At 37.3% G+C, this 67,206-nt stretch overlaps 1 long non-coding RNA gene across 1 annotated transcript; it reads right to left on the reverse strand.

The window, feature by feature from the left end:
- Positions 1-49,522: 49,522 nt before the first annotated feature.
- LOC119042537 (uncharacterized) lies at positions 49,523-60,494 on the reverse strand. The gene is made up of 3 exons (XR_005081249.2): positions 60,384-60,494; positions 58,786-58,809; positions 49,523-52,362 (listed from the first exon to the last, which is right to left on the reverse strand). It is a non-coding gene; the product is annotated as an uncharacterized LOC119042537 (long non-coding RNA).
- Between the last annotated feature and the right edge of the window lie 6,712 nt (positions 60,495-67,206).

Raw genomic sequence — 67,206 nt, forward strand, 5'->3', positions numbered from 1 at the left:
TTCCCTTCCAGCAAAACCAGTCATTTGCCTTGCTCTGAAAACTTTCCCTAACCCAAGCCCTGAAGAGCGGCTGAGGACACACCGCCCTTGTTGCCGGGGAGAGGAGAAACCAGTGGACTGTGGAAGAGATGATTGGGGCTTTGTGCACAGACCTCCCATGGAAAGGGGCACTGTGGATTCTAGCATGGTTATTAGAGCATTTGTCAGCTTGCTTACTTGATAAGGCAAGAAAGGGAATCACTTATTTTCCTGGGAAATGTGGTCATTTGACCTTTTTTGCAGAGTCCCTTATAGTTGCCTCCATGGGTTTCATAAAGCCTAAAACATGCTTTTGTTATTTATAACCCTTATTTCCCCCTCTATTCATAAACTGGTGAAAAACAGTTCTTATAAATAAGGGAAAAGTCAAGTACAGTACCTGCTTGTTTGACTCGATATTTTGATTTGATTTAAAAATCAATAATTTATTTTAACTAAATGACAGACATTTTATTCCTATGTACAAAGAACTCAGAAATTCCTCCCTACCTCCCACATCCCGTTTGGTCACAAGAGATAATGGCTGCATTGATGAAAACTATTTCCAGTTCCTGTCAAGGGTCATTTCAGAAAGAAAGCAGAAGCAAAAGCCTCACACTATTATTTTTATTTTAAAACATTTAAAAATAAATAACTAGTTATTGGCCTCAAGGGTCTTCTTGTTTCTCAAAATGAAAACCTTGGGAGGAAGTAGTTTGATGCTGGTGAAGCAGCAGGTTGGCCAGATTAAAAGGGACCAAAGACGACAGCCCACACCCAAGGATTAGCGCTCTGCAGCTACACACAAGTCAGACCCTGACTGGTCTCTGCTAGTGGCCTTCTGGGGTCAATCAGGGGAGAGGAGACTGATCCTCGCTTGAGACAAATCTGGGTGTTTTGAGAAAAGTCAGAGAGCAGAATGCTACATCCTACAACATACACATTAATAGCAACTACCCTTTACCCTGGTCCAGACACCACACCGGGTGTTTTGTAGTCATGGCTGGTTCTCTCTGACCTGTTTGCCTCATCCATACACTGAAAACATAACGCCCACTGTTACCAGCATTAAAAACGATGATGATAATAGAGGTGCACCCACAACAGGCGCTCAGTAAGTGTGTTTCCTCCTCTCATCTCCCAGTTTATCTTCATTACCTAATGTTTGCACTCACCAGGTTAATTAAACTGAATCAACTTGTCTTAACAGGTGAGGTAAAAACACGTCAAAGCACCACTAAGCACACTGACCTTTTTCTATAAGTAGGAAAATATGTCTCTTCTTACCTCACTCTCCAACCCGCCTGTCAATGCACCTGTGCGCACGGGCACACCCATGTGCTGACGTGTGAGTTGCTCGGTCCTGTCCCAACAGAGAGCAATAAGCAGAGCCCTGCAGCATCACTTGGAGGGCCTTTTTGTTTAGAGCTCCCAGTGCCCCAAATGGCTAAGTGAAATGTGTGATGTCTTAGTTGCTGATGAGCAGCAAAGCCATTTTCAGTGTTCCACTGGAAACTCTGCAATTTTCCAATAAGAATAAGATGAGTCATGTCCGAAAACAAGAAGTCCTTATCTAATTTGCCACTCAAAAGCACTGTGATATCCTCCTGAGGCCGATATCTGGTTACCTGACTCCCAAAGGAAATATAATAATAATAAATTTAAGAAACAGATATGCCTCAGTATTTAGACCAGTTTATAAGACTTTAGAATGTCATAGGTCACTCCAGACCCACTCTGCTCTCTATGGGAAAAGGTAGAAAACAAAGTAAATTCTTTCATATATTTCCCAGATTTCATGGTGACAAAGTTCAAAAAACTCTAAGGAAAAGAAAAGCAAAACAAACAAACCAAAAGACAAGATATTTCAATGATGCAACTTATTTACTTACTCCTAAATATATTCCCCTGTTCTACTTGTTATTCTGGGAGTCATTAGCAGATGCCTTAAATTTCCAAGAGTTTTGAAATGTATGAATTTTGTTAGATTGCCAAATAATTACCTTTGTTTATTACCTTTCAGTTTCAGGATCTTTAGTGATAAATTTTGCTGGTAATGAAGAATCCCTTACCCGCCCGACACACCACACACACACACACACACACACACACACACACACACACACACACACACACACCTGGTGGAATTTTCACAGGATGAGATCGTTAACAGGAAGATGAGTCCCATTTTTTATGAGACTCTGCCACCAAACTGATGATGTCAACCCAGTGCTCTTTCATATTATGCTTGTAAATACTTGAAATGGAAATCTTGGGATCATAGATCAAACATTACAAGGTTAAAAACATTACAAGGCAAAAGCATCATGTGCCTCAATTAGAAATCATTCTGCTTGGTGCATATTTTCCATTTGAAACTTTTTTTAAGAGTCCCAGTTCCTCTGAGGTTTTTCTCAGGAGGCTAAAATGTTATGCCTAAAATGTTATCCAAATAACTCAGTAGGAAGATAGAATTTGTCCCAATAATATTACCATTACTTCAAAAACCAGAGTAAAAATTATTAATAAAACAGTTCAATAAAAATGGAATGCCTCAAATTGTCAGGATTGTTTCAGAAATTATATCTTAGAGTATTTTACATAAACATAAGAAGTCACTTAGCATTTGTTGGGCCTTTTCAAAGGCTCTATCAGTTTTCTTCTGTTGCACAACAAATCACTCAATTTTTATTTAAGGTGCTCAACCAACCTTTACATAAATCATCATTTATAGGTCAGCAATTTGGTCTGGTCAGCTGGGCAGTTCTGGTCACAACCAGACTCACTCATGCATCTCAACCAGTTCCTGGGGTTAGTAAAATTCTGGTTAGTCAAGGATGGGGTAATGGGCAACATAATGATTCCCATCCCGACCCAAAGATGTCCATAACCTAATCCCTATAACTTGTGAATATGTTACCTTATATGGCAAAAGGAGATTAAGATTGCAGATGGAATTATAGTTAATCAATTCATCTTAAAATAAGGAGATTAACCTGGATTGTTAGGGTTGACCCAATATAACAAGAATCCTTAAATCTGTAAAAGGGAAATCAAAGAGGAGGTCAGAGGAATACGAGGTAAGAAAAACTCCACCTGCAATTGCTGGCTTTGGAGATAGAGGAAGGGGCCATAAACCAAGGAATGCAGGCAGCCCCTGAAGTTGGAAAGGGTAAGGAAAGGATCATCTCCTGCAGCTCCCAGAAAAGAACAAAGCCAGGGCAATACATTGATTTAGCACAGTGAGACTTGTATTGGACTTCTGACTTGCAGAAATGTAAAATGGATATTTTAAGACACTAAGTTTGTGATAATTTGTTGTAGCAGCCATGTAAAAATAACACAGATCACCTCAGCTGGGATACTTTGTCTCTGCTCCACATGTTCTCTCACCCTCTAGCAGGTTGTATCTCAAGGCCTGTTCAGAAGGTAGGCAGGATCCAAGAGACAGAATAGGTAGAGTGCAATGCCTATTGACATCAAGCCCATAAATGACACACCATCATTTATGCCATATTCTATTGGCCACAGCAAATCAGGAGGCCAACCCAGATTTAAGGAGTGGGGATATAAATCCCACCTCCTACTGAGAGGAGCTGTTAAGCAGCTCAAATCAAAGAAGGAAAGAATTAAATCTACTTTTTCAAATAGTTTACCACCAAGACTAGAATCTTCACATCTCGCTATTATAATTTTTAGGAACTGGATTTAAAATGTGAACAATGATAATATTTTAAAGATAAAAATAGTATGTTGTATACTTGAAAAATGTATTAGTTTTAAAATGTAATGCTATTTCCCTTTCTCAAGAAGTTAAATCTTACTTCTTTTTAAATTAAGTTAACATTATTCAGGGTTTCTAAGTCGCCTGGACATCTAAAGCAGAGTTATCTGAGAGAAATACAATGACAGTTACATATGTCATTTAAAATTTTAAGTAGCTACATTAAAAAAAGTAAAAATAAATATGGGAAATAACTTTTAATAACATATTTTATTTAACCAAATATACCTAAATATTACCACTCATCATGTAATTAACATAAAAATATTAATGAAATATTTTGCATATTTTTTCATATTAAGTTTTCAAAACCCTGTGTGCACTTGAGGCTCCTTAGAAAATCCTAATTTGTGTCAGCCTCATTTTGAGTGCTTGATCATCCCATATGTCTAGAGGTTACCGTGCTAAAGATATCATACGTGAAGGGTTTAACCTAAGTAAACCCCAGGCAAAATTCGAAGCTGCTACAAGTTTCTCCTTAGAGTTCCTCTTCTCTCTGTTCTGCACTGAGGCAAGTTCCTGTTGCCTCTTTCAAGGGCCCCAGAGATCTGCTGCCCACACTCCTGCTTTGGGAAAGCAAGAGAGAATAGGGCATAGAATATATACACGGGGATTCAAACAGCCCTGGATTTGAAACCTAAAATGCCATTTACTGGACTTTACAACATAACCTAATCTGAGCTTCAGGTTTGTCATCAATATCCATCTTACTATTCTTCATGAAATTTTTATAAAGTTCAAATGCAGTGATCTCTATAAAGACATTTAGCACAGTGCTTGCCAGAGTAAAAGCTTTGTAAAGAAGCTACTATTAGGGTTTTTTTTCATCACATCTGTCGGGAGAAGGCAATGCCTAATATTAATACAATGGACTGCTTTAAAATTTCAGGTGGCAAGCACAAGCTGTAGAGGGTATTTCTTTAGAGGGAGAGAATTAATTAGGAGTTCAAACAGATAGTGGGGGAAAGTATATTAGAGAGCAGGTATCCTGTGAGATGCCTAATACTTCTAGACTTCTCTCTTGATGTTATAAAAGAAAAAAATTATTTTAAGAAGCCATATTTCAATTCAAGATAAAATAATTTATAGTTATTTTCATCATGAGAACATTTTCCATCAGAGTATAGCTTTGGGTTTATATACATACTTAGGATTTATATACAAATTGGGTTTATATACATACTTTTTTTAAGCCTAGGGGTATACTGATTTTCCAAAATAAGGCAAACTATAATCTGACTAAATACAGCAGTGAAAATCAAAACAACAAAAAAGAAACCTTACAGTTTTTCTTATGATGTAGACAAATCTAATCACTGCTTGCTACATCACACCAGCAAAGTTCATAGTGTTTTAGTGAATCACTCTTCACTAAAATGAACAAAAATATACAATTATTAGCTTCTCAGAAAATGAATACAATATTGGCAAATTAATATTCACTCCACGAGTCAGTCAGAGTGCTCTTTGATATTTCCAAGACATAGAGTCACAACTGCAAACTTAGTGTCTTTGGCCTGCAGCCCACTGATTGGACACCACATATCCGACAGATGTAGTAGTGGGGCAAAATGATGGGCAGGTGAGATGGGCTCCTGGGCTACCCGGGCAGCTGGTCAGACACTGGAATGCCTTTCTAAGTTACTCGATGTATTAGTTTCTTGGGGCTGCCATAACCGAGTGCTATAGAGTGGTAGCTTAAAAAAATAAAAATTTCTTATCTCAGAATTCTGGAGGCTAGGGCTATGCTTCCTCTGAAACTTGCCCAGTAAACTCCCCTTGCTTATTCTTAGCTTCCACTGGGTTACTGATAATCCTTGGCCTTCTTTGGCTGGCAGTGCCCAATTCCACCCGTCTTTGCCATCACATGGTCTTCTCCTTGTGTGTCTGTGTCTTCACATGGATTGACAACTTCTCATAAGAACACTGGTCATCCTGGACTTATAGTCTACCCTACCTGAATAGAAACCCCCATTAACTATTTATATCTGCAATGACCCTATTTCCAAATAAGATCACATTCTGAGGAACTTGGGTGTTGGACTTCCAACTTATCTTTTTGAGGGACATAAACCAACCCCTGAAACTTGATTTAATTAGGATTTGAATAAAATGGTTGAGAGGCAATGTAATATAGTGGTATAAGGCAGGGACTATTGAACCCTTACCAGTCTGGATGAACCACAGTGAATTCTCAAGAAAGCTAGTTAACTACCAGTGCCTTGGTTTTGTCTATGCAATGTGATCTACTAACACCCAGCTAACAATGCTTTCTGAGGACTGAATCAGGATGCAAAATGCCTAATTAGTGCCTACCACATAGGAATCCTGTAGGAGTGATTACCAAAACTATGCAGCTGCTGTTTTGATCTTGTTCTTAGAGCATAGTTATTTTCCTTTCTGCCACTTGTGCTTATTGTATGTAGACAGAAAACTTTCTGGAGGAAAATTTAGCCACACATATCAAAACCTTAAAATTTTCTTATAACATTTGATCTGAACATGTTAATTCTAATAATATATATATTCTAAATAAATAATTTAAATGCAAAAATTTGGCCGCATATTTTTTCATAGTCCTATTTAAAATAGCAAAAAGCTATTTTGGTAATGACTGATCTTTAAACATCACAGTCTATTAATATAATCAAATATTATTAATCACTAAAAATGGAGTTTGAGACCATTCTGACAAGGAGATACATTCAATATATATTGCTGAGTGAAATGAGAACAAAAATACAAATAGCAGTGGTTTTCAATAGACTTTCTGTAATGATAAAAATGTTCTATATCTACACTGTCCAACATGGTAGTCAATGACCACACTTGGAAGCTAAACACTTGAAAAGTGGCTAGTGAAACTAAGAAACTTGGTTTTTAATTTTATTTAATTTTAATTAATTTAAATTTAAATAGATGTGGCTCATGGCTACTATATAAACTGCAAAGTACAGTACCTTTGGTTTGATTCTACTCCTTTCTTCACTTTCTTTTAAAGTAAGTCTTTCTCATATCCCTGTCCCTCCCTCCTAACTCCACTTTACAAGTAATCCCCACTCTCCTCCCTCTGTTTTTTTCTTTATGTCTCCTCTGGTCTCAGGAGATAATGTAATAAAATATATTTTTTTATTTAATCTTCCATTATCATTTAGTCCCCTTGTCCCCCCACTCCCAGCAGTCACCACACTGCAAGGAGCAGTGCCACTTGATGTGCTGCCAGTTTTGTAAGTGTTTGGAATTTACCCAAAATTTGACCTACTGCCAAAATAATCTCATGAGAATTTCACCCATTTAGGTGAATATGGGGGTAATGCATAAAATTATTATTGACCATACGATAAGAGATCTCCCATATTCACATTTTAAAATGTTAAATGTTGCTCTGAGGACAAGCTATTAGACTTACTTAGTGAGGACACTAATGTGCTAAACTATAACTAAAACATAGAGCAATGCAACTTTGCTTAATTGGTTTATTAGCTCTCAGTAGTTTTCTTGTGGGTTCTTCAGGATTTTCTCTGTATGGGATCATGTTATTTGTGATTACAGACAATTTTACTTATTTTCCAATTTGAATCTTGTTATTTATTTTTCTTATCTAATTGCTCTGGCCAAGACTTCCAGAACAGTGGTGAAAAGCAGTAGTAAAAGTGGGGATCCTTGTTCTGCTGCTGATTTTGGGGGGAAGCTTTTTATTCTCTCACCATTGAGTATAATATTTTTTGTATGAATATGGGTTTTTTGTTTACAAATACCCTTCACCATGTTGAAGAAGTTGCCTATGTTCCCAGTATTCTAAGAGTTTTTATAATAAAGGGGTGTTAGACTTTGTATGGGTGAATTTTTTGTTTGTTTGTTTTTAATTTTATTTAATTATTTTTCAAGTACATTTTTTGTGTGTATTTCTCCCATCCCAGCCCCACCCACCTCATGCTCCCCACCTCCCTCCCACCCCTCCCCTCCTACATCACTGTGTCTTTCATACTTGCTCCACAAAATCCCTCCCCTTTTTCCCCCTTAAATTCCCTTCCCTCTCCCCTCTGGTTACTGCCCATTTGTTCTCTATTTCAGTGTCTTTGTTTTTATTCTGCTTGCTTGTTTGTTTTGTTGTTTAGCTTCCTGTTAAAGGTAAGATCATATGGTATTTGTCTTTCAATGCCTGGCCTATTTCACTCAGCATAATGCTTTCCAGTTTCATCCATGTTGTTGCAAAGGGTAGCAGCTCCTTCTTTCTCTCTGCTGCATAGAATTCCATTGTGTATATGTACCACAATTTTTTGATCCATTCATTTACTGATGGGCACCTAGGTTGCTTCCAGCTCTTGGCTATTGTAAATTGTGCTGCTATGAACATTGTGGTGCATAGGTTCTTTGATATTGATGTTTTAGGATTCTTAGGATGTACGGGTGAATTACTTCCAGGTAAATAACATCCTATAAACAGCACCTAGTATTAAGCTTTGCATAGTCAACAGTTTTATAAGTATTTGCTGAATTAAACCAATTTGAAAACAGCATACACCAAAAACCTTAAGTCACATGTCAACAGACATTCTTTGATAAATTATCCAAAGAGATTCATTTGGAGAGGTGGGCTTTCCCCCCACACACACACACACAAGCCATGTAATTTGCATACAAGTTTTTTCTTAAATCCACCTCGTACACTAATTCTAAAATATGTAAAAAGTTAATTCTGACACCTAATACCACTAGGAAAGATAGTTGTCTAAGAACACTTCTGGATTTAAACAGGCTCAGTCGAATGAAGGCATAGGGGAGCAAAGCCTTTGCCTGAACTGTCTGCACAGAGCATTTGCAGCTCAGGAGCCTACGCCAGATAGAAAAGGTTCCTCGAGAGCTTGATGTCAGATTTGAGAGCTTTCTGAGTATCTGAGAGCTTTCCCTAACTAGATCATATGACATAAATCTTTAAAGTCTATCAACATCAAAGTAACGTTTTGCATGAGGGAGCCTGCGGCTTCCACCAGAAGTCTATATTTTTCCTCCTGAGTACATCTGTGGCATTTCTTGCTAGGTATGATGGGCCCAGGTATGTTATTTTCCTTTCAGGCATTCCAACTGGACCTTGCTGATGAAAAAAATCCACAAGGAACATACAGTACAAAATAATATTTGTCACTGATGTGGTAGAAATAGAAAATTACACAAACAATTTGGGAATTATAGGTTCATCACCACTGGGGTGAAAAGTTATGGACCATTTCTCACCCTCAATTATCCACTGGTTCCCTGTTGTACCTGAGCCAAATACTCAGTTACTTTGGGTACTCTTCTAACTTCTACTCACAGAGATCTAACACTCAGAAATGCCAACCAGGAGTGACACGGGCCAGGTTTTTGGTGAATACCTCCGAGGGCAATAATATATGTTTACATGTAACTCATAATTAATCACTAAACTTCCTTTTGGGAAAAAAGTTTGGGGGGTGTATTTTACTGTCTGGGGGCAAGAAATGACAGGATGAGAAGACAGGAGGAGCAAGTAAGGGGGAATGATTGAAAACATTTGACTTGGCTTGAAATAAAAGTACATATTTCACACATATTTTTAACCAACCCCAAAAGACAGCCTGACTTCGAACACACTTAGCAGGAAGCCGTTTACTGTTGGAATGCGTGCTGAGCCCGTCCAAAACACACACACTCCTAATACCCCTGGGCTATCGAAAAAGGGTGGGGTGAGAATATTTAATTTATATGTGCTATCCTGCTTCCTGTTTTATTTTTTTCCTCTCTGCCAACTCTGTTTTCCAAACTTTGTGAAAAATGATAGGAAACCCATTTCATCTCCCCTCCGCACCCTTTATTGACCCAGCTGTACGTCCTGCCTCAATTTATAGCTCAGACCTGGCTTGAAGACCAAAGAAAGAGAGAAAGGTAAAGACGGATGTTAAACTCTCATGGTTACTGTGGTTAAAAATGAATCTGGGTGGAGGAAAGCTGGCTGTAGTATCAATATCAAGGGCAGGAGTGTGTGGAACAGGGGCTCGCCTTGGCTTTCAGAATGCATGCATTCAGCAGTGTGTGTTCAAAATGAGTGAAAGGAAGGGTATAGAGAGGAGGGAAGAGAAAAAAGGTTTTCTGAGTGTTAGATGAGGGACTGGAGACACAGAATCCTATTAAATTTCAAAGAAACAATCCTGGTTATCAAGAAGAATTTTTAAATATTTAGAACAAAAAAATAGAAAGACCCAAATAATTAAGAATTATAATTCAAGCAATTTTTAAAACTTGCTTTAACTACATTGGAGTGCTTTTCTACTTAGTTTAATCTTGAAGTTATGCTCTTTTTGAATAAAATGAGTTCCAGATGGGTGTACTTTACTTAGTATACCTGTTACCCTTATTATGTTATTTTGATTTCATGAACTGCTGAATCAATGTGCAATAAAACAGTTGAAAGAAAATCTGAAACCAAATGGAAATCCAGCAAGTTTGAAGTTCAGATTTCAAAATTCTTGAACTCAATTTAATTTTCCCAGAAAGCTGACCACACTCAATGGAAATCCCGTCATAGGAAGGGTTTTATAATTGAGCAGTTTGTTTTAAATACTTCAGAAGAGGTGGGGAAACCTGTAAATATTTGAACTCAAGTATTCCAACATTGCCTCTTGAAGCTGTGTTCCAATAATCAATTTCAGATCAGACTAACGCTCTAAGGAGAACACCATTCTAGGTCATTCTACCTGTCACCTTGGGCTATGCAATGCTTTAATGCCCAGGTAACTGGGCTGCCTTAAACTTTTACTTGAAGTTGATCAAAGCAAGGCAGCAAACAACTTTTGAATTCTTGTGGAAATATTCAACTGTATAGTAATGCAGTGCCTTATGTCTTGTTAAACCTCCTTTCAAGTTTATAAACAAGAACCATGATAACATCAATTTGTACTTTTGAGTTTCAAAAGAAAGTCAGACTTCATATTAACCTAAAAATACCATGTGGCCACAGCGCACACTCTAGCGAACCCCATGCAGTCCCATTCAAGACCGCATTACTGATTCTTATCCCTGTAACGTACTTTCACTATGGCTTATTTTAAGGAAAGTGATACAAGAGATTTCTGTTATATTTCCAAGTTGAAGTAAGGTTATCAGTTCTGCTGCAAGTCCCAGCAGCCACCTGCAATAATTATGAAGACTGCTGTTATGAAATTCCCAGGAGCAATTTCCTCACAATATCAGGTCTTCTGGAACTATGTGTCATTGCAGGATTGTACCCATTCACCTGTGAAACATGCCATCCCAGTGGCATGCTGGTAAACCAAACATTGAGGTAGGAGAAAAGGTTGATTATAATCTTGGCCAATTTCTATAGTACAAATTCTCCCATCATGGTCAAATCCAGGGCACTGACTTGATGACGTCACTGAATACAGGTGTAAGCCAGCTCCAGCACATGACTCATGCCAGCCCGACAGCCCAGGACCAGTAGAATGTGTCAGAAGACAGTATGCTTCCTTCCTAAGTATACTTGGGTTCCAGTTGCCTTCATTCTGTACATCTGGCGACCAACAAGCCAAAGAATCATGAAGCCTTAGGCACTGGGATCCACTTTGGGTAGGTAAACTCACAGTGCTGTCTTAAGGAGCCCCGCCAACCTCCCTGACCTTTCTGCTCCTACTTCTCCCACTCTGGACCTCCTTCTGTGCCCTGAGGCTGGTATCCAGTTGGCTCTCTGCGGGGTCTCCCAGAGATGTCTGATTAGATGTTTACTCTCTCTCTTCACTTCCGCTAGAATCTTGCCTTCTAGAGTTAAGAAATCTCACTCCAATTCTCTTAACACTAAGTGAAATCGCTTTCCAAAGTTAATGACTCAAACTGCACTTGACCCAGGGTTTGGCTACTTACTGCAATAAGCCCCCAAGACCTATCCTCAGCTCTTCCTTTGCAATAAGATCCTCTGACCCCAGAGGTTGGTACTTGCCTGCATTGGCGTTTTTGTTACATTCCCTGCATTTGGGGGTTTAAAGTCTCTGTGTTGAGGTGGATGCCTCTACAGCTGGCCTGTCTCCATTGCTCCCTTCTGCTAAACTCAGTCCCTTCCGGCTCCTCCCTATTTCCACATTCTGGTGTAGCCCTCCTGGAGGTCCTTCCAGACAAGCATTGAGTAGGACCAAATATTCTTCTCAACCTAATATAGTCATTCCCAGTTTTTCAAACTTAGAGGTCACTTTAAGGTCAAGGAATTACTCAAACCTTTTCATGTGTGACCATGATTTTAACATGTTTTAATCGGGTGGCAAAAAAGTCAAAGTCACTACCACAGTTAGGAGAATTTTAAATCCAGTGTATACTTTTTTTGTTCAAAATAGCCCCTCATTCATTTGAAAAAAAAGCCTGCATGTGACTAAATTAGGTACATGTGTGATGTCCAGCATGGTACCTGTATAAAGTGGTACAGAATGAAAGTCAACTACAATTATTATTACTGTTCTTGCTCCAGACATATTACCTTACAATCAGACTCCTAAACCATCTTTCCATTCCAATCTTATCCTAACACAAAGCACACCTAAGGAGTGTGCTTTGGACTCTCACCTAAGGACTCTCAAACCTGACTCTGATCAGGCCATAAAACGTCGATTTATTTAAGCTTTCCAGTGTTTTCTCACCAAACCAAGAATTCAATACCAAGACCTTGCCTAGGACTGCAAGGCTCCTCACGCTCTGGCCTCTGCCCAACTCTCCTGCTTTCTTTCCAATCCTCAGATAAAGCTCCCAACCTCCACAGGCCTTGCCCTTGCTGTCTGCCACTTGACATATTCTTTCTTTAGGTCAACACCTGGCTGTCTCCTTTTAGTCACCAGATCTTGGTTTAAATGATAGCCCTTCAGAGAGGCTTTCTCTGTTCACCCAACTTAAACAGTCATCCAGTCACTACAGAAATCCTACCACCTTATTTTAACCCTCTCTATAGTGATTTTATCCTTATGTGCTGTATCTATTGTTTATTCATTTAATGTCTATCCTCCCCATTAATATGTAAGCATGGAGTCTATCTTTCTTTCATACAGCATCCAATTTGGAAAACATCTACTTTTTTTTCAGCCTACAAATAATATGTGTGTATTGTTGCAGACTCCTTGAAATAAATCCTTGGCCTTACCCCATCCATGGCCGACTACATTACAACAATACTTCCTCTGAAACCTAACAAATCATAATCCTTACCCAACTAGTTGAAACTGAAGGCAATAGTGTCTATGTTCCAAACTTTGCCACTTAGTTCCTACGGCTAAACTGGCCAATTACTGTCTCCCACAGCTACTTAATCTGTGTTCCCCAGACCCCTATCTTGACATTGATGGGGATCACTAAGTGCTGAGAAGGTGTATACCACACAACCTGATCTCTAAAATCTGATATTGTATCATTTTAAGTATCCATTATGTAACTGAGAAGGTACATACCATAAAACCTGATCTCTAATATCTGGAATTATAGCATTTTCAGTATCCACGTCACAGTAAGTAGGTTGATTCATCTCCAGTTATTGCAGGGAGAAAGAATGGGATATGAAAGCGACTGAAAGCTACTTTATAAAAGCAGAAGCTTCTGAGTAATGGCGGAGAGTCTTCTAGGGAACCCTCAAGCTGGCTGAGTTGGTATTACAGTCACGGACGTTCTTGTGCAAACTCTATGCCTAGGCACTTTATAGGAAGCATTTTGCTGAAACTACTTTCACATAGCAGGCAAATTACTTTCCTTACTGTCTCTATATAATTAGTAGAGAAAACAAGTTTTAAGAACAAAGAATATCATTCATAAACTGTGTTTCACAATAAATATGAATTATCCAGCTGACGATTACTGTTGCAGACATACAGGCTGAGAATTTGGCAATAGTGACTGCCAAAGAGTGACAATAGAGACTGAGAATTTGGCACTAGTGACTAATCCAATATGGACTGGCAAGGAAGAGAGAACCAGAATGAAAACCAGAGTACAAGAGAAGAGAGATCCAAAAACATGAGGACATGGATACTTGGGCTGAGTCTCTCGAAGTTTCACCAAAACATGAAACCAGTGATAGAGTTACTCATTTACTGTTTGTAGGTGTTATACACATGGAATAATCAATATGATGTGAAAATTTCTTAAAGAAATACATATAAATAAAAGCCATTTTATGTGTGTTTGATTCTCAACTAGTTCTTTCAGTTGGATAAAGACTAAACTAAAGGGTATAGCTCTCGGAATAATTGAGAGATATAACGAATCGAGTGCACACTTGCTACATTTTTTGTCATTTATCCAGTGAAAGTAAAACAATTTACCAATCCCTGTAGTAGGCTTCCTTAAAATGCTGCACCCAATTAGGTGTTTTTCAAAGAAAAGAAAGGGAGGAAGTGACTTTGTATGCTCAACTCAGTTTTGAGAATACTGGATTAAACAAGATCAAAACATTTATGTTCAGATGTTTCAATAAGCTGATTTGCAAGATGTATCTCCAAGGCTCTAAGATGCCTCTTCCAGATGATTATGGGATCCTTTCTTCATGAGATAACTATTAATCTCTACAAGAACATTATGCAGAAAACACTGCCACAGGAAACGGTGCCTTAAAAAGTTTCATACTTGTTATAGTTCTTTTAGGGAAAAGAAGGAAAATAAGAGTCTCCGTCTTCTTTCTATTGCTGGAAGCTACGACCACACAGAACCATGATGTTCTAGAAAACCCCCTACAGGCTTGTGCTTAGAGATCATTTTAACTTGGCACACAACCAGAGAGGTGCAAGGGATGCCAAAAGAATGAGATTTAGATTTCCCGGCACATATCATAGAGGCAGGTATAAAAAAGAAGTCGGGAACAGGTGTGGAGACTTCACAGTTGTAGTTCATGATACAAAGAGGAAGAACCTGATTTGCACCAACAGATATTGAAATTTACTATATATAATTACAATATTAAAATAGTATGGTATGGGAGCAAAAATAAACATGCCAGAAATAGACCTAACACATAGCTCAGTAATTTCACTGAGTAATATATTTAGCATATGATAGAGATACTTTCTAAGTCTATTAGGAAAGAAAGGTTTACTCAGTAAATAATTATTTGAAATAGGGTTAGCTATTTGGAAAATACATAACATTAATTCTTACTTCAAATCATAGTCATTGTATTTAAGAGTTTAGTGTTGTTGTTTTTTAAGGCCCAGAAGAAAAGATGGGTATGAAGACCTTGTGATTTTTGCTTGTGATAATGCTTAGGTTTACTAAGCATTAAAGCCAAGGCCAAAAGAAAAATTACCCCAAAGATAAAAGGTCAGTAAATTTGTCTTTAAAAAATAAAAACTGGGTGGATCACAAGAAGCATCCCAAACAAAACGTAAAAACAAAATCTTGGGGAAACAGTTGCCAAAAATATGATAGATAACAATTTAAAATATTAATAGCTCAAGAATTTCTACAAAGAAATAGGGAAAAGAAAATGAACAGACAACTTACAGGAAAAAAACTATATAATAAAAGCATTTAAAAACTTCTTTCTTTATACTTGCATGTGTTATACTTCTTATAACACATAAGAATACATGTGTTACTTTTATCACCAGAGAAGAATATGTCACTTTTAAAAGTAATAAAAATATTGGTAAATAATGAGAATCATTTACATCCTCTTGCCCTGTCTTTCTAATTGTATTTTTAGGGTAGTACTAAAGGGCCTTAACTATGTGTACAGCAATATGAGAGCTGCCACTACGTCTACAAAGCTGCCACAGTCCCAGAATCCCTTCCCCATATATTTATCTGAAATGTTGCTTTTAGCACATTCTTCACAGTAATGCTGAGGACATCCCCCAAGGGCACTCGCTATAAGCATTGCTGAAACAGACAAACAAAACCCCTTGTCTTAACACTTCCCATTACACCAATCGAGAGATAGAAATATTTATGAAAATGATTCCTTTCTTCATTTTTCTTTCTTTCCCTTTCTTTTCCTTCCTTCCTTCCTTCCTTCCTTGTTCCTTCCTTCCTTTCTTCTTTCTTTTTTTCTGCAAGGACATTAAAACACTCCTGTTTATAGCCACTACAATATTTCTTTCAACCATAACCTATTACCATGATTTTTTAAATTTTCTCAATTTGTTCCATGGATTCAGATATAGCTTGGGCTTCTAAACCAATCTGAAAATTTTATTGTATAGAACTCACTTTTCTTTCAAGGCCCAGACTACTAAAGGCAGAAGATACTTCACACACACACACACACACACACACACACACACACACACACCACCTCCCTGTAAAAAAAAATTGAAAAGAGTTTTACATATATTATCTCATTTTAGCCTCACAAAATCTTCTTGAGGTAATAAAGATGCACATCTTTGGGCCACTGGAAAGCTTTCAAAATAAAGTTAAATTATGACTTATAAAAAACCTGAAGTATTAGAGCTATTCACATACCACAGAGTTTCAAAGGCTAAAAGCTGACCATGGGTAATAAAAAGCAATGCACAAGTAAACGAATGCAGGAACTATGGTTAGGGCAGACTGCTATTTGGGGTCTGGCTAAAAGATCAGCAATAAAGCATTGGCAATGCTAGATCGATCTTCTCATCCTACCAAGAGGATTTTTTAAATACATCCTGAATACAAATTATTTATTTTTCTAGGAGCCCTTTTTGTCCTTGTCCTCGTCAAACCTCACCTCCCTTAAAAACCATCCTCTATCCTAGAAGACAGAGGTTTTAAATCCATCAAGCAGCTAAACACAGGACTGGGCCTCTGGGGCCCTGGTAGGACTGACTATACTGCCAAGGAGAGTACAAGTGTCAATAACAAAGTCAGTTCATGGCCTTCGGTTTGCCCAGAAGCAAACAGAAATAAGAGGGCTAATTTTAACTTCACACCTGACTGAGAAGGCAGACAGTGCCTGAGAGTTACTCTCCCCTCGCATCTAAAAAGAAAGAACTAGCTAGACAAATCATTTAGGGACATAGGACAAGGTAGAATTTGATTCCAATCAAGCACAGATCTAATCCAGCCACTTCCTCCTCTCAAGTTGCAATGGTTTCCTTATTCCATGGGAAACAAAAATCAAAACCATCGGACCTCTCCTGAAAGAATCTCCCTAATCGGACCTTTGCTTCTTTCCTAAATCAATACATCTACCCTTAGTGTAGCTTATACACAATTCACAGAATACATCCCGCCCCATCCTGCCTTTGAGCCTTTGCTCATGGTGCCTTCTTCCCTCCACTTTCACAGGTTGAATTTAACAAAAGTAATTGCGATCATTAACTGAGCTTCTACTTTTTGCCAGGCAGTGTTCTAAATACTTAACATTTATCACCTCACAGGAATCTCACATCAGCCTTGTATTGTTCCTCATTATAATTCCTATCACAAAGAAAAGAAAAGCATATAGTTGAAAATTATGCCTTTAAGAACCATTCTTTTTTGTTTTATACTAATTTAATCATTCTTTATATCTGTGATTTATTGTTTGTGCCTGTTGGAGGTCATTACGTGACCTGTGTAGTGTGACAGCTGCTTGTTCAGTGGGCTCTGGAATGTAGAGAGGGGTGTCTCTAAGTGAGGCCCAAATGCTTTGGGTCCCCCTGAGGCCTCCTTGGGGGTTCTGTGAGTTCAAAACTATTTTCGTAATACCCCTAGGACCTTATTTGCCTTCATGGTGTGCATTAACACACAAAATGATTGCAGAAGCGGGTGTTAGAACACTGCTGTCTTCTGTAAACCAGCATTAAAGGTATTTTTAGAAGGTAAAACAATGCCACTTTTCTCACTAATTTTTTGGTTTTGGAACTGATTTTTATAAAATGTTTATGTTTACATATAATGAGTTTATTTTAAAATAAATAGCAAATACAAATTAAAAATTTTCAAACAATTTCTAATATAGCAAATACAGATCAGTATAACCAACATAAACAAAAGCTCACGAGTCCTCAGTTGCACAATATTTTCACTGAAATATCATTTTCATTGAGAGTCACAGATTGCCTTTCCCTAATATTGCTTAAAGGAGTATTTCTCACCCAAAGATTTCAATAAGATGTACAGTCTATAAAACTCTGTGACAAAGCTGAAGTGACCAGATTGACATAGTAGCAAAGTGGCTTCCTGTGACACCAACCTCCCATTCAAATTGGTACCTCAGCAAAATTACAGATTAGTGCACACAGTGACCCTTCCATCCAAGAAACTTAGATGCCCTTGCTTCCCCTGTTGGTACAGAGAACAAAGCCATCATCCTCTTTTCTGTACTCTCACACAGTGCTTAGTCCTGCACCTTATAGACACCAAGTGCTGAATGAGTTTTTATTAACTACGTTGAGTAGGAAGACCAATTATCTTGAATATCCTATTTCCTAGAATGTTTTTAAAATGTGCATTTCCTAATAGTAATTAACATGCTAGTTACAATTTTCATTCCTTCTCATTTCAACAGTTTCACCATTTGTATGCTTTGGTTATAAGTTGAAAAGTAATATAGTTCTACATCACTTATTTTAAAAAGTATAATTCAGACTTCATGATAATTATATACTGTATTTGTCCAAAACTGTAGTAATTAGTAAAGTATATTAAAATATACTGAAAATACTATAGAGCTGGTATTATATGAAGCCCCACAATGCCCTTTAAAGGGATAAATTATTCTTTTGAAGTAGATGAGTCAACTTTAGGTGCTCCTTACTTGAGAGGCAGCTTAGATAAATATTAAAAATTAGAAACTTCACCTGAAGCTTCTGAGTTGTCTAAATTGGTCTGCAAATGTTCTGAAATAATCGCTTCCAATCCAACCAGAATCCCCATGAAACCATTCCAGATAATGTGAGTTGGTTCTTCTTAACCTGACACCAAAAAATAAAACTAAATGGCATGCTAGGAAATAGGGGAGGAGGAAGGTACTAATAATACGATGAGGATACTGAACTTGACCATTTTAAATGTGGTTATTTTCACCAACAACCTTGTACATCTTTGGTTATTATCAAGTAACATGGAATTAAGACCATTTCCTACATTAAGTTTTACGTGAACCAATTAAAGGGATACACTGAGAACTAATCATCAAACCCAGATTTCACTAGGCAACTCCACTACTTTGATTATTGTGTCCTGTATGTCTAAGGGCAAGATTTGTTTTTTAATTTTTTACATTTTAGATTTAATTCCTGCTACTCCTTATGTTGTAAATTTGCCTGAAGTCCCAATGTACATTCCGCTTCCGTCCTAAAATCTTGAGTGACTATCTTCTCGGTATACTCACATAATCTCTTCTGGTTTAAATGCCAGGAAGATCTTTGATGTTCCCCCATTATAACTTCCTCATTTTACAGTAAGGACAACAAGGTCACGATGGTGACTTGCCCAGGGTTTCACAACAAGAAACAAACAGGGACCAAACCAGACTTATGGTCCCAGATTCCAGGCAATTTACTGTCAAAACCACAACACTGCCTCTTAATTCTCTTCTCTAATGTTTTATTAACAGTTTCATGATTATGCATTTTATTTCTCCCCCCAAAATTTAATCTCTTCAAGAGCAAGAACCACAGCCTCAATGTAACAAAACCTTGAGCTTGTGATCTTAATAAATATCTCGATTTAAATTAAATCAAAAAAATACCTTTTAACCTGTGCATTTCTACATTCACAGCAGCGTTATTTACAGTAGACAGGGGCTGGAAACAGCCTAAATGTCCATCAGTAAATGAGTGGATAAAAAAACTATGGTACATTTACACAATATATACTACACAGAAGAAAGAAAGAAGGAGCTCCTACCCTTAGTGACAGCATGGATAAGACTGGAGACTATTATGCCAAGTGAAATAAGCCAGGCGGTGAAAGACAAATGCCATATGATTGCACATATAACATAACAGGAACTTAATGAACAAAACAAATGAGCAAAATAGAACCAGAGGCATGGAAACATGGAACAGACCAACAGAACCTTAAAGGGAGAGGGGAATAAGGGAGTCAGACAGTGGTATATCCTAGCAATGACTATTAAGTAAACTGAAAGCCAAGGAAGAATAGAGAACACAGCACACTATTTTGCATAGTGTTAAGTTTAAATTTGTGAATTTCCTTGCTTTTTTGACTAAAGCAAAGCTGAGGAGTGTGACATCATCTTTAAAACATAATTTGAGTCCTTACTTTAAAAAAAACAGAACACAAACTATTTTCATTATGGAATAGTCATGTCCTCCATAAAAGCGTTCTTGGTATAAAAATCCCTTACCATGCAGAGTTCAGAGAACTTCATTACGGTTTTTGATACGTGTTACAGCATGGATGAACCTTAAAGACATTATGCTAAGTGACATAAGCTAGACACAAATGGGCAATTATTGTGCAATTTCATTTATATGAGGTACCTAGAATAGTGAAATACATAGATACAGGAAGTAGAACAGTAGTTACCAAGGTCTAGGGGGAAGAGAGAATGGGGAGTTGTTCAACGGGTACAGAATTTATTATGACATGTTTCAAAAGTTCTGGAGACGAACAGTGATGATGGTTGCACAATAATGGGAATGTATATAATGCTATCGAACTATACACGTAAAATAATAAAAATGGTAACTTTTTAAAACAGCTAGGCTTTTAAAATATTTGTGTATTGATTTTTAGAGAGGGGGAGGGAGGGAGAAAGGGAGAGAAAAATCAATGTGTGGTTAATTTTTCAACCACATTGCCTCTCACATGCCTCCTACTGGGGATCTGGTCCACAACCCGGGCATGTGCCCTGATCAAGAATTGAACTGGTGATCCTTTGATTTGCAGGCTGGCACTCAGCCCACTGAGCCCAACCAGCCAGAGCAAATTTTTTAATTTTGCAACAATAAAAAATTAAATGATTGCACATGTGATGATGAAAGTCAAGTGCATAGAGCATGTATTCAATATTTTAGCGATTTGGAATCAACCTTTCTGCTTCACTCCATTGTTCATCATCGTGTAGACACAGCCTCTGAGGGTATGTTACTGATGATCATAACAGACTCCCTAGCAGGTTTTTGTAAGGGCTTTTCCACAATGAATTATTTTAATTGTGAAGACACTATACAAATATTTTATGTTTAACAAATGGTTATACAGCTTCCTTAGATGTTAAAACCTACTTTACAGAACAGAAGTTGGACCTCAAGAACTTGTTTCTCAAGTCTTTTTCTACACTTGGAAGTCCTTACCACCTTTGGACCATCAGATTTTACTGTGATCTCCCACAATCCATTTTCAGTCACACATTTTTATCTGGAGTTCTTCCTTGTGGGATGAAATGCCAGCAAAACTATGAATTTGGAAGTATATTCAACATTAAATACTGTGTTTTTCTCTACATGTAAGAACACTGGCCCCATAATAGATTTTACCTTAGCAATTGGGGAAATATTTTCTAATCGAATAGTCTCTCAAATGGGATAAAGGGTCATAGGGTTCAATTTTCCTGGAAACTAAAGAAATTGCTCAATTTTTACAAGAACTCCCAATACAATTTTGCTAATTAATATACATTAACCCTTTTTAATTATGGAAGTATCTACCAACATCTATTTAAAATAATGGTAGTAAATGCTATTTTTGTTCTAATCATTGTTATTAATAAAGTCACAATGAATGCAAGCCTCTTTTTAAAAATATAATAACAATAATAATAATTAGAATGGTGATAGGACAGTCTCTTCACTTTTACAGAATGCTGTGATTGGAAAAGCACCCAAGACCTCATCAATATACAATGGTGTCTCCCCTTTAGGGTCTAAATTAATAAAAAAATATAAAACAGAGATGAGGTGAATAAATTTTTGTTATGACCTTTGTGGTTTACACTGGTCTAAGCAAATAAAGAATAACAACAGCAACAATAACAATTATGAACTTCAAATGGGACTGAGGAAATACACAGTTAAATATGTAAACATCCTCTCACACACATGCACACACACAGTGTCTTAGACATTGCGATAGGTTCTACAACTATATTAACATACTCAATTATAGGAGCAAATTATAACTGAAGCACCCTTCTGGGTGGGGTTGAGGACATAATTAAAAACTTAGTCTTCACTAAGTGACAGTTTCACCTACTGGTTGGTACATATGCTCTCAAGCCAGGTTAAATTTAATTCTTGTCTCTTCCATTTGCCATCAGTGTGACCTCGGAAAAGTTCATCTTCTGTGTCCTAGTTTGTATAATGTGTGAAAGATGGTTCCTACCTAATACGTTTATTAAAGAGGAATGATTTACTTAATACATATGAAGCATTTAGAACTATATCTGGCACATGGCGAGCAAGTACCAAGTAGTTTATAATTATCATTATTATTATTATTATTATTATTATTTTACACAGGTTGCAAATGTGTACACATCCTTATGTACTAGAATCTGTGCTCAAGTCGCAGGACCCCTGTAAATTCCTTTGATGAAGTATTTTAGGAATATGTTCATTTTGTATTGAGTAGAATGATATTGTTCTCTTTATGCATAGCTAATAGCAAGAAAGCTTGATTTTAAAAGCTAGGATTTTAATTTGATACCTCTTTGGAGGCCAATGCAATGAAATTAACTTTTGGGAGATCACATGTAGTATTGCCCTCTGAAAATGTTAAGAAGGAAACAACTAACTCTCTTTTCAGGGTGACTTAAATATTCACCTGCTGGAAGGCAGACAATTAAACAAGTGAATCTCCTGAGGCTCTTTGCAGCCCTCTCGTTCTTTTACGCAGATATTAGTGATCAGACTCTCGAGAGATGGGTCCCTGTTTGAGACCTCATGAAGGCTTTATTTACTTCAGTTTGCCTTCCCTCTAGCTAACATGATTTTTCAGGAAATGAATAGCATTTCAATGTTGGAAATAACCAATGGTTTCCGGGGCTTTTTGAGGTTAATACAGGCGGGCCGTGTGGACCCTCGGCCTTCCGTGCCTGGATGACACAGTGCGCAGGAGACCACTGTGTGATGTTAACTGATGTACAGCAAGGAGTCCCTGATATGGCAGTAGATTCTATGAGTGCTAACGTGCCCTTCTCCCAGACTGTTGGTACAAAAGGGAGGAGTCTGCATTAACTCTATTCAAATTGCTTAACAAAAAGGGGCAGTTTCATTGCCCTTGTGATGAGTGGGTCCCTGTCCAGGCTGCACTGACCTCTCCATTGACCCCCTACTATGTCACAACAGGAAATGTCAAAGAGCCAGTCTACTAACTTGGGTCCTCCTCTGTTAAATACCCAGGATGCTGTTTGGCTTGATGGTAAACCAAAGGGGAAGCACTTGAACAAGTAGTTCTTCCAACCCAGGCCAGCTCTTTGTTAGTCTGACCTAGTTCACTCACATTTGGTGTTAAGAAAGAGCTTCAGGTGACACCAATCCAACCAGATACATTTATGACAGTCTGTTTGGGTTTAGAGAGTAACATGTATTTCAGTCCCTGACTTCCCCATGCCATTTCAGTACTTTCTGAACAATATTAACAAGACAATGGCTAGCAAAAGCAAGCTATCACACTTCTGTGATCCAGGCTCCTGTGGTGATGTTTAGGGAGACTTATTTTTCTCCAGTAACACCAAAATTAAGAAAATGCAAACTCAGTTATCAGAAACCATTCTCCTCTTTTATTTATTTCTAAGTGTTTTTATTGATTATATTTTTACAGTTTTCCCAATTTTCCCCCTTTCCCCCCCTCCACGCCGCCCCCTCGCCCTCCCTCATTCTCCCCCCTTTAGTTCATGTCCATGGGTTGTACATATAAGTTCTTTGAGTCCTCTGTTTCCTATACAATTTTTATCTCTCCCCATATATTTTATGTCTACTAATGATGCTTCTATTCTCCTCTTTTAATTTGAGAGCCTTTCTAATTCTAAAACTGTTTTCCCCATCCAGCCTCCCAAGCTCCCAATCCCCAATAAGCAGTAACAATTTACCAAATTCTACAAAGGACATAATATCCAACTGTGACCTACCAGGGTCACAATCTACACTCCGGCTGGCTGCAAGAGCTACAAGCTATCACCTGAGATTCTTTTGTACTTGGAGGTGATCTAATGAAAAAACCCTTCCCATCAAGGTTGTTAGTCTGGGCCAGTAATACCTCCTTCAGAATACTTGTTCAGGTGACATTTTAGCATTCCAACAATAGTACTAAGGGAATACAGTAGAAAAAAACATCAATCCTAAAAATGCCCCCAATTCCAAGAGAATCAGAGTGCCTGCCTATTCACCACCCCAACCATCACCACCTGCGACAGCCCAGAGCCTGTTCTTGGTCAAACCTTAGACCATTAGTCTCCATGTCCCAGAAACTAACCTATGAAAGGAGCATTACACTCACGATACACAGTGAAGATCTGAATTAAATCTCTATTGAGACCCAAATGGAAAATTCTGAACCCCCTCATCTCTTTCCTCCTTTCTAAATTGCCAGAACAATAGCAAAACATGCTTTTCTTGGTATTATTTCATGTTGTCTCTTGTTCTCCCTCCTCCCCCTTCCCACAATGCCTAAAACACCAGGGCTCTCTGGCCTCAGGGTGCTAGTCCGTTTCCTTAGAGACTGTTTCTTTACAAGGCAGTGGAGTGGCAGAGGGCATGCCTCGGCTGCTTACCTTGGCAACCATGAACTGCGAATGCTGTTCTCATGAATGCAAGTCATTCACTGCCATCTGGACATGCCCACAGGTATAAACATTTTTTCATGAAAGAACCAGGGAACACACATTGCATCAATAAATCTCTTGAATGACAAGCAAAGCCTACTCACATGTTAGAACAGCGATATCACATTAAAATTGACAAAAGCCTCTAATGGCATTGTTCCTGATTGCTTCTAGAAAAGGTCAAATGAGATATTCATGTTATATGTCCTTCGGCCTTACCAGGCAAACAGTACAAGTCAGGATAGAGGATGAGGTATAAAGAAGGAGGTAGAAAGAGACTGTCACTGTAAAAGTGGACAACCACTAAGTCTGACCCAAGAATAAATACACTACCTTAAAGAGTGTGGAGAGGCTATTCACTTCTTACCAGCATTTCTGTAGATGGAAACCCAAGAACAGGGAGTTTTTCCCTTGGCTTGATGAAATAAGACTGGCACTTACCCCATTAGAAAGCATTTTTATATCCCTTATACACAAACATTACAGATGAAATTCTTAACATATTTATAAGAGCATAGACTGTACTCGATTGGGGGTGGAGAGGGAGAAGGTAACAGGACTCTGTTATGTGTTCCTGTAAACAAAGTCACTCTGAAACTTGGAATTTAGTCCAATCCAGCTTTAATTCTTCTATGTGTCTACATTTTCACTGAAACATTGTTATACTTGGTGTGAAATTTTTAAATAATTTACAAGTTTCTTAGATATGATGTCTTTCATATATCTCTGCCATGCTCATTCACATCATACACCAAAAGTAAAAAATATATATATAATTCTAGCCACATTCAAGTTTATATAAACCATGTACGAAGACTTCCTGTAGAAACAGATGAAGGGATAAAAATCTTAGGCAAAAAACAGTCGGCAATATTCCTAATACGACAAAAATAGGGCAACAGGAAGAAAGAGCGAAGAACTATGGGCAAGGCACAAGCAGATGTCAGGGTTTTCCTAATCTGGCCACTTGTGAAAAAGCAAAGTCTTCTAAAAATCTTTACAAACTGATTAAAGGACCAGAGGGTTGGCCAGGTAAGTTCCTACAAAAATTACATCACTCTTAATACCCCTGCCACAGCCACTGATTAATCTGGTCTGGTCTCAAACAGGACTGGGATGGAACTAGGACATTTGTAACAATATATCCTCTTGCCATAACAAGAAGTGATATGTTTTCCTTCCTTTGTGATAAAGCAAAGCGTTCCAGTTTGGTAAGAATCTCTGTTTACCAGACACAGAAATGTTGATTTTCAAGCTGTTAAATTGACCTTGGGCTTTTTCTCTCTCTTCCTTCTCTGCCTTTTGCCTTTAAAAGTTCAGGATGTCTTAAACAGTAACTGTTACATTCTGTCTAGCAAGCATGGACTGTGGACAGTGATCTAACCTCTTGGAAAAAAAACATGGAGTTCACCCAAAAACTGAGAGAGACATTCTCTCGCCCCAGCCGCCAGCTCATAGGTTTCAAAGCTCCGGGACAGAGCTCACGAACAGCTCAAGGCTCTAGCATGTAAGCCGGCAGCGCCAACTCAAACACAGAGAGCACTTCAGCAGGTATAAACAGCAACCACACAGCAGACCAGGTCCCAGAAGGCAGGCACCAAGGGGGTAAAAACCAGGCCGCCGGGCCCTGCCTGCGTCACTCTGCGTCAGGCCTCTCCTGTGTCTGGGACACATGGAGAAAAAGAACCTTCCCAACTTGACTGCAGCTTGAATAAATCAGAAGTCTCATGTTAAGCGAATATACAAAGTTTTCCTCTTGGGCCGAGAAAGGTCTTGCTTGCTTATACACACACACATTCACACTATCTCTGCAGCAGTCACTCACCTATAATCATTCTGATTTGCTTGAAAGAACCAAAACCAGCCTTTGATTAGACACGTAAAAAAATAAAGCCATTTCTTTTTCCTGTGGGAATTCTGCTCATTTGCTTTAGAGTATTCTCGGTGTCCACGCTTGAAGAGCCCACCACACGCTTTCAGCCACACTTGACTTTCAGTAAAGCATTAACACCTATTGTTGGCTTCAGGTCTTTGACACGGACACGGCCCCTAACCCCAGTGATGCCAGATCAGTATGTATGGCCATGCAGAATACCACCACCCCTCAAAGAGAAGGCCATCGAGCTTCTCAGACATAAAAACACTGAACTTTCCTGGGAGAATGCCTTTTGTCCATTGAATTTTTCAAGATAGACTATGAACCATTATAGGTGTTACTCATTTACACAATTTTCTAACATGAGATGTGAGAACACTCTATTCCCCTAGGAGAGTTTATTAGCTAATTATCTTTTTATATAGTCAGTTGCTTATTTTTTAAGTTCATGTTTCTTTGTACTTTTACTCTATTTTGTATTTAACTGTAGTTTACTCAATAAACTTTATTTTGATCACTGTCAAATTGTTGGTTTTCACTCATTCACTCACTCCACTAGCATTTGTAGCTATTACAAATATGATAATTTATATATCCATCATCAAGGAATATAGAATCACTTTGGAAAAACAGACTTCAAAATTATACATTATAGTTTGCCATTCAGAATCCCTAGACCATGCAAATATTCTCATTAGCTGCCATAAATTATCTGGGGAAGCACATATCTGAATTCTCCAGTGAATATTATGGGGGTAAAAGTCACAGAAAACATGGTCTGTGCTACAGAGGGACTCACAATCTGTCTGGGTAGATGAAGATGTGTTTCACTTGTCTCATTGCTTTATATTTGGAAACTGAGACACATAAAATGAGTCTCTATCTCTCTAAAAGCCACAGAATTACACTATCATAGAATATTACAGCTCATGATGACATAGCTTGTGTGTGGTATTTGCCAATCAGGTTAATAGGATGTGGCCTGCTCAGATATGAAAACCTATGTAGGGACATTCAATTCATTTTGATTATTTGCTCTGTCTGAAACTAAGCAGAAGAAACAAACCATTGTCCAAGTGGGCACCAGCCTCTACTTCTAAGTTATTAAAATCGGAACGTGTGTGAAGTACTTAGTAAAAGGTTCCCTGGAATTCAGCAGTAACTTGACCCTAACATCACTAATAAACCTTCATAATGAAGTGACCCTTTACGTTGGTTTTGAACACTCCTGAATGGCTTCTCAAAGCTGGGTGAAGCCACTTGGCCCTTAAAATAAAAGGTTTAGTGTAATGAAAATTTTTTCTATTTATGGATATACAAAGTTAATCAACTTTATGAAACTTGGCAAGAAATATTTTTCTTTTGATTTATTTGTAAGTTAAAATGTCAAACTCAATAGGATCACTCATCTTTTGTATTATTAATTTAGTTGCAGTGTGGATCCAACCTTAAAAGTCATAGTAAGTGTCAACTAGTGAAATTAAATGTACTAACATAAACTATTGAGGTCTGTCTGAGTCCAGCCGTTGTTAATATAACAAAAATGGTGTGTGTGGCAACAATGTAACCTGGCAGCCAAGTAGAGTGGACTGGAAATCAGATGCATGAACAATGACAACTTCATTGTACTAGTCAGTGGGGGCAGTATATACCGCTGAGTGAGCACGTGTACGGTGTGGCCATCACATTCAAAACAACTGATTGAGTAGAGCAATGAATGTGCATCAAATTTCACCTTATGCTTGAGCATTCCTCCATGGAGAATATTCAGATGATTCAGAAGGTTTTGTGGGATGATGCAGTAAGTGCAGCACAAAAAAAGTGTAGCACAAATGCTTCAAGATAATCAAAAATCTGTTGAAAGTGATCCACGTTCTGGAAGGCCTGCAAGAAGCAGAAACCTGAGAACGTTGAATGCATATGGGCTGTAATCCACAAAGATCAGCAACTGACAGTGTGAGAACCAGAAAGCTGATCTGGGGATTCCAAAAATGACTGTGCCCAATATTTGGAGTCAGGATCTTGGCATGAAACCTGTTGTGGCAAAATTCATTCTGCACCTTCTTCTACCAGAGCAGAAGGAACTTTGTGCTGCAGTTGCTAATGACTTGATTCAAACTGCTTCCAACAAATCAGATTTCCTCAAGAAGGTCATAACCTGAGATGAATGGTGGTCTATGGCTATGATGCAGAAATGAAGGCCCAGTCATCCTAATGGAGTTGTCTGGTTCTCCACGCCCGAAGAAGGTGCAGCAAAGTCACAGCAAGATCAAGACCATGTTAACTGTGTTTTTTGATTGGGAAGGTGTTGTCCATCACGAGTACACCCGTCCAAGCCAAACAATTAATGAGGATACCACCTCAATGTTCTTCAGTGGTTGAGAGATGCAACACGATGAAAACTACCACAGCTTCATCATGACAATGCTCCTGCTCATGCATCACGTCTCATACAGAGGTTTTTGGCAGAAGATCAAATCACCCAGGTGACTCAGCCCCACTACAGTCCAGATTTGGTACCCTGTGACTTCTGGCTTTTCCCAAAACTAAAACCACCTTTAAAAGGGAAGACATTTCAGACCATCAATGAGATTCAGGAAAATATGACAGGGCAGCTGTTGGCAATTCCAGCAATGGATTTCACAGAGAGTTTTTGAACAGTGGAAGACATGCTAAGAGAGCTGTGTGAGGTCACAAGGTGCCTACTTTGAAGGGGACTAAGACATCATTGTACTATGTACAATGTTTCTTGTGTCTTCTTCAATAAATGTCTCTATTTTTCATGTTACGTGGCTGGATATTTTCTGGACAGACCTCATACATTGTCACTAGATCATGTGGTCTCAACTAAGAGTGAGAGGATGGGGGAGTACAATGGTTTCCTGCTACTTTTATTCAGCTTTCTCTGTTGTCCAAGTCCTTCTCGATCTGCACAGAAATCTAGATTTGCTGAGTTCAACCAACATCAGGCATTTGTGAGCCCGTTGATATAAATCCTTTCTTTTATTGCTCAAAACAATGCTAACTTTATGAGCAATGTTATCTTCCTATTTCAGATACGGAAACAGATTCATCAAGTGTCAATCTCAATGCCATACTGCTAGTGAGTGATGGAGCTGGGATTCCAACCTGATTAGTCTAGGATCTGAAGTCTTTTGAATACATTGTGCTCAATTCTTTACTCCAGACCTTGATATGCTTACATATACCATGTCTCTGTTACAACATGTAAAATTTGTACATGTGTACAGGATAAGAATTATTAACAACCAACAAAAATCACCACGTTAAGGATAACACATAAAAGGCATTTCCATTAAAGACAGAAAAAAGATATATTTTCAACATAATTATTTAACATTTTACAGGGGATTCTGGCAAATGAAAAAAGACAGCAATGAAAGACAAGGCATCTTTGCAGACATTATGATAATACATCAAGAAAATTCATGAAAATCAAATAAAAATTTATTTCAGTAAACTATTCAACAGTTAACAGTTTTCCTTTTATACCAAAAATAACTGGTTACTGAAATAACTGGAAATTTTCCATTCATACTAGCAAAAATAACTTAAATAATGAAAATAAGTTTAGCATAAATGGGGTAAAGCATTTATTTTCAAATAGAGTTATACTACATTAATGAATTACACAAAAAAGGATCTGAATAAATGGAGATACCATGCTCTTGGATAAAAGGTCTCACTATTATAAAAATGTAAATTATCTCCAAATTAAACTATAAATGCAATGCATTCCTCATACAATTGAAAATGACAACCAACAAGTCGATTCTAAACTTCATGTAAATATAAAATGCATTTAAAAAGTGATCATTGCTTTTTAAAATAAAATATTTTAAAAACTGATGGTAAATAAAATAATGGAATATTAGTATAGAAGCAGTCAAGTAGATCAGAACAGAATACATACAAATAGGGCCATGTCGGAAAGATAAATGTTAGGTAATAAAGAGGATATTTTAGTCCAATGAGAAAAGGATGGAACGACCTACATCAAAAACACAAGGTTCAGGGAGGGGGGAGGGTGGCCTTCCTTAGCCCAATAAAAAATGACCAGATAATTTACAGACATGGTAATACAAACGGGGGAAAAGAATACAAGTTATATAGTAGCCTCAGTACATGCACAGAAATAAATTTTGGATGCCAAAGAACTTTATGCAAAATATTTTAAAATATGGAATTAATAGAAAATAAAAATGTGAATTGGAACTGCCTTCCTCGGGGATAATTTGATAATAGTTTTAAAATTCAAATGTGCATATCCTTAAACCCAGCAATCTTAGAAAAGTGTAAACAAAAAAAAGTATGTTTCAAGAACTTAATGGTAATTTTGTTGTGATATTGAAAAATGGTAACACCTTAAATGCCCCTAAACAGAAACATCATTAGATGAATAAAGTGTGTCTACACAATGAAATCCCCTATAACAAGTCGAAAGAATAAGGGGACATATCTGCATGGACATAGATCTCAGAATAGAGATATTAAAGAAAAATACGTGACATGTGTCATTCCAGTTTTTTAAAAAAGAAATTAAAAATAAGAACAAATTAGATGAATAGTATAAAGAAGGATACACATCTGTGAATAGGAAAAATATATACTGGTCTCTGCCTCTTTGTGCTGACACAAAGCTTCTAAATTCCTAGGAATTTCCTGGGTGACCGGAGTCTCTTTTGTTCTAAAGAGGGACCTCTTGGTGGGTTCCTGGATGGCTTCAGGATATCACCAGCAAGGCCACACCATGACCCCCACCCTCCCTCCAGAAGGGGACAGTGCCCACGTGATGAAGCCTCCATAAAAATCCCCAAAGTACAGGATTGGGACAGCTTCCAGGGCAGTGAACACATCCACACACTGGGAGGGCGGCACACCCCACCCCTTGGGGACAGAAAATCTTAGACTTGGGGCTCTTCCGGATTTTCCCTATATCTCTCTTCACCGGGCTGTTCATCTGTAGCCTTTACTATCTCCTTTTTAATAAACCATTAACATACGCAAATGTTCCCCTGAGTTCTGTGAGCCAGTCCAGCAAATCACTGACCCCAAAGAGGGAGTTGTGAGAATCCTAACTTACAGCCAGCCAGTCAGAAGCACTGGTGACAACAACTTGAGACTGGAGTCTGAGGAAGAGAAAGGCAGTTTTGTAAGACCGAGCCCTGAACCTGCGGGATCTGCCCTAAGTCTGGTCAGTGTCAGAATTAAACTGAATTTCAGGGTACCCAAATGGTGTCACAGAATTGCTTTGTGTGGGAATGCCCCCCCAACGTTAGGTGGTGAATAAGTAGTCTGTGAGTGGAGGAGAACACAGAGTTTTTTTTTCTAGACAACATCAAACTGGGAAAATAAATGGAACATTCGGAAAGGGGAGCCAATATTACTCTTATTCAGCTTTCACAGAAGGTTGAATGTGAATTCTCCCCAAATTAACTAAAATCGCAGTGCAATACCAAACAAAATCCCACTTGTTTTCTTTTTAAAACTTAAGAATTGATCATCTAAGAAGAAATGCTGAAAATGTAGGTAAATACATTTTTATAAAAGAGTAATGAGAGAGCACTTGTTTACTAGACCTCCAAATTTAAAAGTTAAAATAATTAAGACAGTGTGGTATTGGTTCAGAAAAAGGGTGGTACATCAAATGAACAGAATAGAGAGTCTGGAAAAAGATCTATGCATATTAGCTGAGACCTTTTTCTCCTCAAGGAGCACTCTAAGTCGAATTTGCTTAAGCAAAATAAAAAATGCATTAAGGAACAGAAACTGTAAAAATCAATCTACATGTACACATGGTCATATCAGCACTATTTACAACAGCCGAAAGGTGGATGCAGTCCAAGTGTTCATGGCTGAATAAATAGTTAAACAAAATGTGATATATACATAAAATGGAATATTATTCAGGCTTACGAGGAAGGAAATTCTGACACGTTATAAAACAGATGAACCCTTACCACATTATGGTAAGTGAAATAAACCGGACAGAGAAAGGCAAGTACTGTGTGATTCCTCTTATGTGAGGTACCTAGAGTGGTCTGATTCATACAGACAGAAAGTGAAAGGGTGGTTACCTGGGGCTGGGGGGAAGGCTGCAGCAATTATCATTCGATGTGTAGGGGGGAGTCTCAGTTTGTTAAGATGAAAAAGTTCTAGAGACAATAGTGATGACCGTACAACAATGTGAATATACTTAAAGCCATTAAGCTTAAAATGGTTAAAATAGTAAATTTTATTTATTATTTATTTACTATTTATTTACATTTTGAGCCACTACACTTAAAAATGGTGAAAGTGGTAAATTTTATGTTATGTAGGTTTTACCATAATAAAAATCCACAGGAAAAACTAGAGATGCATCTGGGATCCTGAATAACCAGAATCAAGAACTCCAACACTGTCAGGTCTCTTTCCATGTCTTTTCATTGTATTGCTGCATACTGGTTTCATTTATCTTTACTACAAAATACATTTCCCACATGGTGGAAAGCCCAAATGTCCAGCAACCCCTGAGTTTTTTAATCAGAGTTTCAAACTCTTTCAGATTCCAACACCGTAAATACCAGGGAAGGGATTCATTGACAAAATTCTAATCAGGTACCCATACCTGAACCAATTAAGTATGGCTTAAAGGCTAGAGTCCCAGTGAACCAAGACAATGGCCATGCCACATAACTGAGGAAGGCAGCACACTAATTTTCTTTTGGCCACCAAATAATAAAAAGGTAGCTAATTAGACTTCAACAAATGTATAGAGTAACAGATCTTCCACTTCCAACCACAGAGAATACTTTGCATCAGACGAACCCTTGCTCCAAAACTTGCAGGCAAGATTGATAAAATGTGTCTGAAGGTGTCACAGAGCAGTCAAATTAGCCAACACTTGGAGCAGGAATTCGAGGTCAGCAGAAAGTTCTGATCTATCTGGAGCAGAGTTTTTCCCACTCTAATGGAAATGATGAGACAAAAACTGGAATTCAGAGCTTCTAAGGAAAATAGAATTTAAGTATCCAAGACTCCTGAAAAAAAAGAGTAAACCAGAGAAGTCAGAAGGTAATAATTGGAATTAAGGTATTTCCATTTCCCACAATATGGTAAAAGAGTTCTGGTAAGTCATGTATGAACGCTGTCAACTTAAGGGTAACTTAACACAGAGTTATAAAAGAAGGCATATATGACAAGCTAAAAAGACATATACGCATAATCTAAAAAAGTGATAAAGGAGAAAAAGTAAAAACGGATCAATAAAAAGGAAAAATGGCATTATAGTAGATTTAAACCCAAATACTGGTAATTTTATTAAATGTAAATAAACTAAATATTCTAATTCATGATAAAGACTGTCAAAATTGATTTTAATGTCAAACTATATACTATTTAAAAAGTATGCCTCAAATAAAAGACACAAAAAGGATGAATAAAAAAGATCAAAAAGACATACCATGAAAAAGTTAAACAATGAAAACTAGTATAGCTGTACTAATAATCACCAGGCAAACACAAAAAATGTTAGGGAAGGAAGAATTATTTCAAATAGAAACTATAACTTATATTGATAATCCAGAACAATATAAAATGATCAAAAGGCACCTGGTAACATAGGCTCAAAATATATAAAGCAAAAACTTAATAGAAATAAGCAGAGCAATAGACAAATCCACAATCAGATACAGATTGTGACCACAGGATTAGCAATTTGGAACGCTGTACTACTGAGAGAACTAAATAAATGGAAGGTTATACCATGCTTATGGATTACAGGACTCAATCATGTAAAACTATAAATTCTCCCAAAGTTAGGGCATCGCTTCAATGCAACCTCAATCAAAATCCAAGAGCTTATTTTAAATGGCATACAGAAACACAAACGGCAAGGGCTAGCAAAGACAAGCTTGTAGAAGAAAAAAGTAGAGAGCACCTGCACTGTGTTCACAAGCAGGTGGTCTTGACAAAAAGGGTGGATAAAAACCAACTGATCAAGCAGGAGAGGCCAGAAAAGCAGAAGTATACAGTTATCTGTTCTACAATGAAAACACCACTGTAGCACTTCTCAATAAATACTGCAGTCAATTGGCCTACCTATACAGGGGAGATATGAGTGTTGACTGCTTTTCTACACCACATAAAATCTTTATCATGGGTTGCTGCTCTAACGAAGAAAGGCAAAAAAGTGAAGCGTCTAGTAAAAACATAGAGAATGTCTTCATGGCCTTGGGTAGGACACGATTCTGAAATTAAGCTAGAAACAAAAGCACCAATTTTAAGGAAAATACTGAAAAGGTAGACTTCATGAAAATTAAGAACTTGGTTTTTAATGACATGATTAAGAAAAAATCTCTAATTTTATATACTTACAAACACACACATACACATGCATACACATATCAAGGGACACATACCCAGAAAAAGATAAACCTCCAACTAAAATAATACAAAAAGGACAAGCCAATTTTAAAATGGGCATAATATTTGAAAAGACACATCAAGAAAGATAGCCAAAGGACTGAAAATCATAAAAAGGTACTAACCTTCATTAGTTATCAGAAAAATACAATTAAAACCATAATGATATACCGCTACATACCCATCGGTGTGACCAAAAACTTTGAAATAATACCAAGAATTGACCAGTACCTACAACCGGTGCTTGCTTACATTGCTGTCATTGTAATAATTCGGCTCAATTTGGAAAACGTTTAAATCACACCTACCCTTAGAACTATCAACTCTAGTCTGAAGTATATGTCTAACAAATATAGTGCGTATATAGTTTATGTGTTTACTAGTCTTATGTGTTTGTTACAAAGAAAGTGACTATGATTATTCTACATGCCTGTTAGTGTATGTGCACAATGTCCATCAACAGTACAATGGAGAATTTACAATATATTCCGGAATGTGATGCCAGACAGATGAATGAACCACTGACGTCTGCAACAACATGGATGGTCACAACCATCTGAGACCAACATCATGTTGAGTGAAAGAAACCAGACATAAAAGAGCACAGAAGTCATCTCTGGTGACAAGGTGGGACACTGCTTAAATGTAGGGTGGACGAGTAAATGACTGGTTGGGGACACCAAGAAGGCTTCTAGAATGGAAACGTACTGCCTCGATCTGGTCACACACTAGGGTTCACTTCTGAGTTAGTACTTACAATGTGCATGCACTTTTCTATATGTATGTTATACTTCCGTTGAAAAATTCAATTTAAGGACTGTGAGGAAACAAATGTTCTTTATTCATTGATGAAAGGAGTATAACTTGGTAGAACCTTTTTGGAAGGCAATTTGGTAACATTTACCAACTGGATAATTTCATTCCTAGGAGTCTATCATAAGGACATATTCACTAGTAATAAGGAAATAAAAAGAATAATAAATAATAATGTTTGAAGCACTTATGTGTCATGTACTGTTTCAATTTAAATGTGTTAATGTGCTTATTTGGAATTAATAAATAAATACACTAATCACTAAATAATGATGTTATCCCATTGTATAAAGGCATGAATAGTAGCATTATAATAGTAAATATCAGAAACATAAATAACTACCAGTAATAAAATAGATATTTCTTCACACACTAAAATGAATAATGTAAATATATATGAAAATACATTCATACATAATTTATTAACAAAATTAAAAACAAGTAATTACAGCTCATTTTGTTTTAAAAACTAAAGATAAACACACATATACATAGGAATAAACCAGGAAGGACACGATTTAAACTGTTTTTGGTTTCTCTGGAGGGTGGAAGTGTGGGAAGGACTCATACTCTGAAGTTTATACATTTCATTATTTAGGTTTCACAGAATATTTACGATGAGTGTGTGTGTGTTATATTCCTGAGTAGGAAAAGCCATTCTGCATCAGAAGTAATAATAATAATAATACATCCTAATTTGCCCATTCTTGAGCTCAGTCAAAACGCAAAGCAATATAAAATAAAGTCTGGAAATAGCTTATCTTATAATATATCTAATAAGAATTAAATGGAACCTATCTCAATGCTCCTGCATCTATCTTCTCTCACATTTTTTCAGCCAAATCTTAAGAGTGATCTTTAAATCCTTTTCCTCTTAACACTAGCAAAATTCCAAAAAAAATGCATGGTAATAAATATTTTCATATTCTCTTTATGAGAAAACTAGGTCTATATTTCTTATGGCTTCGTTTTTGGTAATACTGAATGGAAACTCTAATTCACAAGGTCTAAAAGTAGACTTTGCAAAACAACGCAAGTGTAAAAACCATTAGTGGCAGCAGCATTTGCTAAATACTGACATCTGACTGTGTGATAGATCAGGTTTAGCAGCTCTGGGATATCTAATTCTAAAAAATGCAGGTATATGGAACAAGAATAAGAAGTTCTTGGCACCGAGGTCAGCAGACCTTCTTCTGATAGAACTGTTGTTTTTCAGGCTTACCTAAGTAAAAGGAATGTTTTGAAGAGTTGAATTTCAAAATCAGTGGGCCAAACTGTAGGACATAAACACTGTATTTATATGTACACCAAAAATTGAGGGAGATTCTTAGCCAGGAGGAATCTATTTTAAGCCAAAATGTTTAAAATCTCTCCTCATGATGGCCTTCTGATTAAACAGTTCATCAAGAAGACAGATTGCAAGCCCTTTAGTATTCATGCCTAAAAGGTCAGAGAACTTTGGCAAGGAAGAGAAGAAAAAGAGCGAGAAAAAAAGAAAGAAATGAAAACAAACAAGAGACTTGAAGGAACTGTGAGCATTCAAACCCTGGCATTAGATTTGGCAACAGGTGAATTTTCTTTGGAGGGTATTAATTTTGTAAGTCAAAGCTATTAAAATCCAACTTCCTGTTTCAGGTCTGGAAGGCATAATGCACAGGTCTCTCACTCCAGCTCTCCCTAGGGGCTGTATTTTATCCAACTAGTCCCACTCCCTTCACTGGCTCATATTGTAAGTGCAAAATCTACTGGCCAAGACCATTCATTTAGTCTTGCCACATACTGTGCGGCAGTCTATGTCAAGGTTAATCGGGCCTTCCGGGATAAATATACATGGCTCTACAAAATGCACGAACTATAGTGCCCCAAAATGTCTCCTGATACTTTTAAATCTCAGAGAAATGTACAATACTCTTTTACCTCACAACTCAGTTAGAAACAGATGAACTGCCATTCATTTGTAAGATAGTCATGCACCACCCTTTATTTTAATCTTACTCCTGAAGATGTCTGACTCCAGCAATCCTTTGACCACAGCAGAATCAGTGTTATGTTTCCTTAAAACGCTCGTACTTCTTCCTCTCTCCCTCTCTTAAAGGACTGTTCCTTTTTTTTACTTTAATCTCAATTCCTCCTATATTCTCTGCCATCAGTCCCATCACAAGGGATGAGCTCTCTGTGACCTGTTTGATGCCAACCCTTCCACTTGTGCCCAGCTCTGATCCCTTCTTGACCAAGTCTCCTCTCTGACTCCTTCACTGCCCATTTTTACCCAGCCTACTCACTATTATTCAAAACAAACATACTAGTCCTCATCTTTCAAAACTCTCTCTTAATACCTCTTACCTCTCCAGCTACTGTCTTAATTTCTCTTCTGTCACGAAACTCTTCCAAGGGTTTTCTATACTCACTGCCTCCAAATCACCCCTCCTATTCTCTTAATCTTATTTTAAGAAAGGGCCCCTCCCCCACCTCTCCACAGAAGCTGCCTGGGTCAAGAGCAACAAAAATTTCCACACTGTTTAATCTGACGGGTCCTCAACCCTCATTTAATTGGTCTGTTTCCAACAACCACTGCTTCTTCCTGAAAACGCATTTCCCAGCAGACATGTAAGACAAGGCTACCCTCCTGATTTTCTTCCTACCTAACTGTCCAGTTCTCAGGCTCCTTTTCTGTCTCCATCACCTTCCCAATTCGCAGTTTCCCAGGCCATGGTCCTTTGTTCCCTTCTCTGTGTTTACTCACTGTCTAGGTAATCTCATCCAGGCACCTAACTTATCTATTTAAACACCCGTCACCTATTTACTGAGCTTTCCCAGATGTACACTCCCTGCCCTTGGCCTGAGCCATCCAGCTGCCCGGCTGACACCTCCAGTAGGAAATCTAACGGGCACCGCACTCGCTGGTGTCGTGAACTGAGCTCCACCCCACCTTTCTGAAACCTCCCCAGTGGTTTTTTCCACCTCGCGGTGGCAACCCTATCTTTCCACTGGCTCAGGCCAATAAATCCTGGAGTCTTCCTTGGCTCCTTTCTTTCTTTCACTGCTCCCCAGCCCACGGTGTGGAATACATCAGAAAGCCCTATTGTCTCTAGCTCCAAAACATACGCAATAGTGACCAGTATTTACTACCTCCGCTGTGATTACCCCGGGCCACAACACTCTTGCTTTCATTTGGCTTTTTACAACAGACACCTGAGTGGTCTTCCTGCTTCCACACTTGTCCCTTCACTCACCCTAATCTCAATACAGCTGACAGACTGATCTTTTAAAATATGTCACTCCTCTGCTGAAAACTGGCTCCTTATGTCACTCAAAGTGAATGGCACAACCCTGACTATGATCTCCAAGCACCGCCCTCTCATGCCCTCTTCATCGTCCCTGTTTTCTTCTCTGACCCCTCTTACTTACTACATTACCTGTCCCTGACTCTGCCCTAGTCACAATGACCTCCTTACTGTTTCTAGAATAAGCCAGGCTCACTCTCACCTCAGAGTGTTATTACCTCTTCCAAGAATATACTTTTTATGTAAGATAAGAACATGGCTCACTACCTCGCCTCCTTTAAGTCTTCACTCAGTGAGAGTTTCCCTGAATAAAGTGCAATGCTCCACAGTCTCCTCTCTCTCTTCTTCTCATTTGGGTTTGGCCTAGGCCATGGCCTATGAAGAGATGCAGGCCCAAGTGTTCTTAAAGACAGAGGTGGAGCCCAGCTCCTGATTTCTTACAACTCCCAATGGCACTAGACAGATAGAGGTCACCCCTTTTGCATTGCTTATGAGCTGCTTCACCTGTCACCTCTTCACCTCTCTGAACCTGCAGTTGTAAAGTGGGAATGATAAAAGGACATATCTCATAGAGCTATTATAAGAATTAAATGACACGATACATGTACAGGGCACAGTAGAGTACTTGGCACATAGTAAGCACTTCATACATGGTAGCTTTTAAAAATTTATTCCAGTGCTTCATATATATAATACCTAAGAGTCTAAGAAAAAAATTTTAATTTCACCTACCCCTTCAAGCAATCAAAATTTTAAAAACAAAAAACTCATTATCTGAATGACCTGGTTACAAACTCATGTAAACAATGTTCTGAAATATATTTCTGAATACAGTGAGATGTTTAAAGACTTTTAATAGAAGGCCTTCATTAAGATTTTCCTAGACTGTATAGCAGAGGTAAGAGATAATTTTCCCTCTACATTATGACCATTACCAAATAACCCAACTCACTAAAGAATAAATTCTGAAGAGTGCCTTAGGTGGCCTGAAATAAGTTTGCTGGACAAAAGTCAGCCAGAAGTTAACTCAATATTCAGTCAACCAAGAGAAGATGAATACCTGTCAGCTGCCACAATGTCAGGTTAGTATATGTATGTGCGGAGGGGTGGGGCAGCCAGGGCAGTGGTGAAGGTCAAGGCACTCAGAAAGCTCAGATCAACGGTTCATTACCAATCAACATGGGAATACTCAGTATTTTACCAACCTGAATGTCGGTTCTAGTACCTACCAACTGAATATCAGCCCTGTTTATCTTGCCTTATATCCCACAGGGAATGGCTGACAGAGGAAGTGAGTTTAGAACTCTCAGAACTCACATCCTATTTGCAACCTAATGCTGACCTTCCCCTTCGCTTTTATTAGATGATCCTTACACTATAAAGCCTATGATACCCATTCCCATTGCTACAAAAAGTACATGAATTTTGAAAAATAAATAGAAGCTTAAAATTATTACTCTCAAGTATTCATACACAAAACACATTCTTTGTGGGTTATACCTGTCAGACTACTCACCTGAGATAAAAGACCCTGCATTTAATAGGTGGCAAATTTTCCCTACATTGCACAGGTAGACAGTTCACTAAGAATAGTTACATTTTACTAGGGTATAAATAAAACCAATAAGATGACTCCTGTCAAACAAATCCCCTGAAACAGATTACCTACTTGACCTTGGCTGGAACATTAACGCTTCCTTAGGCTCAGTTTCTTCCTCTGAAAGGTGAAGGGGCGGGACTAGGCAATTTCTGAAGTTCTCCCCAGAGTGATATGTTTGAGATTCTGTCTTGAAGCCAACATCCTCCATTAGCAGTGAGTCATGGGGACTTCCAGTGCTGGAATCCCCACGACGACATCTGCTTGACCATCTCTGTTGGCAGGAAACTTACTGCCTCCTGAGGCCTTCCAAACTTCCAGCAGTTATTTTCATCAGAAGGTTCTTCCACCTATTACATTGAAACCTATCTCTCTAAAATTTTCACATATAGATCATGAAAACTGAATATTGTATGTAACTACCCCTTGTAGTATCAGGGTTACTATATTGAATTTAATGACTTCCTTATCAAGCCTTAAAATAAACTATTTATAAGTAATATACCATACGTACATTCCTGTGGCTGAAGAAGATGAACATCATGTCTTGAGTCAGGCAGTTTCAAAGGGTACAGTCCATATATTATATGTTCTACTTTCTACCTTAGGTTTAAATCCAACAAGAATACTAACAATAACCTAGAGGTCCTAAAGCATACTTATGTTTCTCACAATACAGATTCAATACTTATGTGAATATCTGCATTGTCAGGTGGCTTTTGTATAGATATGCTTTAAAATAGGCAAGTAAAATGTATGTGGCAATTAAGTATATCATGAAGAATAATATTCAAATATTTAGAAAGCATAGCAAATATTTATAAGATCAATTAAAACGTAGGATTACCACAAAAACTTAGTAATAATATCTTTGAAATTTTATCACATTCAAAATGCATGAGAGATCTTTTTTTGAGTTTTTAAATTTATTTATTTTTATTGATTATGCCATTACAGTTGTTCTCTTCCCCCCTTCATTCCCCTCCACCCTACCCCCCCGTCCCCACCATTACCCCCCTTTAGTTTATGACCATGTGTCTCAAGTTCTTTAGATTCTATATTTCCCCTACTATTCTTTCCCCCCATCTATTTTCTACCTACTGTCTATGCTACTTATTTTCTGTACCTTCTCTCCCCTCCTCCTCCTCCCACTCCCCTGTTGCTAAACCTCCTTGAGATCTTCATTTCTATGTTTCCACTCCTGATCTAGCTGTCCTTTTAGTTTGCTTTTGTTTTAGGTGTGGTTGTTAATAACTGTGAGTTTGCTGTCCTTTCACTGTTCATGTTTTTTTAACTTCTTTTTCTTAGATAAGTCCCTTTACATTTCATATAATAAGGGCTTGGTGGTGATGAACTCCTTGAATTTGATCTTATCTGAGAAGCACTTCATCTGTCCTTCCATTCTAAATGAAAGCTTTGCTGGATAGAGCAATCGTGATTGTAGGTCTTTGAATTTCATGACTTGGAATACCTCTTTCCAGCCCCTTCTTGCCTGTAAGGTCTCTTTTGAGAAATCAGCTGATGGGGACTCCTTTGTAGGTGACTGTCCCCTTACCTCTTGCTGCTTCTAGGATTCTCTCCTTCATTTTAATCTTGGCTAATATAATTATGATGTACCTTGGTGTGCTTCTTCTTGGGTCCAACTTCTTTGGGACTCTCTGAGCTTCCTGGATTTCCTGGAAGTCTATTTCCTTTGCCAGATTGGGGAAATTCTCCTTTATTATTTGTTCAAATAAGTTTTCCACTGGTGGCTGTTCCTTTCCCCCTTCTGGTACCCCTATAATTCAGATGTTGGAGCATTTAAAGATGTCCTGGAGGTTCCTAAGACTCTCCTCATTTTTTTGAATTCTCGCTTCTTCACTCTTTTCTGTTTGGCCATTATTTGCTTTCTTCTGGTCCACTCCATTGATTTGAGTCCCAGTTTCCTTTTCATTGCTATTGGTTTCCTGTGTAATTCCATTCATTTAAATTAGTTTCGCCTTCATATGTTTCTCTAATTTGTGGCTATAATCAACCAGTTCTGTGAGGATCCTGATCACCAGTGTTTTAAACTGTGCGTCTGAGAGTTTTGCTATTTCTTCATCGCTTAGAGTTATGGGCTCTGGGGCTTTGAGATCTCCTTGAGCCATTTTTGGTCTGTTCATGCCCGTTAAGTATGAGGAGCAAAGCCTTGGACTCCTAGGTTGCTGGGTTGTGACGCTGTATGCATGAGTGATCTTACAAACCAGGATTTGAGCTAATGAGTTCTATTCAGTTAAACTCTGTGAATAATAATATATTCACTTTGTTTACTTTTACTTATCACAGTTATAAGCATCTACAACATTCTTATAAATGTTGAAACCCAAATTCTTTGTTATTTTAATCATAAGTGAATCATTTTTAGGAGTTTGGATTTGATTGATTCCTCTATACTTTCGAATCAACATTAGATTATAATTTCTTATAAAGTCAGAAACAGCAGAACAATGTATTGAATATTTTGATTTCAGGAAAATACCAACTGAGCACAGCAATTTGTGTATTGAAGCATTTAATCATCTTTTTAAAATTATTCATAAATGAAGAGTTGTATGTGTACTCACAAAGGGTACTAGGCACAGACCTCAGCACTTCTGTGTTTCAAAGTAACCTTGATATACAACTAGATGAAGAAGTTCAAGATTGCCTACCAGGCAAAACGTATGACCCTAGGCAAAGCAGAGAAATGAACTACTGTGAACACTGTGTTTCAGTTTCCTTTCTTGTAAAACCCAAGTAAAACCACCAAACTCTACTGCCTGGTAAGGTGTCTGTGGCCACCAAAGCAGAAACAGCATGTGGAAGAATCTCAAAAACCCTCGAAAGTACCATATGGGCAGTAAGATTTTAGAATAGTTGCAATTACTGTTGTTACCCATTTAAGTACAATTCTTATTAGTATATTAACCTAAATGTCTGAATCCCATATTTAAAAAAATTCAAGTTAGAATTTTCTTGAAGACAAACTTTCTCAAGACATTTTAGAACTTCCTGCTTATTTTACTTCTAGCCAAAAATACTGCAAAACAGCCACTCTCGTCATTCTTTCACACCTATGTTTCCAATCCTGGCCAGACTCTCAAATACAAAAAAGATGTGTTAAGATAGTCAGGGGAAAAGTTCAGTGGATGCTACTGAACCTCTAAAACAAACTTTGGAACAAAAGTGATGCTGGTTATTTTCTGGAAGTTAGTTTGTGGTTCCTCTATCTACTGAGATGGTCAACCTACCCTAATTTTTACAGTTTTAATGATTATTAATTGCCTATCATGTGTTCTTTATATCTATAATCCTAATGCCCAGAACTGCAATCCTATAGCTGCCTAAAGTAATAGAATGTATAGAATCATTCAAACCCTGCCAGACTTGAAAACAAGTTCAAAACTATAATATTCAGTAACTTTATTCAGCATCTAATACTCAGTAACTTTAGTAACAAAAGCACTTGATAATAGTTTTTGTTATTTCCTCTAATACCTACTCTAATAAGAACTCAGAAGAGACTCAGGAGAGTGTCAAAAGGGAATAATGGCCGTCCTATTCAGATGGAATAACCTTAGTGTTCAATGATTCTCTCTAGTTCGCACTAAGATCATGGAGGGGTGAAGGAGTTTGTGTCAATCTTCTGCAGCCAAAGAGAGACAAGTTTTAAGGATAGGTGAGGGGTAAGATGGGACCTAACGCTGAGGAAAAAATAGAATTCTTGATGGTAAAAAATCCCCACAAACAAAATGGAAACTAATATTCAGGTGGGTTATTTTAGATGTTTTGATGATGTCATTCTTTTAAGGGCCATTAGAAATCAGTGAGTTGTTTGAAGGAAAAGGTGAGAAGGGTTAAGGGGGACTAAATCCCCACAGTTTTCAGGAAATATAAAGCCTGATCTACCCTAGCATGCCTCTAAGTATATAATTAAAAGAAGAAAGCTTTAATGCTTTGCTAGTCATCGCAGCCAGAACTCCTGTCTGCTCTATTTTTTTACCTAAAAGAGGAAAAACAACAACAGTGAAACTAAAACCACCAAGTTCAATTCCATGGGCCAAATCCTAAAAATAGGTCAGACTCAGCCTTATTACGGAAAGAAATACAAAGTAAGAAAGAAAAGGAAAAATAGAAGATCTGAACTGGTTTTCAAAGTCGTCTCAATTTAATGCCAAGTGCCCCAGGCTACTTGGTCCTTAGGCACCTCTTGTGAACACTTTTGAGCTTCAGACAGTCACCAGGGCTGAAGTTCTTGATGCTGAGATGTGATTCAAAGACAGAAGTTGTTAAAAACCATACATGCTTCATTCTTTACACTATTGTTTAAACCCACAAGTTCAATTATTACAGAGGTTTATGTTGGAGTAGTTTCCATAATGGATCAGCTGAGGCATAATTTTCTTAAAGATGGTTCATCTGTTGCAATCAAGAGAGAAGGATCAAAAGTTTCATGTTCTTCATGCATTTTCCTTCTAGATTAACCTTTCTCAAATATTTATGATCATGCCATGTGCTATGCTGAATATAAAAGTATATAAGGAAATCTGCATGCATTGGTAGAAAGAGCTTAAGATCATTTGTGTAGCATGCCTGTCACAGAATAGGCCCTTAGTACATGTTAGCTACCGCAGTTATGACAGCAGCAATGAAGACTCTTCTTCATAGGAAACATCCCAAATGCTATGCTTTCATTTTTCACAAATACATTGTGCTATTCATCTCATTTGTAATGAAAAGCTTTCACCTGCAAGGGAAAAGCGGTCAAATAAATGTACAAAAATACAATACAATGTGTAATATAACTGGGGAGGTAAAAGCAAAGTATTATAATTGCTCAAAATACAGTGTGGAAATCAGGGAAGACTGCCTTCTTGTGGGTTTTGAAAGTGGGAAGCGGGCAATTTTTAGTCCATTTTATGTTACTGTCCCCTTTGTTGAATATTAATTGACTGTAGAGAGTTGGGCTGATTTCTGGGCTCTCTGTTCTGTTCCATTGGTCTGTGTGCCTGTTTTTATGCCAGTATCAGGCTGTTTTGATTACAGTGGCCTTGTAATACAATTTGATATCAGGTATTGTGATTCCTCCTACTTTGTTCTTCTTTCTCAAAATAGCAGCTGCTATTTGGGCTAGTTTATGGTTCCATATAAATTTTTGAAGTGTTTGTTCTATGTCTGTGAAATATACCATTGGTACTTTAATAGGTATTGCATTGAATCTGTAAATTGCTTTGGGTAGTACGGACATTTTCATGATGTTAATTCTTCCAATCCATGAAAACGGTATATGTTTCCATTTGTTTGTGTCTTCCTTGATTTCTTTCTTCAGTGTTGTGTAGTTTTCTGCATACAGGTCTTTTACCTCCTTGGTTAGGCTTATTCCCAGACATTTTATTTTTGTTTTTGCTATATTGAATGGTATTTTTTCTTGATTTCTGCTTCTGCTGGTTTATTGTTAGTATATAAAAATGCCTTTGATTTCTGGATATTGACTTTGTAACCCGCTGTTTTACCAAATTCATTTATTAGTTCGAGCAGTTTTTGAGTAGAGTTTATAGGATAGAGAACAGGGGGGACAGCGACCAGAGGGGAGAGGGGAGGAAATTTCAGGGGAAAAGGGGGAAGAATTTACAGGAACTAGTATAAAGGACACATGGACAACAACTAAGGGGGGTGGAAATGGGAGGGAGGTGGGGGGCACGGGGGGTGGGCTGGGATGGGAGTAAAAGACAGAAAACTGTACTTGAACAATAATTAAATAAAAATATGTCAACTAGAATTTAAAATTAAAAATTATTAACAAATAAAAAAGAAGAAAGAAAGAAAGAAAGAAAGAAAGAAAGAAAGAAAGAGAGGGAAGCAGTTCAATAAATTCATAAATTCAGCTGGATTAGCAACTATGTAAAGGGAACTGTCAGGCAATGTAGTGGCTAGTCTTGAATGCTAGACTAAGAGCTTATATTTTAGATTTTATTCACCAAATAAAGTATTTGAAAGTATTTGAAGAGGGAAGTCAAATATACATATACACGATCACATGTATGCATGATTATACAGGGCCCGGCAAAAGTAAGGCCTGCTTGAGTGTTGTTGGTAGGGTACATGAATGTCTTGCATGAGATGAAGAGCAATTTGGACATTTCCCCTAAAATGCCATGTGGTGTACTTGAGTGTGATATTGTTGTTACAGAATTACATGCTTATGATTTTGTAATAAAATATTTTGTAATAAAAAGGGGCATTATCAGTGCCAGACTCTGTATATTGTGTGTCTATACATCCATCATCCATCCATCCACCCATCATCCATCCATCTCAAATATAACAACACTCTACTCCAAAATACTTTCCTCTTTCCTGGTCAATAATTTAGTTTAACATTCTAGGGAGATGGTGGTCTGGCTGCACAGAGCAAACTAGAAGAGCTGGGGATGCACATGAGGCTCTCTGAGGTCAAGCACCATGGTAGGCTGGAGCATAGGCTTCAAGTACAGAGGCTAGGGGATGACCCGGACCCTGCAGCATCGGAAGAAGACTTCATCTCAGGACACCTGTACATACCATCGGAACAGGCTGGAAGCTGCCTGCCTTGTCCCATGAGAGATGCCCAATTTGTTCTGGAGGACTTCCACAGAAAGGATTGCACTAGGAGACTAAAATGCTAGAGGCTGAGAGAGAGCTCCTGCTTAGATCTGCAGAAATATGGGAGCGGGAGCAGAAAACTCTCCTGTCTACATTTTAAGAGTTGGATGATTCTTTTTCTAATCCTTGCTGTATTGGTTTCCTAGGATTACAGTAACAAACCAGGTGTGTTAAAACAACAGAAATTTGTTCTCTTAAATACTGGAGGCTATAAATGTGAAATCAGTGTTGGGAAAGAGTGCTTCCTAGCCTCTTCTAGATCATGGTGGTTACTAGCAATCTTTGGTGTTCCTTGGCTTATGGATGCATCACTCTAATCTCTGCCCCTGCCTTCACATGGCCTCCTCTCTCCCCTATGTGTGTCTGTGTCCGAGTCTCCCTCTTCTTATAAGGATACTAGTCATTAATTAGGGCCCACACTTACCCAGTATAATCTCACTTTAACTTGATTACATCTGCAAAGACCTTAATTCCAAAGAAGGTCATTTTCATGTGTTTCAGCATTTGGGACTTCAACATATCTTGGGGAGAACACAGTTTTTCCTACAACAGTTGGGTTGTTGATCAGTAAAGAGAAAATGCTGTGTTTTTTACCACTCACTAGCTCTCTCTGATCCAGTGACCTAATGTCTTAACTAAGGACTTACAAAGTCACTAGTGTTCAGAATTCCAGGAGGTGGAGACACAAAGATCTACAAGCACCTAAACATGAACCTCCAACCTTCAAATACCACAAACTGACCTCCCCACTACAACCTGCCTACGGCGCCAGTCTCAAGAATGAAGAAAGCCATCATTTTAAGTGATTACCAACCAGCGGTGAAAAAAAAAAAAACTATAGGACAATTCCACCCTGATTTTAGATATGTAACTCCAGCGACAATCTGGAGGATACACTAAAACTAGGTGACAGGTCTCCAAGTGACAAACAGGAGGCTGTTGCAATAGTCCAAATGAAGGGCAATAGCAGACAGAAAAGACAGGCTGGATTCACAAGGATTTCTAGCAATAGAACTGACAGCATTTAGTAATATTACCACATATATCTTTCATTATATTTGAGAGCTTTTAGGTCATTATTTCCTCAAATCATTTTTCTGTATTATTTTCTATCTTCAGATTCTACTTAATATTCAAGTTAGACCTTCTGATATTATCCTTCAAGTGACAAAGTCTCTGTTCATTTTTTAATTTGTCTTTGTTATTAACTAACTGCTGTTATCGATCTTAAAATTCATTGCCTTTTTCTCCACCATCTTTAAGCAGTTTTAAACCTGCCCAGTTATCTTTTTCATTTCAGATATCATATTTTTAGTTCTAAACTTTCTATTTGACTCTTTTTTAGAGTTTCCTATCTTGCAGTTGAAATTCTCCACTGACTTATTTTGATCATATTTTTCTCTACATGTTTATATAGTTATAATAGCTGCTTTGTGATGTTGTTTGATAATTCCAATTTCTTAGAGTAAGTCTCCATTAATTACTTTTTCTCTTGAGTATGACTATCACTTTCCTGTTTTCTTCTGGAAATTTTGCCTTCATCCTAAATCTTGTAGAAAATATACATACTTCTGTACTTCTGTGAAGAATATTGAGGTTTTATTTATTTGTTTATTTTAGCAGAAAGGCACCTTGGCAAACTCAAACTCCAAAATGCTTGCCCAATGATGGGGTCAGCACCTGAAATCTCTGTTCAACACTTTCAACCACAGGTGGCTCTCAGAGATCACCAAGATACTTGGACAAAGTAAACATGAAAAATAGTGGGCTCTCCCTCCTTTCTAGAATTTTCACCCCCACTATCCATTCACTACACCCTGACTACAGTGCTGACTAGAGCTGCCCTTAGGTGAAAAGCATTAACTATGGGAAAGTTACCTAATGCTAATCCTGCTTCTAAGTATCAGGGCTTCTCCAGTTTCTGCCCACCTTTTTTGTACTCCAGTAGCTTCAATAGTTGTGTGATATTGATATGTATACACACGCACATGCACACAACATATATATAACACATGTGTACCTATATATAATTTTTAACACAAAAAACACGTGAATATGCCTCTCTGTGTATATAAAATTATGTGTATGCAGTCCTCTGGGTTTATGCACACCTGTTATCATTGGGATGGTGGATCAGAACTGCACTACTCTGTGAGAAGAACCTAAATCTAATATAAGATTAGATGTATTCCCTGTTTGGAAATTAATTAGGAAAAAATTGGTATATAATACAGTCCTTAAATGAAAAATGAAACATTAACAAAGACAAATAACCCAACAGAAAAAATGAGCAAAAGCATGAACAAACACAAATGGTCAATAAACATAAAAATCAACTCAAATAATAGTCGAGCAACTTCAAATTAAGATAATTTTATAGTGATTTTAATAAAAATGAAGACACATAACAAGAGAAGATATGGACCAATGAGAATTCATACACATTGTTTGTGGGACTATACAATTGTGCAGTGGAAAATAACTTGGTATTATTTTGAAAAGATGATCATTTGCTATGACCCAGCAATTCAATTCCAAAATATCTACAACCTAAAAAAATCTCTTTATTTGTGCATCAGGAGAAATTCACTAGAATGTTGAGAGAAGCATATTTCATAACAACAATAAAAATCTAGGAAATTAAAGGCCCACTTACAAAAGAACAAATTTTTATATATTCTCAAGTCAATATTACATAACAGTAAAAAGAAATAACCTGCTGACATTAATATGTATGATCTCAGAAACAATATCAAGTAGGAAATGCTAGACATATACATTATGAAACCATTTTAATAAAACTCAAAAAGCGAATAAATAATATCTTATTTCAATTCATATGGTCCTGTGTTAAACTATTTTTAACAGAATCATTAATTTCAAAATTCTGCATAGAGGTTACCTCTGAGGAGAAGATAGATAAGTAAAGTAGACAAAGGTATGGTATTTTTCTAACTTTTCTGGAGTTCACCAATTCATAGGTATTGGAAATGTTTCATACATTATTCATATTACATATAATTTGTACATATAAAATAATATTATTTTTCAAGACTTCATTTGTTTATTTTTAGACAGAGGGGAAGGGAGAAAGAATGAGAGGGAGAGAAACATCACTGTGTGGTTGCCTTACACATACTCTCTACTGGGGACCCGCCCGCATTCCAGGCATGTGCCCTGTCTGGGAATGGAACCCATGACCCTTTGGTTCACAAGCCGGCACTCAATCCACTGAGCCACACCAGCCAAGGCTATAAAATAACACATTAAAATGTAGAAGGGTCAGAAATTGAAGAGCTCTTAGAAAAAGATGCATAATTGCATAATAGCAGGAAGGATGTCTTGCTGCCATGTTTTCAGCTGAGTAAATACTTAACTTGATGCAATATATTTTTTGTAAATACCCAACTAGAATGACATTTCAATAATTAGGTAATAGTACATCTTTAGAATTACCATACTTTGAGGGGTAATAAGGTTTTCAAAAGTCATATTTGTGTTCATGATATTCTGAGTATTCATAAAGTAGTAATTTGTATAAAATACATTTTTGATTAAATAATTTTTACTTCAATTTTATGTGCAAATATTCTGGCACTTGCAACTTAGTACTTTAGCTTGTTGTCCAACCTTTTGGCATTTCTGGGCCACACTGGAAGAAGAAGAGTTGTCTTAGGCCACACATTAAATACATTGCAACATGTAATCACAAAAACATCTCATGGTGTTTAAAGTAAATTTACAATTGTGTGTTGGACCACATTCCTAGCCATTCTGGGCTGAATGCAGTCCACAGGCCACAGGTTGGACACCCAGTGGGCCCTCCATTTTGGTTTGTAACTAGTTTGATAATATACAGTAACTATTATTGAGACAAAAACATATTAAACTGTCATTCTCAGATAAGGTTTCTGAGTTATAGCCTCTCCTGTGCCAATATCTTGTCTCAATTGATATGTGCTTTTTTTAATGTATGTCATTTAGAAAGAAATGCTTTCAGAACAAAACCATATATGATTAATGCTGACTTGAAAAGATACCCTAAAATTCTGTGGTCTTCTGAACATCACATGTTTTTAAAAAGCTATTTGGGATCATATTTTAGATTTTTCCAAAAAAGGCCACAGAGAGTCTTTTTCTAGTGATGTTATAGAGTTCATCTTGAAAGCAGCTGGGAATATTTAGGGAAATAGTCATAATTTGGAATGTAATTAGAATCTGAGTCATTAGGGTAAAGAACCCCAGAAAACAATCAATATGCCAGGCTTTCTCAGACCAAGGATGGAAAGAGAATTGTAAATCCAGAAATATTTTTTCCAGAGGAAAAATATATTCCTTATTTGTTTCTTCTTCTTACCAAGTGTGTTTTAATAAGTCAGCTGCTCCAATGAGTTTACTGGTTGGGTTTACTGAAACACTAAAACATAAAAGCCATTAAGAGCAGGGAAAATGCCTATGCGGAGAGAGGCCGAGACCCTTCCTGTTCCCGTGTGGTCTGTGGGCCAGATGAGAGCTTGGTAGACATGCAGAATCTTGGGCCCACCCAGACTTCCTGAGTCAGAATCTTCATTTCCACAAACCTCCAAGTAATTTATGTGTGCATTAAGTTGAAGGACACACTGGTGTAGATTAAGTTTATTTTAAATGAAGTTACATGAAAATCATCTGCTTTTCTTGAGGTCATTAAATTCCACAGAAATGTGCATGAGCAATAAGGAAAGCCTAGAGAGCGATGTTCCTGTATTCCTTTCATCACTCTCCTAACTTGAAAAAATTCTACATAATATCTCTGCTTCTGGACATTTATTCTTTGTGAACTGAAAAGGCCAGAAAAGCAGGAATTTCCCTTAGGATGAAGGACACGTGTAAGGTCTTCAAGAGCAATTATTAGGCTGGGATTATTATTCTGTTAAAAATCCTTTTCTGTTGTTCTTTTTTCACTTTTTAATTTTACAAAAAGACCAAAATAAACCCAGCTATCCCAGTAGATATTAACTTTTTAATTTATGAACATTCAAGGAAGAATTTAAAAGTACCCAGTTAATATGTTGCCATTAGAATTTATAGATAATCCATAGAATACTTAACATATTTATAAACTAGCCTTCTTCTAATTTCCATATGGAATTCATCAGCAAGTCCTTTTAGTCCTAGCTCCACTGTATTTCTCTAGCTGTTCTCCCTTTTTTTCTTCAGAAGAAGCAGCAGCGATCTATTTGTTTCAGTTTAGGATGGATCTACTTACTCCTAAGAAATGAAAAAATAAAAGTAAGATGAAACAGAAGTACTTCTATTTAAATATTCAGATATATATGCAATAATGTTTCTTACATTATTGTTTATAACAGTCAAAAATTGGAAATAATCTAAATATTCCTCAATAGAGGATTTGTTAAATAAAATATGGTGATTGCAGACTATGGAATGTTACACAGCCATGAAAAGAGTGAGGTTACCTTAAAGATACTGATATAAAAAATCCAGGATATATTACTAAAAAGTAAAGTAAGTTCCAGAATAACATAGATACTATATATTTATTAAAAGATACTATGTATTTATTACATATTTACAAAATTTTTAAAAATAGAACTGCAGAAAGGAAAAATAAGGGCTGAATAGATGGATGGAAAGAAGGAAGGAAAGATGGAAGGGAGGAAGAAAGGAAAGAAGGAGAAAATTGACACAAGAAAAAAGGAAAAATCTTAATAGTACTATATCTACAAAGAAATTAAGTCAGTAGATTCTCTCCCAAGAAGAGAACTTCATGCCGAGGTTTCATCAGTGACTCCTCAAAACCTTTAAGAAATAACACCAATTTTACACAAAGTCTTTGAGAGAAAGGAAACAAGGGAACGTCTCCCATCTCATTTTGTGAGGACAGCAGGTTGATATCAAAATCTGACAAGAATTTTATAGGAAAGACACACCACAAGAACAAGACAACCTTCCTATGAACATAGATACAAAAAATCATATACAAATTATAAGCAAAGTAAGTCCAGATGTACAAAAAAAGGAAAAACACGCTACAGTCAAAATGGGCTTCCCCCAGAAAGGCAGACGTACAAACTTACGGAAAAGGAAAAAAGAAAACTCACATGGTCAGCTCAAATGATCCAGAAAAATATAATTATTTGATAAAACTCAACATTCATTAATGATAGGAAAAAATTCTTAACCTAGGAATAGAGAGAACTTCCATAATCTGATAAAAGAAAGCTATGAAAATAAAACAAACAAAAAACCCATACAGCAAACATCGTAATTTATAGTAAAATAGAAAAAGCCCAACCCACTTCCCATACTCACTGTCTTGAATATAATATACAAAAATGTGTTGTTAAATTGATAAATCAATTAGTGAGAGTTGAGACATAACAATTGAATTCTTCCAACATAAACGGTTGATGGGCATAGGGTAATAATGAACTTAATAGGTGTTCCAAAATTGTTTATTGCATTATTTGATTAAAGAGACTCCAGAATTACAATCATTCTCTTCAAGAATCACAGCAGTTCAGTGTACATTCAGCCCAGTAAAATAAATGGGAAATTTAAAGCAGGACAATGGCGACCATGAAGATTTACTACTTGCATAAATCCATTCTTTCCCTCCTCTTTCTACCATTAGAAAATTCTGTATTAATCATTTTATAGCTGTATTCTTTTGTTTGTTTTCTTTGTAAATTACTTCAAGGCCATAGCAGAATTAACCCCTGAATAAATAAGTAAAAAACAAGGAAGTGCTTAAGATAGGACTCAGTTAAAAAGTTCCTCTACTTAAGGCCTCAATTATTCTTATTGTGAGAAAAAAATCTAAATAACACTAAATCCTAAAACACATTGCTCTTTTCCATTAAAAAATATTGTTGTTTTTAAAAGAAATGCATTCCTTTTATGTCCCTTGCTCTAGGGGACATATCGGTGAAAATGTTGCTGTGTTGAGTATCCGAGATTTTCCTGCCTATGTTCTCTTCTAGGACTTTTATGGTGCTGTGACTTATATTTAAGTCTTTTATACATCTTGAGTTTATTTTTGTGTATGGTGTAAGTTGATGGTTTCTTTTTTCTTTTTTCTTTTTTCTTTTTTTGTCCAGATGTCTCAACACCATTTGCTGAAGAGGCTATTTTTACTCCATTTTATGCTACTGCCCCCTTTGTCAAATATGAATTAACCATAAAGACTTGGGTTTATTTCTGGGCTCTCTATTCTGTTCCATTGATCTATGTGTCTATTCTTATGACAATACCAGACTGTTTTTATTATAAAGGTCTTATAATATAGTTTGATATCAGGTATTTGATCCCTCCTACTTCGTTCTTGTTTCTAAAAATTGCTGTGGCTATTTGGGGTCATTTATGGTTCCATATAAATTTTTTAAATGTTTGTTCTAGATCTGTGAAATATGTCATTGGTATTTTAACAGGGATTCCATTGAATCTATAAATTGCTTTGGGTACTATGGACAGTCTGATGATGTTAATTCTTCCAATGTATGAACACATTATATGCTTCCATTTATCTGTGTCTTCCTTAATTTCTCTCTTCAGTGTTGTGTAGTTTTCTGAGTACAGGTCTTTTACCTTCTTGGTTAGGTTTATTCCTAGGTACTTAAGTGTCATCAAGGAACTTGTATAAAGGATCATGGACAAAGCCAAAGGGGAGAAGGATTGAGGGCAGGGTGGGTAGAGTGGAGGAAAGTTGAGGCAGGAAAATGGAGACAATTGTACTTGAACAACAATTTAAAAAAAATAAATTTCAAAGGCTCTCTCAAAATATAGATAACTGAATTACAAGAATACCCTTTAGGTTTGACTTCAGTAGTCTTTGTGAGAAGAAGCAACCTGTGAAGTTCACAGATTACTTGTGAACAAAAATTACTTCAAAAAGAAATATGACATTTATTAACATTCCCTATATTAAGTCTTGGAGATTCTGGGATATTTGAGTTATAATAAACCTTTTCCTGCAATTAAACTGTATATTCCACATTAATTTTTAAAAAGTTGCATTCTAATATACGAAAGACCAAAATCTTGAGCCCATTCAACTCAACTTTAAAAAATGGCTTTCCTTCTAATATAAGGATGATTCCAGTGCACAAATACAGTAGCTATTTTATGAGATCTTTAAAGGAAAAACCTTTTTGGTCAACTGGCACACAGTGGGTACTCAGTAAAGATGTTGAATGAATCCACTTTAATTCTTTTTATTCTGAAATAGAAACACTAAAACATGCTTGGTACAAAATAAAATCGTCTTAGTAAGACAGTAATTACTACTAGAAAATATTTCCAAACTCTCTGTTAAAAAGTAGAACAATGGGCAATGGCACCAGTGGTTGAGAATTTACTGTGATCCAGTCACTTGGCATTTGTTACCTTTTCTAACCTTACAAAAGCCTTATAAGGCAAATACTATTAGTATACACATTTTATAGATGGGGAAACTAAGGCTTAGAGTTACGTAATTTGCCTAAGTCATGTAGCTACTAATGGTAGAGAAAGGCTATGACCTCAAACAATCCATCTCTCACATTTGTTTACCCTTTTAACCACTATGTTACCCTATCTTCAATTTTCTAAACCACTTTTCACTTACAGTATGTAGTCTTGGAAAGTCAATAAGTAAAAAAAAGCAAGAGGCAGACTTCTACTTCCTAAAAGGAGATATGAGACGTAATGAAAGTGCTTGTAATGGCACATATTGAAGCCAACATGGTGGTTTTTAATAAAACTGAGAAAGGGCGGGTTGCTTTCCCACAGAAATTGTGGAAACACACACGCTGTCCAACCTTAGAAATGTAAAATTGTTCATGTTTTTGATCTCTGGACCAAAGGAAAAACTACAAATTCCACTGTTTGGAACATTTAATGGAAGAGTTTAAAAGGAAACCATTATTATAATCATGGTACTCACCAGCACTATGAGAATTCAAGCCCTGTCAACATTTTCTTTATAAATTCACTATTAGGACTTTCCAACTCATCCAGTGTTATTCAGCTAGAGCCTTAAAATCTGAAATGTAAGATCTTAAATTGTGAATGATATTATTCCAAGAATTAAGGGGGGAAAATGGATATCATGTGATACAGACACAATAGAAAAATGTAGGCTTAGGCAGAATGTTAACAGGTATTAGCTGTCTCTTACTTTGTTTTTCTTGCTTTGGAAAAAAGTAAGGGGAGGAGGGCTGACCTGAGGACGGAAGCTTGTGTTGTCATCTGACCATGAGCAAAATTTTAAAAGCTCAGTATGTTATATACAGTTTGATGAAATTTTAAAAACCTAAATGCTGTCTCCACCTTCTAAGACTGCACAAGGCTTGGAATCTCATAAAGAGAGATTACTTTAAGAACTCTGGCACTTTACTTTTAGTCTAAACCATAAAAAATGAAAGAACAGTCATTTGTAATCCTGTTCAGTACATTCCAGCTAAATGGAAATAAGAAGACATAGAATAAAGGGAACTATTCAGTCATTTCAGAACTTCAACAAATATTGAATTAAATTCCTTTCTGAATAAGGGTTAAAGCTGAAGGGATCTGGTTCCTCTGAAAATGACTCTGTTATCTAATGTTCCTTGACATTATTATTTTTTCATCTTCCTTTCTTGAGATGACTTGCCTTTAATATGAAATCAAAGGTGCAGAGAAATGTAGCAAATAGTATATTATGAAGGTAATCAAAAAAACTTACTTAACTCAATCTGGAACTATAGTTCATATCACCATGTACCATGCTTAAAGACCAGAACACATGGTTTATAGAATCCCGGTAGATGGCTAAATCAGAACAGAACAAATGAAACAATGCAATCCATTCAATTCATGACGGGCAGTCCACACAGTCACAAAACATAGAGACCAAGAAAGATTAGGACCCCCCCGATGTTGGAAAATAACAAAGTGAGTTTCCCAAACGAACCCTATTTGACTGGAATCACATAAATCTAATCATATGTGACTTCTGCTAATCTATCTAATTAGATTTTTACCTCGATGGAACTTTAAAAAGATATGGTCTACATGAAGTTCCAACTTTTAACTCCCTCTGCCTGCAAGGATTACTAAAAATCAGTTGGCTGATTATTAGAGTGCAGAGTAATTTAGATTTATTTTTCTGATAGATTTATATTTATTTTTCTGGTAGGTCTGGATATTCTATACCAGAAGAGTCTGACTATTTTACCTAACCTGGAATTTTTGCTTCTGGATTTATGTTACCTAGTAAATTTCTGTATCATATATTCACTTAATGAGCAAAGCCTTAGAATAATAAACCTCTTTTTTTTTAAGAAACTGTCCCATAAGTAAGTAAAGTCTTGAAACTATGAAAATATAGCTCTTTCGACTTTAAATGCTTTAAATCTCATGATTCACACAAGGTTCTTATGCACCTTTTTGGCTACAAGTACATCCCAATATAAATTTAAAAAATGGTTTAAAAGTAAACTCATGTGTCAGCATTATCTAAATATGGAAGGCATTCTCTTATAAGTAGAAATGGTGCTAAAATTCTGAAGTTAAAACATTTACTGTAAGTAAGAAGCCAAAAGTTCAGACGCTCAACCAAAGTTGATCCAAACCTCTTGGGTTGGAAATATCACAAAAGCAGGCTTTTCCACGAAATGGCCTGTATTTCCTGTTTTTAGCTAAGCTGGAAGTGCAATAGGAACAATACTTATTATGGCATGTCGCTGCTTCTACTTTTGGTCTGAAAACACCAAGCAGAGACTATGAGTGTGACGAATCAGAAGAAAAAAACTGAGTGGAGAGGTGTTCTGGGCTAAGAAAAGGAGAGTTATTGGGAACAGAATTTCCTAACTTGACCACCAGTTAACCATAGCTTGGCCGCCCAACATGCTATGAGTCACTCCCAACTTGCTCCAAAATAACACAAGAACATCTTGGGCTAGATCATTGCTAAAGTATATTGTTAATAATATTTCCAGAAAAAATTAAGCAAGACAGTTATTCAGTGATCAAATGGTACTCACATAAATTCCTTTTTACAGAATAGTCTCGAAAGCACAAACAACTCGCTAGACGGTCTGATAATGTTATTTGCCACATTCATTTAGAAATCTTAGCAAAAATCACAGCTCCCAGGAACAGGACTGATAATAACTCTTCACAGGAAGAGTGTGAAATTGTTAAAGACAGAACACACAATGAATTTGCAAATGCAAAGTCTCAAAAGTTTTATGGATTGTGGGTATGAGTGCATATTTTGCATTTTCTGAAAGGCCACTCACTGCTGCTGTCTCTAACTTAATTTCCTACTGCCTTCAAAACTAAAACTTAACGATAAACTCAGACTACTAATATTCAACCAGTTCATTAACATCTTTATTGGATCTGTACACTGTTGATTGCTCTTACTCAATTAAGAAAGAAAGTTTGGGAACTACTGCTGTTTTCTCCTTGATTGCTCCATGATAAAGGAAAGGATGTAAAGTTGGACAAGGCACCTAGTGATACAATATGTAAACATCCTCTTCTAGAACCTGGCAATATTACCTGCCCCCTAATAAATCAACCCTCAAAAAGAAGCCAATAATAATGATGATGATGATGATGATAAAACACAGGAGAAAAAGGAAACATATTTAGGACTCGTAGTCAGGATGAGAGAGCCTTGATAGTATACAATGTTGACATTACCTTATAAGCAAAGTTTGTGAAGCCCTGCAAAAAAAAAAAAAGGGAAAAGTGAGAAAATAAGGAAATGAGACAGCAGAACCGAGATACAGAACAATGTCCTCCTCTATCCCTTTGTGGAGGTCTGGCAGTCCTAGCAAAAGGTGCAGGCCAGGCAGTCCGGTGGTCAGGGTGGCATCCTGGCCACCTTGAGCTTGGTGCTGCAGGAACCCAGACTTGGTTAAACAGAAGAGCAGCGGACCCACTGCTCAAAACTAGCCCTGTGGCAAGGTCTCCACCGAGACCAGGGTATGAAGCCAAGAAGGGCAAGAATCAGTGAGGAGCTCTGCCAGAATCACAGGCGGGAGGGTGCTGAGAGGGCCTAGACCTTTGTGGAGAGGGAGAGTGACAGGCTTGGAATGTGCTTTCGGGAGGTGCGGTGAGTGGGGCCTGCCCCGTAGTCCAAAGCAAAACCCCAGCACTACTGTGTGCTCTGTTGCTGCTCTGCTCTGTTTCCGCAGGTGTAATAGCCTCCATTTCACTACCGTTCCTGCCTCCCCTCTTTGTTTATGCCCTTGACCCTTCATATGTGTGCCACAGGAGTTTGTGCTCCTAGTCTGAGTAATACTCAACATAAAAACAGACTAATCAAGTGCACATACAGTGTGTTTATCATTTGTTTCTATGGCTGGGTTAATAATTCAGTCATGTTAGTTAACAGTTAAAAAAAGAGAGAGAGATAAAGTAATAATGGGTCTCTTGTTCGGTGGCAGCCGAGCTTCCTTCCTGGAGCCACTCTTCGCGGGCTCCGAGACACACACAGGCTCTGCTAGGGGACCATGTTTTGGTGCATGGTAAAGCCTGGGGTAGCGTAGCTGGACTTTTAAGTTAACAGACTGTGCATGTTTGTTAAACTTTGACTCCATAACAAAAAGACTGTGTTTGATCTCTTGGGAAGGGCTTGACTAACTGAGGTAATTTTGACACAAAGGAAACTCGAACTATAAAGAAGCAAAACAAATACATACAGAGTGACTCTCCTAATTTATGAATTACAGAACAATGAAACCCTTTATAGTGAGTTATTTATGGGGGCAAAGACCATGTCTCATTCGGTTTTTATTTCCCAGCACCTAAGCATAGGGTCTGGCATACGGTACGTGTTCCATAAACATTCACTGAACTGAACTGAACTGGGTTGCTTCATATCCCCACCACGGGTCTCCTTTCATCTGGTTAACAACTGTACTTGACCTTGACTCAGCCACCACTTCCTCAGAAAGATCCTCCCTGACCTCCCTGACTTGATCATTCCCCCCAACATTTACACTTATACTGTTACGCACATACCTTCAAAGCATGGATCATAGCTATAATTTTACATTTACTTATAGTACAAATATTGATATAACGATACAAACCATACACAATAAATTCTGAAGAGGCAAGAACTGTGTCTTTCTGTTTTCCGCTCATGCAGTAAATATTGTTTTTGTTGGCATTCGGTAAATATTTGTTAGAGTACTGAACCAAGAACCCATAATTTTCATGGTTTCCTCTTATTCTAATAATACTCACAAGTCCTCAAATAATATGAAGTAAATTGTCCAGCACAAACTCACATAACAGCCAGAGATGGGGAAGCTAGTTTGCAGTGCAGGCCATCCAGTTAGGAAGAATTTTGATAAGGGAAAAGGAAAATGCCAATCTTCCATGATGTCCAGAAGTTAAGTCTCCATAGAGAGGGTACCATAGAAATATTTGTGAAGCTATATTTATTCTTTGATAGCTATCTCAGGTGTTCCACTTTTAAAAAGAAGAAAAAAACAAAACTCATTATGTCAAACCATGAAAGGTCAAAATCTTTCAAATATTGTCAGTTTCTTAAGTCATCTAGTAGACTATGACTAATCTAGGAGACTGTGCACACTTTTTTACATAGTTTAGTCACAGGTAAGAAGTTTTTCTATGATATTATCCTCTGAACCTCAGGAGTTAAAAAAAAAAAGAAAAAAACTGCTCTGATCCAAAATACAGTACTAAAGGATATCAGATGTGATGAATGATGAGGTTATTTTCTGATTAAAGAAAAAGAAACAGCAGAAACTGCAATGTAGTCATATTTAATCAAATATCCAAACATTTATAATAAGCAATATACCCAATATTATTCCAATCAACTACTTAATAAGCAAAATTCCAGAATGATTAAGGCTCCACAAATCAAAGCCCATCTGAGAAGGCTGCTGTTTTCATTGAACTGGACCACATATATGAAGCAACTCATGTGTGTCAGGTAGCACACTGGGCAGGAAAGATGCAGACAGTCCCTGCCCTCAGGAACTTAGATGCAACGCAAGTTCCCCAGTCACATCTCATGGCCACTCACAGCCACTGGATCTTCCTCCCATTCCCTGGCAGAAACTCCTGACCTTGGGAAGGTCCACAATAGATGTTCTCCTCCCTCCCCAAAATGACTTCTCTTCACTTAGCCAGAATCCTTAAAGGAAAGTGCTATGAACCGATTCAGGTTTCGATATATATTTTTAGAATAAATTAATTAGTCACCCAGTTGGTGTGACAGGGAGATCTATCCGTAAATGAAGAATTGAATGAGAACACCTATAGCTTGCTCTCAACAAGGGCCAGGTTTTCTGACTTGGTTCTGATCTAAGTTTTCAAGTGCATTTCTTTTTGTTTTTAAATATATTTTATTGATTATGCTATTACAGTTGTCCCATTTTCCCTCCTTTATTCCTCTCTGCCCTGCACACCCCCGTCATCTGCATTCCCCCACCCTTTAGCCATGCCCTTGGCTTCTATATTTCCCATACTATTCTTAACCTCCCCCTGTCTATTTTGTACCTACAATTTATGCTTCTTATTCCCTGTACCTTCCCCCCTCTCTCCCCCGCCCACTCCCCTGCTGATAACCTCCACGTGATCTCCATTTCTGTGGTTCTGTTTCTGTTCTATTGTTTGCTTAGTTCATTTTTGTTTCTGTTTCTTTTTGGGTTCGGTTGTTAATAGTTGTGAGTTTGTTGTCATTTTACTGTTCATATTTTTATCTTCTTTTTCTTAGACAAGTTCCTTTAACATTTCATATAATAGGGCTTGATGAGGATAAACTCCTTTAACTTGACCTTATCTGGAAAGCACTTTATCTGCCCTTCCATTCTAAATGTTAGCTTTGCTGGATAAAGTAATCTTAGATGTAAGTCCTTGCCTTTCATGACTTCAAAAGTTCTTTCCAGCACCTTCTTGCCTGTAAGGTTTCTTTTGAGAAATCAGCTGATAGTAGGTAACTGTCTCCTTTTCTTTGCTACTTTTTAGATTCTCTCCTTAAGTGCATTTCTTAATGACTCATCTATCACTTGGGATAAAAAAAGGCATTTTTTATGAATAAGTCAGGCTTACCCAAAAGTAACAGCTCAGCTTTCTTCTTTAAGTATGTAGTATGTATAGCAGATGCTCTGGCCCTTAGGAGGCAGGAGAATCTTAGTCCCATCACTGTGCGACTTTAAAAAACTATATAAAGTCTCTCTGGGCCCCTGTTTTTTATCTGTGAAATACTGATAACCATACAGTAATTCTGTGATAATTAAACGTGGCAATACATGTAAAGACTTGGCATAGTATCTGGTATATAGTAAGTATGCAGCCAATGTTGCTATTACGATTAAGATTATTGTATTATTTGTAGCATTATTTTTCCTCTTTCCATGTACTTTCTTATTGGGGAAATCAACGTTCTAATTAGATTGAAGAAGTCAAAAAATATTTAAAAAGACCAAATATCTTTATTCAATCATTTTACAAATATTTAACTGGTCTGACTAACTCCCAGAATCAAATGGGTGACTTACTGGGGGCTTGGATGAGAGAAGGTAGAATTGTGGAAGAATCAGTGGAGCATAAGTTAGTGGGACCAAACTAAGGTCCATACCCTGAGGACAGTTAGCATAAATCAAAGGCATCAGGTATAGAAGTGAATGTCAATGTTACTGGGCAGCATTACGTCTTAGGAAATCACATTAACCTTTAACAAGAAGAGAGCCCAAGCTTGGAGAACTTTCCTACCCACAACTGGACCCTGCTTAACCCAGAATGCTAAAGAAAAATTTAAATGAGCATAAATCTTAAATGAGCATAAATCTCATCAGAGATGGTCTCCTGTGTTATTGTTCATCATCATAAGAAAAATCAAGACATTGAAATCATTTACCTTGAAAAGAACTATCATACAAAAATGAACTGGAAGTTTATTCAGAAATGGAAGCCTAGTACTGAACTAAGGATGAAAATCAAGTCTAGTGGGGAACAGTGAGGATAATTCCCAAATGTATTGAGCAATAAAATGAGAAAGTAAAAGCAGCTCCTCAGACTAAAGACCTATGTCCCAGTCCCTGTAAGACCTGCTCAAGACTGGTCTTACAGAGCCATAGTCAGGGGTGGAAGAGCAGCAGTGAATTATCTGAAAGTTCCCAAATTCTCTGAAATGTCATTTGCTGATTTCTTTCTACCAACTACATATCTGGTATCCACAAAAAAATGGTCCATTGTGAAATGCCAGAATCATTCTACCAGAAATAGATAAGATGCAGGAAACTGCATAGGCATGGACTCAAAAATGCCCTGTATTTTTGCTGTTGTGTTGTTGATTTTGTTTTGCACTAGGCCACAAACTGTGCAAGGGAGAGGCGCCTTGTGACTTGTCAGGACCACGAAGGCTATTTGCAAGCTAACATTTAAGTTATAACACTGTCATACTTTTATGGATGCTGCAGGAAGGCACCCCATGTCTGGATTAGAGACAAGAGACTTTATCACTCTCAGTGGTAGAGGAGATAGCCAGAATTTCCTTGTACCGGTTCCTGAAGTACCAGTTCACATAGGAGAACACAACAAGGGTCAGGAGACTCCTGTATGTACATTATGAGAGAGGGACCCTGAGTTTGGGGAATCCAAATCTTTTATACTGAACAGTAAGCATGCCTCCCCTTTTCTTTGGAGGGATACACTGTCTGCATCTTCCAAGGCTGTTCACTCTACAAACATTTTTTTAATGATGGAATGGAATAAGGTTAGTTACTTCCCCTGCTAATAAGACATATGGAAATGAGACCCATTCTGAGGTCTCTCACTGTGATTTTGACATAAAGTACTCACATAGAACATGCTTAAATGTTGGCATCCTATTGGTGGATTGCTTAAATAACTAGCTCTACAAAGCCCTTTCTGGTTTAGGGTGTCATCTAATTTGCACAAACCACTATTGCATGTTCCTTAGAACATTCTCCTGAATTTGCAAACTACATATAGTATTCATTTCTTCCTTTTTAAGATCAGTACAAATTTCTAAAACTTTTGTCTTAGACCATTTCCCAGAAGGATTTGGGGATTCCATTCACACTGCAAAAGGCTTCTGCAACATAGAACACCTCTCTTCCACTATCACTAGAACAGTTTTCAAAAGTATAGTCTATACTTAGTATGGGGTTTGAGGTTGTAATGGTCTCACTTTATACAATAAAAGCATTTTAATAATAATGCTTCCTGCATCCACTACCAGTCCACCCAAACCTCTTAAGTAAGGGTGTCAATACTGAATAGCAACAAAGACAGGAGTCCTGGCTTTAGTGCTTACTAGCTATCACCTTGGGTGAGTTACATCTTCTTGTACCTTAGTTTCTTCACTGAGATAAGAATAATAATGCTCTTCCAAATTCACACAATTTTTTAAAAATTCACATGATATAACATCTGTGAAAGCAACTTATAATCAAGAAATAATCATACCCTCCAGAGTGCATCAGCAGAGTTGTGAGGTAGTCATTTGCATTTGGATTCCTATGTTACTGGGTGTCCAGAGGAAACCTCTTTATCATCAAAGTTTGGGAGGAGATTGGGTATGAAAAGGGGAGGGGAGGGAGGAAACACAATGCTATTTCTAGGTCTAAAGCCATTTCCAGATAACATAAAATAGCCAAGGCTTTAAAAAACACTGGCTTTTGGTTAATTTTAGTTGAAAATCAGTGAATAGGGGAGAGATAAAATACGCGATCCATTTTTCATTACCATCTTCATAAATCCGCCTTCCATATTTTTATCCTTTTCTAAAGCACCAATAAGACTACTGTCACCGGATATTATTTTTCCCCAACAGTGTCAGGGTGGGTCTACAGGCAATGCACAAAATTCTCAAGAAAAACAGTTCAAACCCCATAAAAGATGCATGGCAGCTACTGAAAGAGTTCTCGTGCCGCAAATTACAAAGATTTGGATCGAAACTTCTGCTCCCTGCCTAACTTTCCAGAAATGGAAAACCTTATAGACTTTTACTGTAGTAAAAAGGCCTAAGCGCTGAGCAGATCAAAAGCGGGAAGCAAAGAAAACAGGAGAAAGCAGAGGGCCAGGGGTCTGCTAAGAGGCCAAATCCTCTGAAATGAAAACCATAATAAGAAAGAACCAAAAGATGGGAATATTAATTTATTCTTATGGCACTATATTTTTTTCTTACAGGAATAAAACTTGATCCATAGTATTCCCATTCCCCAGAATCTTGTACTCTGCTCTCTTTACAAAAGTTTTCAAATTTTGGCAACAATATCATTTACAAAAAACAGATTTTCCATTAAGATTAAAGTTAACAAAACTCTCTCTCAATTCCTTAAGTTCCCTGGAAATCTCAAATGATCTGCATCAGCAATGGAATTGGACGTGTCTAAGTGTCTTTCTAATAGCATCCAACACTCTAGAAAGAAGTGATTCACAGAGCTTCTAAGTGTGAAGTCTCTTTCTGGAGAACAGGGACTTCCGAAGACAGTTTTTGTACATGTCATTTACGCTCCACTCTGCTTTCTTGTATTCTACCCTATTTTGACCGGTTTTCTAGTTGAAACCCAGTGTTCCTCTGTCTGTTCAAAACATCTAAATTTTTTAATGTTAAATATTATATTTTTCAGTTCAAGACTATCCATTTGATTAATTTAAGTAGATTCCAATTCTCTGTTGAAGTTATCCATCTTTTCATCTTTTTTGCCATCACTTTCTCCATTTTCTTGATCTTATTAATCAGTTTTTTAAAGTCTCTATCTGATCACTGCAATGTCTAAGTCACCTATGGGTTTATTGTCTTTTTTCTCTTGGGTTTCGGTTATTTCTTCTTGTTTTATAGCATGCCTTATAATTTTTTATTGAATGGTGAATATTATGGAGTCTCTGAAAGATATATTCCTTCAAAGAGAATTAAATTTTTGTTGGCATTCATAATAAAAAGATTCTGGTAGATGACCTGATCCTATCTGGGCCTGATTCAAAGCTCTGTAAGGGCTGGTCTGTTTTAGTTTTCCTAGGGTAAAGACAGACATGGTCTAACTGAACCCTTGAGCATGTTTACCAATGCCCCTCTACCTTGGCAGTATTTGAATTCTCTTTCTCCCTAGCACTATGTGGCTACAAATACCCAAGATCAGTTATCTGGCCATCCAGATGTTCTTTTGTGCTAGATTTCTTAGGGTCTTTGTCCTATGTGCAGATTAGTACTTGAGCAGAATTTCTATGCAGGTATTTGGACTACTTCTCTGTGGTTTCTTCCTCTCCAGAAATTTGTCCCGCTTGTCCTGGCTACCTTGCCCCAAATTCTCTCTCTTTCTCTTTAGTCCAATAACAGTGACACTCTTCTTACACTGCATTCGCCTGTGCTATGATTTAGAAAATGCTCTCCTTATGGGAAAAGTCAAGGAGAATTTAAGTTCAGCTTATATGCTTCTCTCTTCTCAAGGACCATAACCCCTCTTAGGTCCTAACTCTATTAGTTGCTTTCCAATGCCATCAATGTAATGTCTTACATATTCTGTTGAGCTTTATAGTCATTTACTGCAGAAGGACTTGTCCAATACAAGTGACTCCCTTATGGAAAATGAAGCCTTCAGTACAAATTTTATTATACAGAATACTTAGAGAATAAAGTGAGTTTTCAGATGGAAGCACACACAGACACATGGATCATGATATGGGCATCAGATGCCCTCCTTAAATTTGGTAGAGAAGTAACCACGGGTTGACATAGTAGAATAAAGTAAGTCAGTGTTCACTGTACATTAGACAGCCCGTCAAGATAGAAACAGCCAGATTTACTGTCACAGACAAGGACAGGCACAATTTATCACCAAGGTGGCAGACAATTAGGTATGTATTCGTACAAGGGAAGCTAGGTGATTCCCCAAGACCCCCAACTCTAATATGAACAAGGATTCAAGACTGCAAAGGATCCTGAAATCAGGCCTAGCACAGCTGCATGGGTCTCTGGTGCTCTAATTAATTTTCCCTGGCAAAAGAAGTCTTTTATTTTGTCTAGATGGCTAATCAATCAAACACAAACACTAAAAGGAAATATTCTTAGGGCTGAAAGCAATTCTGACTAGAGTAAACAGTGACCTTCAC

The sequence above is a fragment of the Artibeus jamaicensis genome, unplaced genomic scaffold (genome assembly GCF_021234435.1).
Source record: "Artibeus jamaicensis isolate MK-2021 breed Jamaican fruit bat unplaced genomic scaffold, CSHL_Jam_final contig_387, whole genome shotgun sequence".
In the NCBI taxonomy this organism is placed as follows: Eukaryota; Metazoa; Chordata; class Mammalia; order Chiroptera; family Phyllostomidae; genus Artibeus; species Artibeus jamaicensis.